This window comes from Salmo salar, chromosome 03 (genome assembly GCF_965601325.2).
Source record: "Salmo salar chromosome 03, fSalSal1, whole genome shotgun sequence".
Taxonomy (NCBI): Eukaryota; Metazoa; Chordata; class Actinopteri; order Salmoniformes; family Salmonidae; genus Salmo; species Salmo salar.
Genome location: NC_138293.1, coordinates 26162083 through 26233087, shown reverse-complemented (window position 1 = coordinate 26233087; position 71005 = coordinate 26162083). Strand labels below are relative to the sequence as shown.

The following is a 71005-nucleotide window of genomic DNA, read 5'->3' as shown; positions in this document are numbered from 1 at the left end:
TATGAGCTGCCACATTACGATCCATAGGGCTGTGTTCAGACTGTAGGGTTAGTTATGAGCTGCCACATTACGATCCATAGGGCTGTGGTCAGACTGTAGGGTTAGCTATGAGCTGCCACATTACGATCCATAGGGCTGTGTTCAGACTGTAGGGTTAGCTATGAGCTGCCACATTACGATCCATAGGGCTGTGGTCAGACTGTAGGGTTAGCTATGAGCTGCCACATTACGATCCATAGGGCTGTGTTCAGACTGTAGGGTTAGCTATGAGCTGCCACATTACGATCCATAGGGATGTGTTCAGTCAGTAGTGTTAGCTAGCAGGTTGTGATCCATGGGGCTGTGGGCAGGGGAGCTGAGTCCTGTTGACAGATTTTACTCACGGATCAAAGATCTGTTAGCCTGGCTCTGGCTCTGTCTCTGTCTTTGGGCTCATCCCTCCACACTGGGCAGGGCAGGGACTGCTCATATTTCCCTCATCTCCTCTCCACTTTGATTCTCAGTAGCAGCTATCAGCTCCTATCAATGTCCCTGCTCATTCTTAGACAAATCACAACTGCTTTCCTGCTGATTTCACTTCTTCCCTCAACTATTTATTTTAACTCTAGATCAGAGATGGGCTACTTTTGAAGGCCCTCGGATCAACATCCCCCCCCAGTGTTTTTATTGTATTCTACTATTCTACTAGTATTCAACTTTTTTTTAATAGTGGAATACACAAGGAGTAATTTCAAAGTTTGATTGTGCATCAGCAGTTTTTCTCTTGTTATGTCAGTCAATTAGACCATGTCAGCTAAATCTTTTAAGATTGCCAAATTTGTTTAGCAGCCAGCAATCTAAACTTGTTATCATGGTCGAATCACCGGCTGGGGCCCCCATTGATTTTGATAGTCAGTCTCACTCAGATATCATATTAAAAACTGCAAACATTTCTCTCCACCCTATGGCAAAATGTGTAGAATTGCAGAAAATGTGCTGTAAAACAGCTAATCTTCCTCTCCACCCCATGGCAAAAAGAGTAGAATTGCATGAAATGTGTTATAAAATTGCAAAATCTTCTCTCCACCCCATGGCAAAATGTGTAGAATTGACACTAAATGACACTAAAACTAAAACTAATTATCTCTACTGTGAAGAGGGGGGGGGCCCTAAAATATTTTGCTCGCAAACCTGCGAGCAACTGTGGCCCCTCATGAGGAGTTCAGATTTTTCGTGGCCCCTCATAATGAGTTCAGATTTTTCGTGGCCCCTACCCCAATCAAAGTTGCCCATCCCTGCTCTAGATGATGAGTTTTATACTACAGCATAGAAGTATTACATATAGACATGCCCATTAGTCAGGAAACATATAGAAACTGCAGGATCTCTCCTACCCATCCTCTATCAGTGCGGAGCTCTCTCTGTCTCTCAATTCAATTTCAATTCAAGAGCTTTATTGGCATGGGAAACATATGTTAACATTGCCAAAGCAAGTGAAGTAGATAATAAACAAAAGTGAAATAAACAATAATAATTAACAGTAAACATTACACTCACATAAATTCCAAAAGAATAATGACATTTCAAATGTCATATTATGTCTATATACAGTGTTGTAACGATGTGCAAATGGTTAAAGTACAAAAAGGAAAATAAATAAACATATATGGCTTGTATTTACAATGGTGTTTGTTCTTCACTGGGTGCCCTTTTCTTGTGGCAACAGGTCACAAATCTTGCTGCTGTGATGGAACACTGTGGTTTTTCACCCAGTAGATACGGGAGTTCATCAAAATTGGGTTTGTTTTCGAATTCTTTGTGGATCTGTGTAATCTGAGGGAAATATGTGTCTCTGATATGGTCATACATTTGGCAGGAGGTTAGGAAGTGCAGCTCAGTTTCCACCTTATTTTGTGGGCAGTGTGCACATAGCCAGCCTACGGCAGCCTTTCTCAATGGCAAGGCTATGCTCACTGGGTCTGTACATAGTCAAAGCTTTCCTTAAGTTTGGGTCAGTCACAGTGGTCAGGTATTCTGCTACTGTGTACTCTCTGTTTAGGGCCAAATAGCATTCTAGGTTGCTCAGTTGTTTTTGTTAAATCTTTCCAATGTGTCAAGTAATTATCTTTTTGTTTTCTCATGATTTGGTTGGATCTAATTGTGTTGCTGTCCTTGGGCTCTGTGGGGTCTGTTTGTGTTTGTGAACAGAGCCCCAGGACCAGCTTGCTTAGGGGACTCTTCTCCAGGTTCACTGCTCAGTAGGTGATGGCTTTGTTATGTAAGGTTTGGGATTTGCTTCCTTTTAGGTGGTTGTAGAATTGAACGTCTATTTTCTGGATTTTGATAATTAGCAAGTATCGGCCTAGTACTGCTCTGCATGCATTATTTGGTGTTTTACGTTGTACACAGAGGATATTTTTGCATAACTCTACATGCAGTCTCAATTTGGTGTTTGTCCCATTTTGTGAATTCTTAGTTGGTGAGCAGACCCCAGGCCTCACAACCATAAAGGGCAATGGGTTCTATAACTGATTCAAGTATTTTTAGCCAGATCCTAATTGGTATGTCGAATTTTATGTTCCTTTTTATGGCATAGAAGGCTCTTCTTGCCTTGTCTCTCAGCTCGTTCACAGCTTTGTGGAAGTTACCTGTGGCGCTGATGTTTAGGCCAAGGTATGTATTGTTTTTTGTTTGCTCTAGGGCAATGGTGTCTAGATGCAATTTGTATTTGTGGTCCTGGCAACTGGACCTTTTTGGAACACCATTATGTTTGTCTTACTGAGACACTGTCAGTGTCCCGGTCTGACAGAATCTGTGCAGAAGATCTAGATGCTGCTGTAGGTGCTCCTTGTTTGGGGACAGAAGCACCAGATCATCAGTAAACAGTAGACATTTGACTTCAGATTCTTGTAGGGTGAGGCTGAATGCTGCAGACTGTTCTAGTGTCCTCACCAATTTGTTGATATATATGATGAAAAGGGTGGGGCTCAAGCTGCATCCCTGTCTCACCCCATGTCCCCGTGGAAAGAAATGTGTGTTTTTTGCCAATTTTAACCGCACACTTGTGTACATGGATTTTATAATGTTGTATGTTTTTCCCCCAACACCACTTTCCATCAATTTGTATAGCAGACCCTCAAACCAAGTTGAGTCAAAAGCTTTTTGGAAATCAACAAAGCATGAAAAGATTTTGCCTTTGTTTTGGTTTGTTTGTTTGTCAATTAGGGTGTGCAGGGTGAATATGTGGTCTGTCATACTGTAATTTGGTAAAAAGCCAATTTGACATTTGCTCAGTAGATTGTTTTCACTGAGGAAATGTACAAGCCTACTGTTAATGATAATGGAGAGGATTTTCCCAAGGTTGCTGTTGACGCATATCCCATAGTAGTTATTGGGGTCAAATTTGTTTCCACTTTTGTGGATTGGAGTGATCAGTCCTTGGTTCCAAATATTGGGGATGATGCCAGAGCTGAAGATGATGTTAAAGAGTTTACGTATAGCCAATTGGAATTTGTGGTCTGTATATTTCATCATTTAATTTAGGATACCATCAACACAACAGGCCTTTTTGGGTTGGAGGGTGTGTATTTTGTCCTGTAGTTCATTCAATGTAATTGGAGAATCCACTGGGTTCTGGTAGTCTTTAGTAATTGATTCTAAGATTTGTATTTGAGTATGTATATGTTTTTGCTGTTTGTTCTTTGTTATAGAGCCAAAAAGATTAGAGAAGTGGTTTATCCATCTCCATTTTGGATAGATAACTCTTCCTGTTTTTGTTTGTCTAGTGTGTTCCAATTTTCCCAAAAGTGGTAGATTCTATGGATTCTTCAATTACATTGAACTGATTTCTGACGTGCTGTTCTTTTTTTTCTCCGTAGTGTATTTCTGTATTGTTTTAGTGATTAACCATCGGAAGGCTCAGGTTTTATGGGTCTCTATGTTTTTGGTTGGATAGGCTTCTAAATGTCTTTCTTAGGTTTTTGCATTCTTCATCAAACCATTTGTCATTGTTATACATTTTCTTAGGTTTCTTAAGGTGTCTGTTTGAAAATGTGTGATTTAACAGGGAAGCTGAGAGGTCAAAAATACTGTTTAGGTTTTCTAGTGCAAAGTTTACAACTTCACTATTACAGTGAAATGTTTGTACAGGAAGTTGTCTAAAAGGGATTGAATTTGTTGTTGCCTAATTGTTTTTTGGTAGGTTTACACACGACTTTCCCTCCATCTATAGCATTTCTTAATATTACTCAGTTCCTATGGCTTTGATGCCTCATGATTGAGTATTGCTCTGTTCAAGTAGACTGGGATTTTGCTGTGGTCTGATAAGGTTGTCAGTGGGCTGACTGTGAACGCTCTGAGAGACTCTGGGTTAAGGTCAGGGATAAAGTAGTCTACAGTACTATTGCCAAGAGATGAGCTATACTGTAGGCGTATCTACCATAGGAGTCCCCTCGAAGCCTACCATTGACTATGTACATACCCAGCATGAAAGAGCTGCAGGAGTTGTGACCCGCTTTTGTTGGTTATGCTGTTGTAGCTGTGTCTAGGGGGGCATATTGAGGAGGGAATGCGGTCCCCTCCAGGTAGGTGTTTGTCCCCCTGTGTGCTGAGGGTGTCATTTCTCTCTGTTGATCATTTCCTTTTGAATTTCTAGCCAAATGTAAAATGTTCCTGTTTTTATTCATTTAATAGAGGTAGTTAGGTCTGTATACCCCCTGAGTCCCTTGCCTGTAGTTTGGTGGATGGGACTACCAGCTCTCTGTAACCTGGAGGGAAACCAGTGGGTGCATCTCGTCTATACCATTCTTGTAGGATGACAATGTCTGTATTTCTGATTTCTTTGGTGAAGTCCAGGTTCCTGCTCTTTAGGCCAAAGGCAGATGACCTCAGGCCTTGGATATTCAATGATGAGATAGTGAAGGCTTTGTGTTTCATAAAGTGACCAATGTTGTTAGTCATGTGATTTTGCCTCAGAACAGTGAGTGTGAGCAGAGCCTGCTGAGCATCTGATACATGTGTCCCAATCTCTCTCTCTCTCTCTCTTTCTCTCTCAGCTCTGGGGCCTTTCATCCAGCTCCATTCTGCTCTTCATCTCTGATCGCATCAGGCTGCTGTCCTTTGAGTCTCTCTGAGCCAGAGCCATCACCTGACATCATCTCCTCCAGCCCAGCCTTCAGCCCTCAGCCATGAGCACACTGCTCCCCTCGCCTGCAGCTTCGACGCATGACTACCCTGGTTCTCTCTTCCAGAGATCAACCCCTCTCCCTCTGTCTTTCTCTCCCTCTCTCTCTGGTCTATCTCTCTAGTCTCCCTCTCTCGATATCTTGTTCTCTCATTCATTAATTCTTTGTCCCTCTGATCTCTCTCTCTCTGTTCTCATTCAGCCAACATCTATCGCTCTTATTCTCTCTCTCTTTCTCTCCCTCCATCCTCTCACCTTCTGTAGACTACTGCAGCCATGATCACGTGCCTCCTTTCATGTTCCCTTCTCTTGTCTCCTGTTATATAAACCCTCAACCTCCTTTCCCTCTCTCTTCTTCTTCTTCTCTCTCCAACATTTCAATGCATCCCTTCCTCCCCACCACATAACTCTCATCCTCTCTCCAATCCCTGCCTCTCTCTTCCACTGCCTGGCTTCGATCCCCCTCTCCTTAGCCCTTTACCACACATGCTCTCCTGCTGTTGCTCCAGATATTAAAACAAATCAGCCGTGAAATAAGCTCCTTCCTCCATCCTTAGTCTAGCTGTCGGAGCTCGTTCCCGTCCACATCAGAAACATGTACCCACCCACCTTTCTGGATCAGCCTCCTCCCATCTCCCACTCCCTCCCTGGGCTAACTTTCCCTCACAGTCTCTTCTCCAACAGAGCACAGACTTGTGTGTGCTGCAGCGCCGGGTCAAAGCCTCACCTTTTTATCGGGATTCATTATCGGGATTCATCGTTATACGTCAAGTACTGTATGTTATTTGTACACCTGCCTATACTGCACATACAGTATAGCTAGACGTTCACTTCACAATCACACAGCTCTGAACTAAACATATTTGAACAGAACATCTTGTCCCACCTGGGCTTATATCCAATTAAGAACACGTCAATCATTTTAATTAAGAACCTGTCCATCATTGGACTTGGTATTTAGTAGAAATGAGAGTGTTATGGTCGAGTGTGGAGGGATAAGAGAAGGAAAGAGAAGAGAGGGGGACATATTTTACGATGATGGTTGGCTGGACCCGTGTGCAATGGTTGGTATATCCTGGAGTGAATGATTTGTGATGCCAGCAGCGGGTAAATGTCATACTTTGGAGCACGTCCTTGTGATTTGTTACAGCTCAGTGTACCTCAGGGGATGTACTCTTACACAACATTTCCATTAAACAAATCCTCCGTGGGGACATCATGGCCTAGCCTGAAGTGTCTGCTCCAATTCATTTGGATGGGGGAACAACAGCGGCCAGGGGGCTCTGCCTCAGATTTACATTTTCCTCTAAGGGAATGGAAAAATACATTGTGAACCATCAGGGTGTATATACGTCTTTATTTACTGTGGATTTATTCTGGACAGTAAGATGTCACAAGCTATGGTAGGTATTATTGTATTTACACTACCGTTCAAACATTTGGGGTCACTTAGAAACTTTTCTTGTTTTTGAAAGATAATCACATTTCTTTGTCCATTAAAATAACATCAAATTGATCCGAAATACAGTGTAGACATTGTTAATGTTGTAAATGACTATTGTAGCTGGAAACAGCTGATTCTTATGGAATATCTACATAGGCGTACAGAGGCCCATTATCAGCAACCATCACTCCTGTGTTCCAATGGCACGTTGTGCTAGCTAATCCAAGTTGATCATTTTAAAAGTCTAATTGATCATTAGAAAGCCCTTTTGCAATTATGTTAGCACAGCTGAAAACTGTTGTGCTGATTAAAGAAGCTGCCAGTTGAGGACTTGTGGGGTGTCTGTTTCTCAAACTAGACACTCTAATGTACTTGTCCTCTTGCTCAGTTGTGCACCGGGGCCTCCCACTCCTCTTTCTATTCTGGTTAGAGCCACCTTGCGCTGTTCAGTGAAGGGAGTAGTACACAGTGTTGTACGAGATCTTCAGTTTCTTGGCAATTTCTCGCATGGAATAGCCTTCATTTCTCAGAACAAGAATAGACTGATGAGTTTCAGAAGAAAGGTCTTTGTTTCTAGCCATTTTAAGCCTGTAATCGAACCCACAAATGCTGATCCTCCAGATACTCAACTAGTCTAAAGAAGGCCAGTTTTATTGCTTCTTTAATCAGCACAACTGTTTTCAGCTGTGCTAACATAATTGCAAAAGGCTTTTCTAATGATCAATTAGCCTTTTAAAATTATAAACTTGGATTAGCTAACACAAAGTGCCATTGGAACACAGGAGTGATGGTTGCTGATAATTGGCCTCTGTGAGCCTATGTAGATATTCCATAAAAAATCAACTGTTTCCAGCTACAATAGTCATTTACAACATTAACAATGTTTACACTGTATTTTTGATCAGTTTGATGTTATTTTAATGGAGAAAAAATGTGCTTTCCTTTCAAAAACAAGGACTTTTCTAAGTGACCCCAAACTTTTGAACGCTAGTGTGTTTTTTTTAAATTGCTGTCTATTTTTCATGATAAGACTATATACAATACTATTTCAGCTCAAAGCCCCCAAAAAATGTCTCTACCATTTACCTTTATTTCTTTCTTTCTTTCTTTTAAACATAAGTCTTGAAAGGATGATTCTTTCCATCCATGGCTTTTTCCGCTCTCCAATCTAGATGCATTGACCCTTTATGTAGTAGTCTAATCCTGGGTGCCAAACTGCATGTCTTTCAAATGGCTCCTTAGATGCGTAACAACCACCTCAAGCACCTCTGTCCAAAGCCATTGTCTGAGACTGCCCTATTTAACGAGGGCTTGAGCCACATCCCTGCCCTGCTCTCAATAGGTATGCCTTGGGGGCGGGATTTGGAAACCATGGTGTAGGAGAATGGAGCTGTGTCCCTCCCCATGAACTTTGCCTTCCAGGGGACCCATGGCTGCTCTGGGAATGTGAGGCCTGACAGGGGAACAAAGGCCTCCACTGTCTCCCAGGAGGAGGCTGGCCACTAGGTCCGAGCTACCAGCCAGCCCCTGGCCCTAGACAACAGTCCCGCTGGGCATACTTATGAGAGTGGACTACAACAAGAGAGCTATGCTACTAGGAGTGGGGAGCTGTGAAGGAGCGAGCGCATGGCCCTGGATGGGAAATGCCCGGCTGTCAGAGGAGAAGGAGGAGTCAAAGAACTCCAGGCAAGACGTCAGCTTGATAATAATGGGGAGAGCCTGGGCCTGGTCGTACTGACGAAGCTTGGCTAGCTGTGGTGGGATGGCCATGGGAGGGGATTTAATGATGAAAAATAACAACATTGTAAGAGGACAAAAATGAAAGGGATCATGCTAGAGACAAGAATGCTCTCTCTTCTCTTTTCTGAGGGGAAAGTCCAGCCAGGACCGACTCAGTGGCACCGCCAGTCTAGCCTTGAAGAGACAGGGAGCACAGACAGAATGAGAACACTGTGCACAGCAGTAGGGCGAGAAGAAAGCGTGGTGGTAATTGTTGTCTGGTTGGGGTGGAAAGAGTATAGTACAGTAAGAAAGAGATAGAAGTGAACATGACCCTTCCTGCAGCAGCCTATGGGCAATTAAGCAATAAGGCCTGAGGGGGTGTGGTATATGGCCAATATACCACGGCTAAGGGCTGTTCTTATGCACGACGCAAGACGGAGTGCTAGGACACAGCCCTTAGTCGTGGTATATTGGCCATATATCACAAACCTCCAACGTGCCTTATTGCTATTATAAACTGGTTACCAATGTAATTAGAGCAGTAAAAATCTATGTTTTGTCATACTCGTGGTATACGGTCTAATATACAACGGCTTTCAGCTAATCAGCATTCAGGACTCGAACCAGAACACACAGCAGTTTATAATACCTGACATATGTTGGTTCCAAGAAAACATTTCTAAAATGTATGGCACCTTGCTGACTAGTCATTTCACCATCTACCTCCAGCTACTGTCATTCCTGTGGCTCCCAATCCGAACAGCATGCTTCGCGTTCCCCCCTCGTCTCAGGGCTGCAAGGCAGGCAGGGAATGTGCATTTGCATAATATCTTTATTAATCAGAAAATTCCTCCTGCCTCCCCGCATTAAACGTTGTGGCACTGAGACGGAGCAGGGGGAAGGAACATGCCTGGGAGATGAGTGCTCAGACCCGATCGATATGACATCTCATGGCACAACTGTGTCACTCAACCTGGCAAATGTAAGAGGCAGAGGAAACTGGTATGGCCGGTAGTTTCAAAGAAAGAGAAAAGCTATATTAGCTGGATGAGTAATAGTACTTAAATTGAACTACCTCATAATCCTTACAACTGCCAGTATACCAGTCAATCACACAGATAGCTAGGTTGCAAGAATACCTTTTTCTAGGCCTACCACTACTACTATTACTACTACTAGTACTAGTGGTAGTAGTAGTAGTAGTAGTAGTAGCACTACCACCTCTACTACTTCTCCTTGAAATAGTACAAAATATCCCAGATGAAACTAAGAGATTAAAACACTCCCAGCGTGGCATTAAAATGTATGTTTTTAGGGAAGCCATTTTGGAAAATAAAGTGTTCTGCCTTGTGGGAGAAAGCCTTTCATGTTGGCAGATTGAATGAATGCTGGTACTATGCATGATTTCCATAGCCCATTCAAGTCTTATCTGTGGATTAAGTTGGGATCTGATTCCTTTTAAAAAGGCAAAAAACATTTCATAATCGTCAATACTAATTGCCTTCTTTATGGCCAGGAGAATGAGCCTGTAGAGACAGCACCACTGCAGTCCTTTGTGACACAAATAAATGGCCACAATGCATACAATTAATGTAAGTTAAACTGAGCAAGGACTAATTTCTGGCTCCTTTTTACCCCCCCCCAAACGCTATTTCTGCGAAAAGAGAACTTTCTGGCAATTACCACTCGGTTACCATGGTTATTACAGATAATTCCAGGTTATTTATGCTCAAAGTGCCAATCACGTCGAAGCTTCACCCGTTCATTATCTTAGCCAGGTTATTTTCTCCAACAGCAGAGTGATTTAGCCTTGCATGACTGTAATCACAATTTAGAGCCTGTAGTTCATGGTAACATGGACCTGTCTCTTTTGGGAGGGTAGATAGAAACACTGGCTCATCAGAGAGAGAGAGACTGGGGCACAACACCCTCTGTCTGTCTGATATTGTCATCATGGCAATCTAGCCTTATGTGAGCCTATAGCAAAATGACCTGTCTGTCTGTCTGTCATCACCAGTGGATCTGTACTGGCTGAGGCAGACGATACAGCGCAGACATGGAACCCCATTTTGGACAGACAAACACATTTTGGACAGACAAGAGTGGGTGTAGGCTATTTGGACGTCAATCTTCCTCTACTAATATCAAGCTGGCAAGATGGAGGAGCAGAGAACCAATCATGACAGCATAATGAAGCAGTCAATCAGGTTTGCTTGTCTGCAAAGACAATGGGAGATTGCAGGCATATTGCAGCGCTCACTGTACAGCTACAGTCTGCCTGCCCAAATGGCACCGCTGCTTGATATTTCAGTCTAATTTCCCAAGCATACAAGTATTTGATTGCATTGATGTAACTTTTGGCAAGTGAATCTTCCCATTAACTTCAGAACAATATCTACCTTGGAGAGGGCTGCAGTGAGAAGCCAACCTGGATTTGACTGCAGCCATCAGTCTCCGGGAGCATTTTGATCAGTCGTAAGAGCTTTTTTCAAGGCCTTCCCCAATGCAGCTTTAGTCTGGCAAATTGATTTTTTACAATGTTTACCTTTCCCCATCTTATTAATTAACCCATACATTAGGGATTGCTTGCTTTTAAGTTCCTCTGAGGTGCTGTGGAAATTAGCTGGTTAATTAACTTATTGTGCCTTTGGCTGGGAGCCATGGATTAGGAAAATATTGCTGCAGAGGCTGAGAGAAGCCAAACAACTGGTCTGTCTGATTTGTAGGGAGCCCCTGGTGACATCTCCAGTGGTCTCAGGTATTTATTCCCACAGCGATGAGAGGGATTGATTTCTGATCACCCAGGGTATTGGTGAGCCAGTGATTCACGGAGGTGCTTGGAAGGTTATGATGCAGTGGGAGGACCATAGTGCTGGGTAGACATAAACGTGATGGAAAGGAAGAGAAAGAGAGAGTGGCAAGGCAGGGAAGGTGAGACTGAATTCTATACTGCATCTCTCTCTCTTTCTCTTTGTTGGCCAACAGCATAACAAATTCAAAAGGTTTTAATGGAGTATTCCTCGAGGGGTGCATGGCTGACAGAATGACCATGATTCATTGAGCAGAGCTGCAGAATATGATGATAATTACAGCCCAACAGAGAGACAGAGGGTTGGTATGGTCACACTGACTAGCTCCTGTGTTCGCCTTCCTTCCCTTAGTTCAGCTCACCCTGAGGGGGAACCGGCACCCCCATCCTACCCCCATTCTGCATGCTTGGAAATCTCAGAAATGTTTGAGTCTCCCCCTCTCTCCGAGGCTACATTCTTCAGAGGCCTCCAGATTACAGATCCACCGTAGCTCCCAGCATTGCTGTTGCACCATGTAGAAGTTGTGACACTGTAGCAACATGATAACATCACTGTGCCGTTCCCGAAACCATTCCTGACATTTCTTCCAAGCCCACAGTAATGCATGACACAGAGACAGACGTGTATAGGTAGCTTTGAGAAAAACAGCAATTTGAGAAGCATGGAGTGCGTCCTAAATGGCACCACATACAGTACCAGTCAAAAGTTTGGACACACCTACTCATTACAGGGTTTTTCTTTATTTTTTACTATTTTCTACATTGTAGAATATCAAAACTATGAAATAACACATATGGAATCATGTAGTATTTGAGATTATTCAAAGTAGCCACCCTTTGCCTTGATGACAACTTGGCATTCTCTCAACCAGCTTCATGAGGTAGTCACCTGGAATGCATTTCAATTAACAGGTGTGTCTTGATAAAAGTGAATTTGTGGAATTTATTTCCTTCTTAATGCGTTTGAGACAATTGTTGTGTTGTGACAAGGTAGGGGTGGTATACAGAAGATAGCCTTATTTGGTAAAAGACCAAGCCTTAGAAATTGCAGCCCAAATAAACGCTTCACAGAGTTCAAGTAACAGACACATCTCAACATCAAATGCTCAGAGGAGACTGTGTGAATCAGGCCTTCAGGGTCTAATTGCTGCAAAGTACCCACTACTAAAGGACACCAATAATAAGAAGGGACTTGCTTGGGCCAAGAAACACGAGCAATGGACATTAGACCGGAGGAAATTTGTCCTTTGGTCTGATGAGTCCAAATTTTGGTTCAAACCACCGTGTCTTTGTGAGACACAGAGTAGGTGAATGGATGATCTCCGCATGTGTAGTTCCCACCGTGAAGCATGGGAGAGGAGGTGTGGTGCTTGCTGGTGACACAGTCTGTGATTTATTTAGAATTCATGGCACACTTAACCAGCATGGCTACCACAGCATTCAGCAGCGATACGACATCCCATCTGGTTTGCACTTAGTGGGACTATCATTTGTTTTTCGCCAGGACAATGACCCAACACACCTCCAGGCTGTTTAAGGGCTATTTGACCAAGAAGGAGAGGGATGGAGTGCTGCATCAGATGACCTGGCCTCCACAATCACCCAACCTCAACCCAATTGAGATGGTTTGGGATGAGTTGGATCGCAGAGTGAAGGATAAGCAGCCAACAAGTGCTCAGCATATGTGGGAACTCCTGCAAGACTGTTGGAAAAGCATTCCAGGTAAAGCTGGTTGAGAGAATGCCAAGAGTGTGCCAAGCTGTCATCAAGGCAAAGGGAGGCTATTTTGAATAATCTAAAATCTAAAATATATTTAGATTTGTTTAACACTTTTTTGATAACTACATGATTCCATATGTGTTATTTCATAGTTTTGATGTATTTACTATTATTCTACAATGTAGAAAATAGTAAAAATAAAGAAAAACCCTTGAATAAGTAGGTATGTCCAAACTTTTAACTGGTACTGTATGGACCATGGTCAAAAGTAGTACACCATATAGGGAACAGGGTGCCATTTGGGACATCGACATGGTTGTATGGGCAGCAATGAGACACAGAGGGAGGCTTGTGCTGCGGCAATGCATTACAGTCTTTTTCCTTTGACTGGAGACTGTTATTAATGGCTCAGGCCAGATCGTTTTCCATCGCTCCTCCTCCCCATGAAGAAACCCTGTGCTTCCTGTATCCTGGGTCTCTCTGCTGGTGTCTAGTGGGGAAAGGTCAGGCTGTGATGCAGTATTTACGTCCCAAATGGCACCTTATTCCCTTTATAGTGCACTGCTTTTGACCAATGCCCATAGGGCTACGGTCAAAAGTAGTGCACTATATAGGGAATAGGGAGCCATTTGGGAAGTAGACAGTAATGGTCAGCTGATAGTGTGTCTGTGATGGTCATGCAGCAGAGCAGTACGTACCCCACAGTGTATGTGAGGACAAATGAGGAGACTGGTCTTGGTTGACCAAAACACACAGCAGGTTCTGTCTTCCTTCTCCTGTCTTGTCTTGTGTGAGTGGAGGGGATGGAGGTTGGAGCCTTCATCCAATCAGCCTGCTACCCGGCCCGCTTCCCTTTCCCCTTTAAGCCGCTCCCTGTCCTAAGAAGAACATTTTCTTGTGAAAAAGTAGCTGGAGATGGAAGAAAGATTCTCAAGACAGATTTGATTTTCTTGCGAGCGCATCATAAAAAAGGGATTTGCTGGAAAAATTAAAGAAAGCCCTTGATATGCAGATCAGCGCCTATTAATCAAGGAAACGAGATTAGGATTCCAAATTGAGATGAAAAAAGGCTCATTATCTTGGTTGAGTGTCATGTTTAATAACGTGGAACGGCTGTGTAATTCACTGGCATGGCAGGCTGAGGAGCGGGCTGAGGAGAACACATTGCGCATAACGGGTCCTTGGCGGAGTTATTTTAAGTGCTAGGTGACCCGGGGAGCAGTGGAACAGGGGGCTAGAGCAAGCAGGGGGCTGGGGGGAACCACTCAGCAGAGAGTAGAGGGAGAGGGGGGAAGAGAATCAAAAGAACGCGCTCCTACGGGAGCCAGGCGACCATGTGTGCTGGCTTTGATGATAAAGTGTCTTGCCGTGTTGTGGGGAGTGGGGTCCCCACACCGCATGAATAATGGTTTGTATAAATGTTGCCACTGCAGTACACTCTGACTGCACTCACGCACCAGCAGACTCTGCCGCCATCTTTCTGTTCTGTTTTGGCCTGGGGATGGAACTGGTAATACAACATAAACACACACATAAACAAAGAAACTTAAACAAAAACACAACAGACTGTAGCATCATATTTAATAATCCCCCCACATATGAGCAAAAGTGCATTTGTGAAATGTAATTCCAAAAATTCTGCTGTTGCTGCGCCGTCTCAGAATTGATTTTGACAATCTCCTTGCCTTTGGGAAAAATACTGAAGTCACTGATGACTACACGGTTGTACTCTCGTGCTCCTTGGGACTCGAGAGCCTGCGAAATTATGCTGGCATTAATATTTAATATTACGAGGGGCTGGGGAGAAACATGTGCCAGATCCTTTGTCTTTGTGTCAATGAAATGTGCTTGGATGCAGGCCGAAAATCATTTGAAATGGAAGACATGGGAAATGAGCTGCACCTTGGTGTTGTGTCTCTGAATAATGCAGAGAGAAGGCCAGCCGGAGCTGGGCGATGGGGTGAGGAGGTAGACAAAGAGGGCCAGTTTAACAATCTGCCCTACAACCACAGAGGCCAACTGAACACTCACTGTTTATGTATGATGAAATATGCAATAACCTTTGGCATGGATTGACGTGACTACATCAAGGGGTGAATTTGCAAAAGCAAAGTAGGCTATGTTCATGTGTAAGTACAAATAGGAAGTTACAGTCAGTTTCTCTGTCCATGAATGAAATCCTTATATCTATTCTTAGTATCACTTGAAACATATTAGCAGGTAATCAACAGATCATTTGATGGTTAAATGGTTACTGGATAGTGGAAATATAAGTGCCTATTTCAGACGTCCAATCACAGCGAATGTCAAGCGGTCAGTGTCAGTTAAGTCTTCTCAGATCTATCACACATAAGAGGGTCCGGGACCTCCACTAGCTGACTGTGTGATCCCACTGAAAATGAAGGTCACAGGGACCAGGCACAGAACTTAGTCCTTTGGATATGTCATGTTAGGCTATCAAGCCTTCAGACTGACCTTAGAATTACCTTGTGATGAAGGACACGGAGATAGTATTCCCCTCAGAGTATGTTGTAAAATAATGATTTGATGTACAATCACAATGTTATGGGTGAGTTTAAAGGACTAGTTTATAAGTAGGTATAGACCACTAGTGCCGTTCAAATGAGCTTGGTATGGGCTGATCTCACTAGAGGGCAGTGACGAGATGCAGTTGTCGAACATATCTGAACCACGTAAAGTGTTTATATCAAATAGGGCCCACTGTGTCTGTGGCGTGAGGCTCTGCATCACGGTGGGTGTGACAATAACACCACAAAGGAGCTGTGTCTGTTTGATGGTGATTTGGTGAAGGCTACAGGGTACATAAAGGACCACTTTAACAACTACGTGTGTGTGTGTATGTATGTGGCGTGTGTTATACAGTACATGTGCGCCTGTGTATGTGTGTTCCTGTTTGCTATGTTTGTGTGTGGGTGTGTATGTGAGTGTGTGTGTTTGGGGGAGTGTATGTGGCAGGCAAGCTGTCTGCACATTGGAATTGAACCTGACAGCACAGCTGCTGATGAAAATTTGAACACAGAGGGATGCCAGGCTGTGGACAGCGTTAGAGCACAACTGATAAAGGTCAACTCATCTCTAATTGTCCATCACCCCCCCCCCCCCCCCCCCACCATAAAAGGTACAACCTGACACCTACATAGTGTATTGACACAAATGTTGATAAGGAAAAAACAAAACCCATAAATCAAGCTTGTTGGTACTTCCTCGGTTTATAATGGGGCGGGGCGGGGCGAGGGGTGCTTGAAACAGATGATGCTTCTCTTTTTACAAACAAAGGGTCAACCCCAAACACAATTCAAGTGCATGTCCAGTGAGATATAATGCAAGCAATGAATGAGTGATAAGCTTCCAAATGTCCCACCATATCAGCTTGAGCCTGACGTAGCAGAACATTCAATTCCCAACCCTTTAATAGCAGGGGGGAAGTTTGTGAGTAAAATGTTCTATCACGGTCACATCGACCCAAGCCAGAGTAGTGAGAATGATCCGCACCTGTTTTAAATTCAGTGTTGTGATTACAAACAGGAAAGAGTTAAGATGTAGCGAATATGCCTCTCAGGTCTGCCAAGTCTGTCTGAGTGTGTGGGATGTTGTATTCAGACTGGTGCTCTCCTCTCCCAGACACATGAAACATGCCTTAAACGATGACTGCAGCATCCCCAGTGTGTGCCTTTCAGCTTTCACATACAGAGAGACTGACTCATCCGCACACACATTAATGAGATGTTAACCAGGTCTAGTGTGTGTGCGTGCACACGCGCGTATTTGTGTGTGTAGGGATATTCATCTTAAGCCACTTCCATTGGGAACCAAAAAATCTTGTTTCAACAAAACAATTTACATCCTTTCCTTCCATGTCTATATGGAACTCTTCAGCACGCTCATACATACCTTATACCCTGTACTGACCCCTTTTACGAGTGCTAGCTGGTTGGCTAGCTGAAACAGGAAGTTGAAATGAATGCACTAGCTAAGATTTCTCACCCTCTTGTTAACCCTCTTTGTCTGAAACCAGTCGCTCACCTCAAGCACCATCATCAGCCGCTCGTTCTCCAGCCCCTCTCACTGACTTTGTGATTACTGGCTGGCCCGGCTAAGGAGGGCTCACCCCCACTTTAAGTGATTACTAATTACAGTGTACAGACAAGATGCTACTTGGTGTTACTGGGGAGACTACCAAACTAACTTACAAGTGCCTCTACATCATCACTTTTCCTTGCTGTCAGTGGTTGTTTTTCCCCCCTCTCATCGCCGTAAGTGGTGTACGTTTGTTGATCTGTGAGTAATTTTATTCAAAAGATAATGTCGCCATGTCTAGATGCGAGAGAGACTTGTGAATACGAGTTCTTATCTTGTTTGAGATTTAGGCTTTTAGCTTGTACAACAAATATGACTTTTTCGGTGCATAGCGGATGCATTTTTAGTAAACAAACATATTTGAGCAAATATAATGAATGTTGTTTTTGAAATGTGAAGCGTAGTTATGTGTGTTTTACAGTATACCTACAGTGCCTTCAGAAAGTATTCATACCCCTTGACTTATTTCACATTTCATTGTGTTACAGTCTGAATTCAAAATGTATTAAATACATATTTTGGAGTGTCATAGCAAAAGGGGTGTGAATACTTATGTAAATGAGATATTTCTGTATTTCATTTCATTTTCAATAAATATGCAAAATAACTTCTAGAAACGTGTTCACTTTGTCATTATGGGGTATTGTGTGTAGATGGGTGAGACATTTAAAAATTGTATTTAATGCATTTTGAACTCAGACTGTAACACAACAAAATGTGGAATATGTCAAGGGGTATGAATACTTTCCGAAGGCACTGTAAATGTAGACCAGCATAGAGCAGCTGAGGACAGCACACACATTTTTCAAATGACCCCCTTCTCAATCACAAGTCATTTGGCACCAGCCACTGAAGGTAAGATGTCTCCCTTAATATGTCACAACCGTCACATGCTAAACTAAAGAAAGGGCCAAACAAAGAGAGGGAGAAACAGAGGAGGGAGTTAGGGGAGAGATTCTCATTCCGTCCAAGCTCTCTCCATCACAAAGTAATGTGCTTTCATCCGCTTTCAATTCCCCTTATCAATCGGCAGCAGGAGAGGAAGCCGTCGATACTTAAAGTGACAGTGGCATTAAAGGATGGCCTTCATCTCCCGTCTCACGGGGAAAGTGACATTTAACTGCACACCCAGGAACCTGTCACTTGTTTATTGCACAAGACAGCCAGTGGATGAACGTTAAGGAGGGGTGGCCTCTGCTGTAAATCACTGCGGCTGTAGACCACTGCCTTCTCCCAGACAAGTCACATTAAAAGACAAGTTCCAAGAGGACATCTTGTCAGATAATATGTAACAGGCTTAGGGAGCCAAGGAGGAGTGTCAGCTGTGTCAAACTGATTAAAAGGAGAGTGGTGGAAAGTACTAGCTATCATGTATCTACCATTTGCGTCAACACAATGCACAGACAGACAATGTGTAAGGAGACTCAAGGGTTTGTTTCAGACTGTAAACTCAGTGGCACCAGCACAGCCATGGGCATGTGGTGTTGGATGGCTGGTATTGAAGACCGACAGCAATATATTGCTCCTCTCAAATATCTCTGGGAGAGGACACATGCCCCCAGAGCAATACTACAGAGCTGATTCCAGTGACAAAACATGTCCAAATGTGCTTCTGGCAATCAGCTGTGGGGTATGAGATGTGACACTCATACTTGCGGGGAAAACAACGGTCATCTCACCAGCAGCATATGGTCTGTAAATCTACACAGCTGTATCTATGAGAGACATTTACAACTGGTTACTTTACATGGGGCCACAAAGCCCCTCTGTCCTTGGTCGTGACACGTGTCCCAAAGACGTCACAGTGCCTGTGCGATTGTCCTCGCAGTGAATTCTGTTGAGCTGCTTTTTAAGACATCTGGCATGCAATTCAACACAACAGACTGAGCACTGAGCTACGTCGTTTTCCAGCATCCATGAATGGTGATAGAATGAGAGTTACACTCCCAAGTTCAGGGACGGCCCCGGGAGGTTTTGGGTGGGTGGGGGTTCAGTCTGGGTCTCAGCTTACTGTTGAGAGTTAGAATAGTAGAATACATACACAAGGTGCAGTTTCAATATGTGGTTGTGCATTAGCAGTTTTCCTCTTGTTGTGTCAGTCACTGACAGTCAATTAGCCCATTTCAGCTAACATTTTTTAGATTATAGTCTAGTGTTTCCCAACTCCGGTCCTCCAGTACCCCCAACAGCACAAATTTTTGTTGTAGCCCTGGACAAAAACACCTGATATCACTTGTCTAGGGCTTGATTTTAATTATATTATTTTATTTAACTAGGCAAGTCAGTTAAGAACAGATTCTTATTTACAATGATGGCATACCGGGGAACAGTGGGTTAACTGCCTTGTTCAAGGGCAGAACGACTGATTTTTACCTTGTCAGCTCGGGGATTCGATCCACCAACCTTTCGGTTGCTTGCCCAACGCTCTAACGACTAGGCTACCTGCCGCCCCTCGCAGTGGTGTTTATTTGATTAGTTGACAAGTAGAATCAGGTGTGCTTGTCCAGGGACACAACAAAAATATGTACTGTTGGAGGTACTGGAGGACCAGAGCTGGGAAACACTGGTCTAGCCAACTATCTAAACTTGTAGTAATCATGGCCAAATTACTGACCGGGCACAAAGGAGACGTGCCCAGGGGCCCTGACCTCCAGGGGGCCCCCATTGATTTTGTTACTCACTCTCACTCACATATAATATCAACATGGCATGCCATGGCAAAATGTGTAGAATTTCAGGAAATTGGACTTAAAACAGCAGAAAATGATCTCCACCCCATAGGAAAATGTGTAGAATTGCAGTAAATTAGCAATGAATTTGCTAGTTTTTCTTTTACGTGTAGAATTGCAGAAAACTTGCCTTAAAGGTAGACTCAGAAAAATGTCGTTGCCACGAGCAGCACCACAGATATTGAGATGAGCGAGATGCAAGACATCGCTCTCACAAAGTGACACACTGTTCTGCGCATGTACATGGGTTCGTTTCATGCTGTTCACAGCATGGTAGCCAGAGCACCAAAACAGAGAAGAAGTTCAGCCTTGTGCTTTTACCCACTATCCTGTTTACCTTCTGAATCTTTAAAATGGCAACATTTTCTCTACGCCCCATGGCAAAGTGTGTAGAATTGCAGAAAATGTACTTTAAAATGTTAATGTTTTCTCTCCGCCATCAAAAGGGGTGCAACTAAAATGTTTTGCCCCCCAACCAAATCTCGCTTAAGGACCCCAAAAGGCTAGGACTGGCCCTAACCAGGATGGAAGACTAGAACAGTCAGTCATTGATGATCCTACACTGACAGACACTATCAGTTTCCAACCCTGGGCAACTGTTCACAAGTAGTTTAAAAGATGGAAACCTCCCTCAGAGCCATCCACATTAGAATGGTTAAAATAGACATTGGAAACAGGAACAGCTGAGAAGCAACGACAACATGCCTTCTAGACGAAGAGTAGGCCAATCATCTGACTGTGAGTCCCCTTAAATTGGTGGGCTGATTTTGTTTTGTACATTTATTTAACTAGGCATGTCAGTTAAGAACAAATTCTAACAAAAGGCAAAAGGCCACCTGCGGGGACAGGGATGGGATTAAAAATAAAAATATAGGACAAAACACACATCACGACAAGAGAGACACCACAACACTACATAAAGAGAGAACTAAGACAACAAGACGGTGAAGCCAATTGATGAGCATGTCACACCCTGATCTGTTTCACCTGTCCTTGTGATTGTCTCCACCCCCTCCAAGTGTCGCTTATTTTCCCCAGTGTATTTATCCCTGTGTTTCCTGTCTCTCTGTGCCAGTTCGTCTTGTATGTTTGTCAAGTCAACCAGTGTGTTTTTCTCATTCTCCTTTGCTATTCTCATTCTCCTTTGCTATTCTCTTTTTGATAGTCTTCCTGGTTTTGACCCCTGCCTGACTATGGACTACTTTTCCGCCTGCCTGATCATCCTGCCTGCCCTTGATTCTGCTTGCCCTTCAGTACCTTTTGAACTCTGAACTGGTTTTGACCCTTTTGCCTGTCCAAGACCATTCTCTTGCCTTACTCTATTGGATTATTAAATATTGTTAGACTCCAACTATCTGCCTCCTGTGTCTGCATCTGGGTCTCGCCATGTGTCATGATAGAGCATCTAATATTGGGCCCCTGGTGTACTGTCGTGAATGTTGGGGGAACGGGGGGGCGGATGGGACAGGGGGTGACGGGTGAGGAAGGGGGGTTACTTGGAATCCTAACAGAACAGAGACCAGGAGGGAGTGGCTCAGGGTGGCAGTTTCAGGCTGCCTGCTGACTGGCGATTGGCTAACCTCCCAGCCAACGACTCCTAAAACAAATTAAGTGCCACAGGAGGCCTGCTCGGGTTTATTTCAATTTGGCAAAGTCACCAGTGAGATTTCATCCCTGATGACCAAAAGGGGGCTGGGAGGGAACGGGACAGGGCTTGCTCTGGGTGTCTGTGTTTGTTTGTTATCCCACAGGTGGGAGGGAAGGTTGGAACAGAAACATAGGCTTTTATCCAACAGATAGAGATCTGCTTTACTTGAACATGATTGGTCAATAAATAGATCAATATTTTTACAAAATACAATATTAATGACATAAAATGTGTAACATTTGCCTCTGCATTCTTTTCATGTCTGTTTGCTGTTCTTAGTGAGCTAGCTCTGGTAGAGGTTTCACAGTCAGTGAACAAACAGGTTGGCGCTGGTGTAGATGGTCACTATGAGGAAGTGGAGCTGGGGTCATAGAGTGTCAACATAACCAGTGTCAATAAGAAGAAAGCTTAGCTGTGGGCTTCTAGTGTGACTACATTGAAACTATACAGTTGTAGAGCCCATAGAAAGAGTACAATAAACCACATCAGGATCAAATCAGGAAACTAACAAGCAAAGTATGAGTTGGCACTAACGCTCAATACATATTATCCTATTGTCTTAGCACATCAATAATACACTGGCCTCTAGATTTCAGCCTGTTTTGGTGGGAGTGAGTTTTGGCCTTCCATGGTGACATCAACATGCTGTAAAATTAGTTAATAGACCAATAAGAAAGAGTTCAAAACCTCATGTTCAGTGTTCCCCACCCAACTCAAACCACTGACAGTCCTAGCAAAACTCTTGCTTGAGAAATTGCTCTTTGCTAAGAAGCAATTATTTATTATTTTTTTTACCATTTTAATTGAAAACAATCACAGGTAGGTACTTAATTGTTGCCCAGAAATTATTTGATATTGAGATAAAAATGGCTGCATTGGACCTTTAACAAGGCTTCTTCCAATGACCAGATCATCCACAGGCTAATTAGCCTAGCATCCTGACAACACTGAAGGTTAATGCACTTTAAGGCACGAGGAGAGGGTTGGGTAACCCTGCTTTTACAAATAGTACACTATTCCCCTAGGGCACAATTTGTGCTCTAAAATAGGTTACAGGGTGCCATTTGGGAGGCAGACATACTGTAGCAGAGGCTCTGCATCAAGGCCACTCTACTCACCAGCTGCAGGAAGGTGAGTTGGCGCTTCCACCAAAGATATCTCTGCATGTGAGGCCCTAGAGCTGCTAGCCCGTAGTACAGATACTTTTGGCCATGTAGTGTATGTGGACACCTCTTCAAATTAGTGGATTTGGCTATTTCAGCCACACCCGTTGCTAACAGGTCTATAAAATTGAGCACACCGCCATGCAATCTCCATAGACAAACACTGGCAGTAGAATGGCATGTACTGAAGAGCTCAGTGACTTTCAATGTGGCACCTTAATAGGATGCCACCTTTCCAACAAGCCAGTTCATCAAATTATTGCCCTGCTAGAGCTGCCACTGTTATTGTGAAGTGGAAACGTCTACGAGCAACAACGGCTCAGCTGCGAAGTGGTAGGCCACACAAGCTCACAAAACAGGACCGCCAAGTGCTGAAGTGCGTAGCGAGTAAAAATCGCCTCTCCTCGGTTGCAACACTCACTACCGAGTTGCAAACTGCCTCTGGAAGCAACGTCAGCACAAGAACTGTTCGTCTGGAGCTTCATGAAATGGGTTTTGATGGCCGAGCAGCCGCACACAAGCCTAAGATCACCATGCGCAATGGCAAACGTTGGCTGGAGTGGTGTAAAGCTCACTGTCATTGGACTCTGGAGCAGTGGAAACACGTTCTCTGGAGTGATGAATCATGCTTCACTATCTGGCAGTCCGACAGATAAATCTGGGTTTGGCGGATTCCAGGAGAACTCTACCTGCCAACAGTAAAGTTTGGTGGAGGAGGAATAATAGTCTGGGGCTGATTTTCATGGTTTGGGCGAGGCCCCTTAGTTCCAGTGAAGGGAAATCTTAACGCTACAGCATACAATGACATTCTAGACGATTCTGTGCTTTCAACTTTGTGGCAACAGTTTGGGGAAGGGCCTTTCCCCAAACAGCATGACAAAGTGAGGTCCATACAGAAATGGTTTGTCGAGATCAGTGTGGAAGAACCTGACTGGCCTGAATAGAGCCTGACCTCAACCCAATCGAACCCCTTTGGGATGAATTGGAACGGCGACTGTGAGCCAGGCCCAACATCAGTGCCCAATCTCACTAATGCTCTTGTGGCTGAATGGAAGCAAGTCCCCACAGCAGCCTTCCCAGAAGAGTGGAGGCTGTTATTGCAGCAAAGGGCGGACCAACTCCATATTAATGCCCATGATTTTAGAATGAGAAGTTCGACGAGCAGGTGTCCACATACTTTTGGCCATGTAGTCCCTCCTCCTGGAGGGAGGAAGACACAAAATACCCAGAGAATTTGCTATTCATTCCGTGGTATGTTTATAGTTATTCACTGTTTTAATACAAGGTCAGTTGTTTAACTTGTTTCTAAAGCTGGGTTCTTTAATTGAATAGCAACGTCTTGATTTAATCTCAAAGTGTGACTAACCGCCCATCTGTCTGTCAGGACACGCGATGTAAAATAAAATAGCCAGGCTGTGTTTACTATCTTTAAATCAAGAGGGCAAATGCTGCACTAAGATGCACTGCCAGCTGTTTTCTGCAAACTCACCGCCATTTTAAACAAATTATAGAGCATCTCAGTGCCAAAAGCTTGTCTTAATCTTTGCCATTCTGTTCCAATCCTTGCTAGTTTAGTTTGATCACCGCTGCTTTCACCGTGGCAAATGTCTTTTTCAAATAGCAGGGGTGTGAAACAGTTCCAAGGACACTGTGGGTATCGTTGCATGTGTTCCAGACTCATTGAAATGTCAGGTGCATTTCAGTGCGTGGGTGTGTGCACTGTATATCTCCAGAAGAACAAGTATGAAAAGCATAATCATTCTTTCAAACCAAGACCGAGCAGGAAGCAGATACAAGAAATAGATGGTGCAGTGTCATACTGTTACAGAAAGGAGATTATTGTCTGTGTCTAACACCGGGTAAATGAAACTCTGCCTCTGCTGTAGTGATGTGAATGGGACGTACTCCTGCCACGCACTTGACCCCAGCCCACCAGTTCAAGATCATGGTGCCGTGGCGGTAGACATGTAGGAAGGTCAAGTGACTGTTCTTCTTCCTCAGGATGAAGAACACCAGGAAGAGACATGTCATATTTGTTTAATTATCATGACAGTTATACAAGAATATGACAAGAAATACCGAAAACAAATCCTCAGGAGTTAGCTACATTTACAGACATTAGTCACATAGACAGCACATAAAATGAAGAGATGTAAATATAGTCCAAGTGGTGCGGCTTACACCGTTTTTTTGCTTATTGTAAGTGTACTTACAATATCACTGAGCTCGATGACTTTGGAGGAGTAAAACCACCAGCAAATGTTTTATTTCACCTTTATTTAACCAGGTAGTTGAGAACCAGCTGCTGGTGCTGTAGTCCACAGGCTGACATAATAACCTAGTTTGCCAACCAGGATGACGCTGTGAACTGAGGAAGAAAGAAAAAGTGTTTTTATTTTTCTTTTGAGTTAAAGTTAAAGTACATGTTTATAAACGTATCGTTTTAATTGGATAATGTACCTGTAACCCCCCCAACCCCAAAAATTACTGAACAAATACATATTTGCTCAACAACAACAAAAATAAAGAATACTTTTATGTCCTGAGCATCCAGTTTAGACTGTTCCCTGGGAAGAGGGTGAGAAATGTACGATCCATAGCACAGGTATGATTTCAATTACGCGATTCATTGGCGAAGGGCACAGTACAAATCTAATTATAGGCTACTTTTCTGCGCAGTTTCCGTGGAAAACATTGCCAAAACCTTTAAACACCATGCTGTAGGCAGCAATATTAAGTAACCTTGTTGCAACTGTTGAACAAGAAGCTATAATATGACTGTTAAACAGCCATCACTAACAGACAGGCTGCTGCCTACATAGACTTGAAATCATTGGCCACTTTAATAAATGGATCACTAGTCACTTTAATAATGTTTACATATCTTGCATTACTTATCTCATATGTATATACTGTATTTTATACCATCTATTGCATCTTGCCTATGCCGCTCTGTCATTGCTCATCCATATATTTATATGTATATATTCTTATTCCATCCCTTTACTTAGATTTGTGTGTATTAGGTAGTTGTTGTGGAATTGTTAGATTACTTGTTAGATATTAATGCACTTCTAGTCGGAACTAGAAGCCCAAGCATTTCGCTACACTCGCAAAAACATCTGCTAACCACGTGTATGTGACCATTAAAATTATATTTGATTTATAATATTATTTGTGAACCTGTGAATAAATAAACAATCCAATTATAAAATAAAAAAAGGAAGAAAAATATGTTACAATACCATACGTTTACAGGTAGAAAAATAGCTAATCATCATCATCACATATTTACACATAGAGTATATAACAAGTATATAGATAGGTACTGTGTACAATAGATCTAAAGCATCCAAGATGGGTAAAATAGCTACAAGTTGTCCATGCGTTCCCTTGTTTCCATACCTCATAGAACATGCAGGCAGACAGGCAGACCATGGCAAAGTTGGAAACGATGAGCACAGGCTGAGGTTGACTGGCTGTCTGTGCCATCAGCTTGGGGCCCACTAGTAGTTTTTTATTTTACCTTTATTTAACTAGGCAAGTCAGTTAAGAACAAATTCTTATGTTCAATGACGGCCTGGGAACCGTGGGTTCACTGCCTGTTCAGGGGCAGAACGACAGATTGTACCTTGTCAGCTCGGGGATTTGAGGAGCAAGTAGCACATGAGGATGCAGGTGATTGGCACAGGTGAAGGACATAGAGACAGCAATACTATAGTCTAAGAAATTGGTATTGTACTGAGAACTTCAGTGAGCACCGTGTCTGGTCTTAGAAGCACAGAAGAAGACTTAGTTACCTCCATTCTCTAGCACTCATTGGTAGAACAGTTGGATTTTCTGCCATGTTGTGGCCATACCTAAACGCTGCAAAAATGCATTATGTGATTAGTTATATTCAGTTACCAATTTACATTATATAAACTCAATCCTGACTAATGAAACTTCAATGACTCCTCATTTCACCACTCATATACCGTTCCTCATATGGAAATGTCTATGCACAAGACAGTACTGCCATCTAACGTCAGATTGGTAAATTATGGAATGGGACACAATTGTAAAACCTGCACAGAAATATCTGACAGCTACTTATAAAAGATCCACTGAAGCATGGCAGCCGTTTTGTTGATAGTCTACTCAAGTCAGTTGGCCGGCTGGATAAACTAAAGTAGGTTTAGCTTCTTGCTTCAGGAGGATTTAGAAAATCCCTTACACAACCACTTATTCAACCTCTAACCTTTCGTTTTAATTCCCTGTCGCCTACAAAAGATTTAACATACACTTTCTATGAAGATTTCTTTCACAGAAGAGTAACACAGCCCTATATCAAATAACAAGGTGTTGTTGGCATAAATAGTGGTGATGATGAAGGCATTTCCCTTGGCTATACCTCTGGAGTCTAGACTAGAGGGGCATTCATTTTAAAATTAACACAGCTTTAGAAATGACAAATTATTTTGTCATACGACAGTCATTTCTTATAGGCTCTAATACTCTATATTCCGGTGCAAACTGAATAGAACTTACTTCGTAGCCTGCACTCATCGACCGGTTTGCACAAATTGCTGATCTGAAGGTCGCAGACCACCGAACCATGGCATGGACATTGTTGAATTTGTCTGCCGTCCAGCGCGCCATTCTCCCAGTGATGACGATGATATCTGACCTGAGTTATCGCGTACCATCACCCCGCGGGGCAATAAAGTCATCCATCTGCCGCGCATGGTGTTTTAGCCTATCTATTTAATGCCTTGCACACTTGTGAGCGGTTATTTAACTTGAAAAAAATTAAGGGTTTTAAAGAATGGTGAATAGATTAGATATTGGCCAAAGCCCAAACATGAACAGTAATATTGTCCTATTATTTGGGAAATTCATTAGTTGACATAAAGGTGAAACTACTGACACTGAGATGTAGCCCTGCTGCTAATTTATAATCTATGGCTCACAGATCATTAGGAGCAAGGTAAGACTCATTCAACTGGGAATGCAGGTCACCAACCTCTCTTCTCTGGGACATCAGTAATAGAGCAGCTGAGTTGTTCCTCAGTTTGAGGTCAGACTAGACCCATTTTCTCAAACAGCATTTGGAATTCCCTACTTCTGGCTGCCCCCTCCCCACTGTCTGTCCTTGGTGCCTGTTTTATGTCACTTTATGCTGGTGATGTATTCATATTAGGTTTCCTCACTGTATCCACTGACAGTAACTGAAGACAAGCAAAATAAGTCCACCCTTTATGAACATAGGAACAGAACATATTCAACTTATTTTGATAACATTCATACATCATCATAATCATACTTTTAATTGTGCATTTAGATGAGTTATATAGAACATAGTAGGCTTAGGCTACATGCTTGTGAATAACCCGTATCTGACCATGGAACAACCTGGAACCTACATTTTGGATGCCTAAGTATACCCTGAAGTCCAGCACACTGCCCTGCATGGGTTCAGTGACTGTCAGTCCCGTTTTCCTCAGCACAGCATCAGTCTACAGACACCTCAGTAAGGTTTGCCCTGCAGACTTCATAGCAGAGAGTAGAACATGTCACCCGACCACATGTAGGGACTGTATTCCAAGGGCCAAATGACTCCAGTTTACTGTACAGGTTTGCTTTATCAGATACAATTGACAGGCACAGACAAAATCGAACTGAATTCACACAAAACTATTTATCAGACAGTCAAGTCACTGACACAAGCCCCCACCACCATGCTAACTACTTACTCGTCTCAGCAACTACACAGATGATGTCAATAGGAGTCCTGTTTATCGGTGTCTGACCCATGGTGGTGGTGGTGCTGACGATGCTGCTGGTGATGTATGTTTGGCATGTTACCACCCCCCTCAGACAACATCTGGAACTGGGTTGCTGACAGTAGCGACTTCAATCTGCCTCACTGTAGTGTTTGTCTCGTTAACAGCCATTCCTACGCTGCTCAGAGACTCGTTCCGCTGTCTGCTGTTCCACCCAGCTGAGTAACTCCATTTGGATTCCTGCGTAACAGTAGAACACACTAAAGTTAACAAAATAGGTACGAGCTAAAAAGACATCACCTGGGAGAGCAGCAGAGCGATCTCATTATTATTCAGAATCAGTTCCCATTATAGGTAGGGGTGTTCCTGTTCTAGACATTCTATTCCAATGGGGCCACTACAGCAGACAGACAGTGTTTTCTAATGACGAGCCAGACAGAAATGAAAATGTCTGTAATTCCCTTTAGAAGTGTGCTTTCACTCATGGTGCAGTTGCCATAGATGTCCTTGTGGTAAGTGGCTCTGACAGCTGCATCTATATTGGGGTAGTGGAGGAAGCTGTAGGGCAGGACTATGTGGCACGTCAGTCTCCCACATCTATCAGCGAGAGGAGAGAGATCCACGGCCACATGAATGAGGTGTCACACCAATTACAAAGATCTCTGTAGATAGAAAATATCTCATTTAAACCTGACAGACACTTCATACCATTAAAGTCAAAGAGCAGTGGTAAGCTTTAGATTAGTGCTGACATGTTGCCTTCAATCAATACAAGCCCATTCCTTATTCATGGAACATTTATAATTCTGAGAAATGACATGACAGTATTTGGACTTGGGCTGTCCCACAGAAGGACCCCTCTGTGATGGCTCTTACCTGTCGTATTGAAGTGAAGAGGTTATTCAGCAACTCTTGGAGGACAGTGGAAGTTTATAAAAGTGCTTCTTTATTGTTTGAAGTAAAACCAAGGCATTTCGGCCCTAAGCCTTCATCAGGGTTTTTGCTCCTCAATCCCTGCACCTTGGTTGGAGAGCGATGTAGTGGCAGTGTTTCATTCCCTTACCTGTCATATACCAGGAAGTCGTCCTTGTTTCCATATAGCTGGGCCTGTTGGTAGACAGGGATGCCCGGGGGGGGGGGGGGGGGGGGCTCCTCTTCAGTTCACAATACATGGCTCAGGACTGGACCTCCTGCTCATTCACAATGAGGAAAGACACGTCTGTCAGGTTGTCATGCAGGCCTTCTAGTCTATTCAGCAGGACAAAGATTGGGCAAACGTGATACAGATGCCGATATTTACTCCTCCCCATTCTATCATCATTTGGATATTGTATATTTGGGTAGGCTGCTCTTAACAACTTTCTGAAATGGATCACGGGCAGCATTTCATCAACATCAATTTGTTTGAAAATACATTACCACATCATTATGATTTTTCCACAGTGGTATAATAACAGTATGTTACAGTAGGTCCACGGTAATTATGCCAGGCAGATTCTGAAGACTTCTCTCTTACTTGGAGGCCTGTGTGAGGCAGAAGTGTCAGCTGGCTTTCAGTAGAGCCAGAACGACTACATTTCCCAGCAGCCCCTTCATGGGGGCCCCATGGCCCTTGATCTCCCAGCGCGGTGCCGGCTTGCAGATCTTGGAGGCATCAGTGTCCCCTTCTACTAACAGAGGCGATGCCCATAGGAGCCCTGGCAGAGCAGCACACAGCCTCAGAGTAAAGAGACCCTGCATCATCTTCTCCCAACCTCACCTAAAAAGAGTTCCAGGAGAGAGAGGGCAATGTCAGAAGTTCATTTTCAGATTTGATTCTCATTGCAAATCTTCGAATGCATCTCTAGCAAGGAAAATAGCTATAGTCTCTGCTAAATACAGTATGCAATTAAAATAAACGACTGGATGACATAACTGGACTGACCTCGTTGAGGCTCTCTTCTGCCTGACACAACTAACCAATAGTGTTACACTGCTGTTTTTAAGCTTTCGAGTCTCATAGCAAAGGGTCTGAATAGTTGTAAATAAGGTATTTTGTTTAATTTTTTTATAGATTTGCAAACATTTCTAAAAACCTGTTTTCGCTTTGTCATTATGGGGTATTGATGAGGAAAATGTTTTATTTTATCCATTTTAAAACAAGGCTGTAACGTAACATAATGTGGTAAAAGTGAAGGAGTATGAATACTTTCCAAATGCACTATAGTTCCTGTAACATGAATCAGTTTCATAGAATCTAGTCATTACAGTACTATGAGTAAGGTATTGCCTCCTGTGCAAAATAATGTTTCACCCTTTATTGGAGTGATAAATGTGAATACTTCAACACCCCAAAAAATAAAGCCACAAGCAGCCTAATTAAAATATGTATTTATTGTTCTTCTACAGTAGCGTTGTTTTGATCAATCAGGGTATGCTCGCCTGCCCCTTTAGTATGTTGTCTACAAACCCCCTCTCACCAAGAGGTTCTGCTTTCTAGCAAATATCCCATTAGTGATTGTAACAAAATAAGCCTTAGGTTATTTAGCCTGAGTTCAGGGGACGCAGCCAGTATACAATGCAGGTACCACTGTTCTCCAAAGGCTGTATACTGCACTGCAGTTTCCAAATGCAGCTAAACTGATTCCCATGACAAAATACAACCTACTCCTCTATTTTGTCCACTTAACATAAGTGACAATTGGGGGGGGGGGCAAATAAAAACTCTGCAAACAGTGGTTAGAATTCTGCTCTTCCTTAGTATTTGTCAAACATTCTCAGCAATAAAAATAAAAGGCCATCTGCAATACAGCAAATGATTAGCTTCTGAATTATGGCCCCATATTGAGCACAAAAAGGTGGCTTGATATTGCAGCTTAAAAGCATTAGGCAGATGACTGCTGCTCTTTATTGTTTTGATGGAGCTAATGTTTCCTTCCCAAAATAAACACCTAATTCTTTAGCATAAGTAAACCATTCTGAAAACCACTTATGTGAAACCAAGTCCAAAACCAAGAATGCCAAATTCTAAAGTATCCCTTTAAAGCAATGATGCCCTTTATCTACTTCCCCATAGTCTGATGAACTTGTGGATACCATTTGTATGTCTCTGTGTCCCGAAGTATTCCTTCAAGACGTGTTCTTGGTTTTGGACTTGGTTTCTCATATTGTCCTGGGAGCCACAGCCGGTCTTCATCATGGCCTGGTGGGCCGCACTGAAAATTTGATATAGCGTCAAAATTTGCTAACATAGTCCTCAATCCATCATTTTTGGAATTTTCAATGCTCCCTAACTACCGAGCTTTCATTTGTTTTTTTTTATTAGCGAGTTAGACAGTCATAAAACTGTATGAATGTAAAGGTCCTTTATAATAATTTAAAATTGGTTGTAGTCATTTTAAAGTATAGTCAGTTTGTTCCCCCCAACAATTTTTTTTAAATATACTTTTTTCCCCCTCAAACCCCCCGGGCTGTATGTTTGACACCCCTGCATTAACACACACATCTCCCATTGTGCATATGCTTCCACATTTTCTTCACCACATATGCCTACTAGCTGTCATACAGTCAGTCTTTGCTACATTGTCCTGCAATTTTGCATTGCATTCTTCCAAAATGAAACACATTGAAATAAATTAATTTAAAATCTCTCTTTCATGAGATCACTCCAATGAAAGCCTCATCGTCCCCATCTCCCTCTGGACTATCACATGTGGATATGATTCCTAGACCTAGATCTGCCAGCTCATCACACCCCATGGCTGTCGTCACCATGATTTTGTTATCCAGGCGGTTGCATAAAGTTCTATAAGAGGGCAGGGGGTAGCCTAACTCCCGGAGGAATTCATAACCCTTGCCACCGACCGCACATCGGATCTTACGGGCCTTCAGCACTGTCTCGTGGGACCACACAGCTCTCCGGGAACGCTTGGTCAGTGTCAGGGCGCGGATCTGGTCTTCATACAGAAATGTCTGAAGGCCCCTCTCTATTCTGTCCAGTCTGAACATCCGCTTTTTCATTTCCTCTACCTACACAAAAGAGAACATACACGTTGAAGTGTTGTCTTTTACAAGATTTTCACAAAATGTTGTTGTTCTTACCTGTAAAATCCTTCTAATGACAAAGATTGAAGGGTCCATTGCATAATTGCGCATAACAATAACTTCCACTGAAAAAGTTTGAATGGAGAAAGTTGTTTTATCTAATATGAGGCAATAGTTTGAAATTGTTGAGAAAAAAAAAATAGCTAGCACCACACCTCTTTCTGTAATCTGGCTGTGTGTTGCATTTGTTGTTCCAGCAGTGTTCTGTAATGTTGACAATGGATGCAGGGACGTTCCTCTGCCTTGTGTAGTTCATCAGCATCATCTTCCTCCGTGCCCAGAGTTGTTTGCCGTCGTGCGTAGCCATGATCCCCCACATTGAGATCCCTCTCCACTAGATAGACAGAGCATTAACAACACATTTGACTCAGTCATTTGATCCACTGTTACGATCAGGAATGAACAGTTCCGTGTTAGATCAACAGGACCAACATTTGCATTAGGCTTCTATCTGACAATTGTGTGCTATCTGGTAATCTATCAATATTTAATTTGACATATGTTAATGTGATTGAGAAATAAATAAAAAGTTAAGTTACCTGGCTCTGGCTTGAGTGGTAGCACTATCTGTGGGGTTACGGGATAAGGTGGATCTCGCACATTGAAAAGAGTGGGGATGGCATTTGGTTTCAGCTTCTTTCCCCCTGCTGGCGACCTGGCGATTTCTTCAAACTGACTCAGCTCAAAATGGTCCTGCAAGAAGACATAGCTGTATGATAGCTGGCTACATATCGATGTATTTTCTCTTGGTGCATTAAATTGCACTAAAAATCAACTAATAACGTTATGATATTAAATGTGTAGGCAAACTTGTCAACATGTTTTGTCCTAATTTGGAGTTAGGAAACTGTTCACTGATGGACCTAGCTAGCTAGCCAGTAATGTTAGCCACCCATTAAAAACTTGCCTGACACAGTCTGGAATGTGGAGTTGGTAGAAAATTACGCCTGCAGTTTACAAGCCATTTCTTCTTACGTATAGGCTCTTTTGGAAAACGAAACAGTTGCTTCCCAATGCTTGTTGAGTTTGAGCAATTTGGAGCGGAGCACCCACCCATATCTAGCAAGCTAACAAGTCAAAACAGCTCAATGTAGTTAGCAAGCTAACCATCAGCAAGTGTTGTTGGCAATGCATTCGAACGACACAGCTAACTAGCATGTAGCTTGGTGAGGCTAATGCTACCAGAACGTTACACTTGTTCTCATAGGAAACAAAACACCAAATACAGAATGTGGTGAACCATGAAAACACCAAATACAGAATGTGGTGAACCATGATCTCATCCCAACCATTAACAAAAAGATTAAGCGATGTTCGCAGCATGCCAAAAAATATTAAATTGCAAAGAAAGTAAATTCCGACTGTTTGAGCCAAAATGGCGCACCTGCCCCAACGGTTGTTTGCTGACGTCACCGGTATGCGCTATCCAAGTAACTGCCTGCTTCAAATATTTATTCAAGAGAAGTAAATACAACATCTCACGCATTAAAATTCGAATTATGGTGACTAAGAAAAGACACCATATATATTTAGTCGAAATTGTCCCCATATTGAAAATTAAGTGATTACAGAAAGATAAAACAAATATTTTCAACAACAAAAACGGTCCACGGCTACTGTGGTCCTTTGTGTGTTGACGGAATCTGAGAGGGCCTATTCAGACCACGTTAGAATATTTGCAGTTTAAGCTACGCTTCATTTTCTCCGTGAATTTGGATCTTCCCAACTGGGACATCGTGAAGAATATCGTATACTAGTAAACAGAACGCTTTCATTGGACAACCGAAAACACCATGCAATGAGCTCCCCGGCCATTCAATAAGTCTAGTCACTCGATCCCACTGTCTTCAGCTAGCTAGTTAACATTAGCTTAGCTATCTAGCTAACGGTAGGCTACAGACGTTGAACATTTTGGTTGTGCTCAAATATTAACCAGGTAGCTATGACATCCTCCATGGTAGTCCCTGTTATTGATGTGCAGAATGATAATTTCAAAGAACTGTGGCCTACTATGGTCCTTGCAATCAAGACGGCCTCCTTCATTGCACTGGATACGGTAAGTGTCGCATCAAATTAGAGCGAGTTTAGTAGACCGAAGTAACTAGCTACGCACATGGTCTTCTATAAGTAATTATATGGGCCCAACAACCTTTATGTAGGTCCATTGACACTAATAATGTAATTATGTCTGTCTGCATGTTTTGTTTCAGGAATTGAGTGGCCTTGGAAATAGAAAAGCTTTGCTGGCAGAGTGAGTATGGCTGTTTATTAATTGAAGTTTAATCTGGATTTCTCATTATGTAATGTACTTTCACGATTGTATCTCAATCTCAAGTGCTACATTGGATCTGTCTCTGTTTTAATTTAAAGATGCATAGAGGACCGTTACAAAGCCATATGCAATGCAGCTCGCACACGCTCCGTTCTCTCCCTTGGGTTTGCTTGTTATAAGAAACTTGAAAACAAGGTAAAGGTCTCCTTTGCACATTGACATTCAGAAAGCTAAATATACAGTTTGACATTAATTGATGTCTTATCTCTTTCCAGGATGATGATACGTACCTTGTGCAGGTGTACAACCTGACATTGCTCTGCAGTGAGGAGTACGTAATTGAGCCACAGTCCGTGCAGTTCCTGGTGCAACATGGATTTGACTTCAACAAACAATATGCTGAAGGTGTCCCTTATCTCAGGGGCAATGACAGGGTGAGATCAAGATTTTGTTGTTAATCCCTGAGATCCACAGAGACAAATGCACACATTTAAACGCTACTAGGCCGCAGCTTTTATTTTGTGGACTATTCCTAATTGTTACCTTTAAGTGGTGAAGTGATCCAGTGTTCTATTCCTTTCTTGTATCCAGGGAGTGGATGCCCATGGAATGAACATAAGGATGCTGTTTGTGGAACTCCTACGGGCTCGCAAGCCTTTGGTGCTGCACAATGGCTTGATTGACATGGTGTTCCTTTATCAGTGCTTCTATGCCCAACTGCCTGATAAACTAGGCACTTTCACTGCTGATTTGTCCCAGATGTTCCCTGCTGGGATCTATGACACCAAGTATGCTACAGAGTATGAGCTGCGCTTTGCTGCCTCTTACCTGGAGTATGCCTACAAGAAGTGGTTAGTATAGTAAATACTAATATATTCAGGGCTCTTATTCAATCACATCCGCATAGCGATTGTTTTGACATGTCGGAAGTGAAAATGCGTTAGAGCGCACAAATCCACAAGTGGCTCCCGGCATTATACCTAAAGCGGACATTGCCATTGGCTGCACGTAGTCGCATTAACAAAAATCCCCATGCAGCCTTGTTTACAAGTTTGAATGCTGGGACTTGATATGTAATGTACACCTAGATTAGGCTGATAGAAATCTGCATTATTTACTGATTTTTCAATTTGATTGTAATTATTTCTATATAGCCTATACTTTCTCGTTCTGAACTTCTAACGGGAGTGGCTTTGAGACAATGACTGCAAGAGCAGCTGCTCACGGATTTTGACTGAGCCAAAACATCCACTATGCAGGTGTCTGCTATTGCCAGTTAACGCTTGATCTGATAGACTAAGGCCTAAATTCAATCTGACCATAAAGCTGTGGTAGTATATCAGTGCTGTTTGCCACTACATTTTGATTCGTACAGTGCATTCTGAAAGTATTCCTGACCCCTTGACTTCTTCCACATTTTGTTACGTTACAGCCTTATTCTAGAATGGATTAAATTAAATGTTTTCCTGATCAATCTCACACTATGCCATAATGACAAAGTGAAAACAAGTTTTTAGAAATGTTTGCAAATGTATTAAAAACAGGTATCTTATTTCCATAAACATTCAGATCCTTTGCTATGAGACTCGAAATTGAGCTCAGGTGTGTTTCCATTGATCATCCTTGAGACGTTTCTACAACTTGGAGTACACCTTTTGGTAAATTCAATTGATTGGACATGATATGGAAAGGCACACACCTGACTATAAGGTCCCACGGTAAGGTCTACACTGGTTGTATTCGGTGCATGTGACAAAATAGAATTTGATTTGACAGTGCATGTCAGAGCAAAAACCAAGCCATGATGTCAAAGGAATTGTCCATAGAGCTCCGAGACAGGATTGTGTCGAGGCACAGATCTGGGGAAGGGTACCAAAACATTTCTGCAGCATTGAAGGTCCCCAAGAACACTGGCCTCCATCATTCTTAAATGGAAGAAGTTTGGAAACGCCAAGACTCTTCCTAGAGCTGGCTGCCCGACCAAACTGAGCAATCGGGGAGAAGGGCCTTGTTCCGAGAGGTGACCAAGAACCCGATTACCACTCAGACAGAGTTCCTCTGTGGAGATGGGAGAACCTTCCAGAAGGACAACCATTTCTACAGCACTCCACCAATCAGGCCTTTATGGTTGACTGGCCAGACGGAAGCCACTCCTCAGTAAAAGGCACATGACAGCCCGCTTAGTTTGCAAAAAGGCACCTAAAGGACTCTGACCATGAGAAAAAAGATTCTCTGGTCTGATGAAACCAAGATTGAACTCTGGCCTGAATGCCAAGTGTCACATCTGGAGGAAACCAGGCACCATCCCTATGGTGAAGCATGGTGGTGGCAGCATCATGCTGTGGGAATGTTTTTCAGCAGCAGGGACTGGGAGACTAGTCAGGATCAAGGGTAAAATGAACAGAATAACCTAACAAAATGTGGAAAAAGTCAAGGGGTCTGAATACTTTCCCACTGCACTATATATGCACCACATTCCAAGAGCTAGTTTAAGTTATTTGTGGTCATTTTTTTCACAGCAAACTGGACAACAGCAAGTCGATTGAGGCTGGTGGTGGTGGACGCCATCTGTTCCTGGAGTTCTGCAACTACTCAGGCCCCCTGAGTAACTATGTGGACTATAGGCCCTGTCTTGCTGGGTTTAGCCCGGATGGACTGCTCAATGTCTGCCAGCGCTTTTCTGTAAGTAGTAGTACATCACTTCTCATAAACTAGGTTCTGTTTCAAAGGATCCCTAAAATGTCTGCCGGGATAATCAGCACTGGGGTATTTCATGGACTATTTTTCTAATGGTAATGCAGTAATCAGTACCATGTTTACCACTTAGCTTGTGTTTTCTGTATTTGCCAGGCTTATGGTTGGTGCCCCAATGGGTCACAGTGTCCCTTGTCACATGACACTGACCTTATAATCCAGCACGATGAAAAGAAAAAGAAACGGAAGAGGAAAAGAAAGACCTCTTCTCAGGGCAAAGTTGAAGGTGCCCCCGAGAGCAAGCAGCCCCATATGGAGTTAAAGCAGGACCAGATGATCCCTGACAAAGACACCAAACCTCCCCCTGTCACAGAGCTGGTAGATGGGGCTCAGGCACAGGGGCCAGAGAGCGATGAGAAAATGAAGACTAAGGTGGAGGAAGGCAACGGAGTCAGAGAGCCACAGGCTGTGTCTATAGATGAGGAAATGAAGACTGACAAAGAAGAGGTGGAAAGAAATGGAGTGTCAGAGCCACAGCCTCTGGCCACACCGGATGCAAAGAAAGAAGAGTCCCAGAGGAAGAAGCTGGAGGGAGGTACCCACCGGGCAGGGTTTGACGCATTCATGACGGGCTACATTTTCTCCTATGCTACCACTTTGACAGAGAGAGTAGGTAAGCCACCGAGCTCAGAGCCCTGGCTCCCTGAGTGCCTGAACAAGGTTTACCTCAGTGGCAAGTCTGTCCCCATGCATATCGTCAAGAGCACATTCTCCAAGTCCTTCAAGGCTCACTTGCACAAGATGGATGTCGTGTGGGGGAAGGGTGTGGTTAGCAAAGTAGAGGGAACAGTGTAAACATTAAATGGAACCAAACCTATTCCTTGTTTATAAAAGCCTTTTTAGTTAATGTACTTTGTTGTACATTTTAGTTTAATTTCATTCAGTATTTGTTGATTGCAGTATTGTTTCAATAAAGGCTTTTCCTTGGTTATGACAAACATGGTGATTTGTGTCCTGAAAACCACTTGATCTGAGGTTAGGCAGGCAAGCCCTTATTTCTAACGATGAGTAAAGTGTATGACTACGTTTATAGGGTCACCGAAAGAAGCAAAAGTTAAACATTTATTTAAGCGATTGGGAACATGTTCCTTCAACAAAGTTCAACTCAAACCAGATTTGGATTAAAACAAGCTTTTTGCTAATACATGTTCATAAATCAGCCAAGACTGGGGGGGGAGATAACAAAATACAAAGAAATTGAACAATCAATATCGCATCCAGAAAAACTGCATACAAAGCAGTAAGACGTCATATTGATCTTTATAAATATCAAAATATATCCTCTGCAAAACAATCCTGACACAGTTTACATTTATTGCATAGAAATGTAGTGATAAACAAGAGAAGGTTAATGCATTAACATTGTTCTTTTCAAGTGCAATTTCTTATTAAAGTAATTACTGACTGGAGTATATCAAAACAGGTGCCAAGGGAGTCATGAACCAAAGCACGAGTGAGTGAGCCATCCACACCAACTAGTGCTGTTTGTACAGCTTATACCCAACAGAGCTGCTGACCAAAATAAGACCCACTAACAAAAGTGTGGTGGATCACATATTCAAGCCACACTCGAAATATTCAACACATTCCTCTATACATAGAGGTATACATTTTTCATTATGGAGGAAAGACATACCAGTGAAAACAAATGTGATACTTTGGTAGATTCTGAAGCAGTTTCTAAGCAGGGTCATCTGAAAAACAACCCTTAAAATGTGCACACCAAAATATAGGCCTGCCAAACATTTAAAATTGTTAAAGGTACGTACAAACGATCACATTTCCAGTGCTCGTGGGGGTGTACATTTAAACAAACTATTGTTTTACTGGTAAGTTTACTGTTTAAGTGCTCTGTAATGCACATTTTTATTAGTCTCCATAAGAGACCTCAGTAGTCTTGTAAACCACTCATTAACTAGCCCTTTAAAAAAAAGGTAAGGATCGATTCCCTACACCTTGGTTTGGACTTGTTCTTCTGAAACGCACAATCATCCAGTACAAAAATACTACCAGTCACAATGAATGTTAAGGCAGGGATCTCAATGTTGGGAAGGCAGTGAGTATGCCGTTTTTCCATTCAGACCACAACCCTTTCTCCATGTTAAGAGTGTTAGATTTGTTACTTTCATATCATGTACAATTGAAGTCGGAAGTTTTCATACACTTAGGTTGTAGTAATTAAAAAACGAATTTTTTAACCACTTAACAAATTTCTTGTTAACAAACTATAGTTTTGGCAAGTCAGTTAGGATATCTACTTTGTGCATGACAAGTACTTTTCCCAACAATTGTTTACAGACAGATTATTTCACTTAATCACAATTTCAATGGGTCAGAAGTTTACATACACTAAATTGACTGTGCCTTTAAACAACTTGGAAAATTCCAGAAAATGATGGCATGGCTTTTGATAGGCTAATTGACATCATTTGAGTCAATTGGAGGTGTACCTGTGGATGTATTTCAAGGCCTACCTTCAAACTCAGTGCCTCTTTGCTTGACATCATGGGAAAATCAAAAGAAATCAACCAAGACCTCAGAATTTTTTTGTAGACCTCCACAAGTCTGGTTCATCCTTGGAGCAATTTCCAAAACGCCCGAAGGGACCACATTCATTTGTACAAACAATAGTACGCAAGTATAAACACCATGGGACCACGCAGCCGTCATACCGCTCAGGAAGGAGATGCGTTCTGTCTCCTAGAGATGAACGTACTTTGATGCGAAAAGTGCAAATCAATCCCGGAACAACAGCAAAGGACCTTGTGAAGATGCTGGAGGAAACAGGTACAAAAGTATCACTATCCATAGTAAAACAGCATCATGTTGTGGGGGTGCTTTGCTGCAGGACGGACTGGTGCACTCACAAAATAGATGGCATCATGAGGACGGAAAATTATGTGGATATATTGAAGCAATATCTCAAGACATCAGTCAGGAAGTTAAAGCTTGGTCGCAAATGGGTCTTCCAAATGGACAATGACCCCAAGCATGCTTTCAAAGTTGTGGCAAAATGGCTTAAGGACAACAATGTCAAGGCATTGAAGTGGCCATCACAAAGCCCTGACCTCAATCCTATAGAAAATTTGTGGGCAGAACTGAAAAAGCATGTGTGAGCAAGGAGGCATACAACCTGACTCAGTTACACCAGCTCTGTCAGGACGAATGGGCCAAAATTCACCCAACTTATTGTGGGAAGCTTGTGGAAGGCTACCTGAAATGTTTGACCCAAGTTAAACAATTTAAAGGCAATGCTGCCAAATACTAATTGAGTGTATGTAAACTTCTGACCCACTGGGAATGTGATGAAAGAAATAAAAGCTGAAATAAATAATTCTCTGCTTTTATTCTGACATTTCATATTCTTAAAATAAAGTGGTGATCCTAACTGACCTAAGACAGGGAATTTTACAAGGATTAAACGTCAGGAATTGTGAAAGACTGAGTTTAAATGTATTTGGCTAAGGTGTATGTAAACTTCCGACTTCAACTACATGTACTCCCATGCATTTCCCTATGGGGCAGAGTATAGTCACAATAAAACATCAAGGAGTAGGCAGTGATTTAAAACCAGCATACACAAATAACCTCAAGGAATTGGAAGACCCCTGGTTTAGGGACACCTTTAAAAAACAAAAAAAAACAATTTCAGTATATTAAATAAAAACAATCTTGAAAAAATAATCTGTATCTGCAAAGCATCGATTAAGATGATCTGAGGGTCTCTCAAAGCGCCTTTTCTCCATTACCCGTTTTAGTCCTAGATGTCACACTTAAGATGGCAGTTCTGTGGAGGCGTGTATGGCCGTACACGGCACCAGTACGATGGGACTCAGATGGCCTCTGTTTGTGGCTGGGCTGAGGGTGACAGTGGGACAGGAGGTCTGTTGCTGCTGCATGCCCTCCTGGTCCTCAGCCTCCATCTCCTCACACATAGACACCACGCCCCTACTGTCCTCCACTGGGCCTCCATTCGGGGCCTGCATGGGGTAGAATAAGTGTTTTTCCTTGTCCTCCACTGGGCTCCCTTGGCTGCTGGAGCAGTCCATAGCCTCTGCACTGTCACTGGGCATAGGAGAGGGAAGCCAGCTCTCATCTACTCTGTTCTCCTCCTCTTTCTTTACCATTTCTTGACCTCCATGGTACGGAGGGATCTCTATCACAGCATATTTCCTGGCCCAGGCGCTGAGCACCTTCTGCCTGACCTCTTGGCCCAGCTGGGCCGGGTCACACTTAGAGACAGTGGCAGAGAGGGGACAGGAGGCCGGGGGGCAGGAGCCATCTGAGAGGGCCAGCTGGGGGGAGGTGGGCAGAGAGTGGCACTGCCTGCCGGTGAACCAGGTCTCCTGCCACATGCCCGGGTGGACAGGGGCTCCAGAGTGGGTGTGAGTCCCAGAGGAGAACACGCTGTCCTGGAGAGAGTGCAAGTCGAACATCAGGGAGAACACTGACTTGCTTGGCACGTCAAAGAACTTGATCTTGCCTCCGCACAGGTCCTCACGGGCATTGAAGGGGTTGATCTTGCGGGCCCCTGGCACGGCTCTGGGGCCCGGGTTGTAGTAAGGGTCATGGACATTGACCTTCCTGCCTGGCTTGCGGGAGAAGATGTCTGACTGGCTGCGGGAGAGCCAGATGTTGCGACGAGGACGCGGCGATTTGGGAGGGATCTTGTCGTCCTGCAGACCCAATGAGTTTAACCTCTTAATCCCCTGGACCTTTTCACCTGGACCTGGAGAGAGAAGTAACAGTCAAACATCTCTTCCTCACAACACATGGGATTGTTATGAAGTGTAAGTTCCCAATGTAACCACCAGGGGGCAGTATAAGCCAAGAACGACAGTACAGGCAAGAGATAAACAAACAAAGCACAGTCAAATTTTTACATTGAAGTAAATTGCATAGGTGGAAACATTATAGGAAACATATGCAAATCGTTTATAAGATATAATGTAGAAATACTAAAATGGACTGGGAAGCCAAAGGTAAACAAACAGTGAAGAGGGAGTGACTGGCCGAGGAAGGAAAACTAGCTAAACAAAAGCAAAGTCCAGACCCAATACTCCCTTGAACCAAATTAGAAATGAAATAGAATCTGAGAAAAGACAAATGACTTCCAACATACTCTGTGTATTCATGGTGGTTCCCACTTAGCAACATTACTGAAGCTTATTCTTTGTGTCACAGAATCGGGTGTTTGAGAAATGCTTAGAAGTTTACGTCATGTTAAATTGTAGTAAGGCTATTTGAACCTGCAAGCAAACACTATCATAACCGTAGAGGAAAGGACTGGGGAAAGTAAATTACTCTTTGGGACAGAGCTGGGAGGGAAAGGACAGCCCTGGCTTGCCACTGGACCTATTTAGAGTAGACCTGAGGTACATCCAAAATGGCAGCCTATTCCCTATATAGTGTGAGCCCTGGTCAAAAGTAGTACACTATAAAGGGAATAGGGTGTAATTTGGGAGGCAACCCTAGAGGATATGCAATAGGCAGATTACAATGTGGAGCAGCTACTGGCAGCCTCACTGCTGCTTGGTTTACAGCCTCTTCCTGGTTCCAAGAAACCATTTGTCTGCACTGTGCAGTCTTGACACTGTGCAAGAAACTGGGTGTCAAGTGGTGCAGGACTGCAGGCGAACACATGGCAGTCAGGGGGAATTGCTGCCATGAAAACCAATAATGTCAGGTGAGGTTTTAATGCCTGTACAAGTGCATCTGCAACACTAGATCACAGACTTGGAGATTCAAAACCATGTGTAGTGGACATTGAAGGGAAAGTGGTAACTGAGGGGCATCTTTACACTGTTGTAACTGTTTTAGGGAGTTCATCTGGTGGTGATGTTTATGGTTTTGATAATGCTAATGTTATGCTATCCTCATAAAATTCAACTCGAGAATTAATAAAACAGTCCCACTGCCTTGGCAAGTCAGGCTTCTGAAGGGGCTTCAGATATGAGGTGATTGGAAACATCACCTTTGGGGATGGTCTTCTTGTCATTTTCCCCACTGAGGGGGATCCTCTCTCGTCCAGACTCTTCTGCCTTCAGCCGACACAGGATCTCCTCCAGCCTCTTGACGAGCTCAGGGAACGAGGGCCGCAGCTTGGGGTCCATCTGGAGAGAGGGGATAGAGTAGCCAGGTCAAACAAGATAAGGGGGTATGACTAAATCAGATTCATTCTAAATCAGATTATGTTACTAGTTTCTATTCCACACAACCAAATACACATTTTGGAAGCAGTTGTGTGTTTTGGAATAATTAAGAGATTGAGGGCCGACTCACGTTGCAGCAGTTGAAGGCCAGCTGTAGGAAGTCATGAGGACAGTCTCCTACCATGTGCTGGAAGGCATGATAATCCAGGCCAAAGTTCTATCAGGGAGGGAGAGGAGATGTCAGACAGGAAATCCATACTTTGGGATGTTATCCATGTTCATCTATTTTTGGCATCTAACCCAACATATTGAAAGAGCTGTGCTCTTCTAAACCAACATAATGTCGACTAGACCAGACATGAGTGTAATGAGTGTTAGTCTTATTAATGTCAAGGCGATAGAGGACAGAGGAAACGAAGCAATCCTCACTTCAGTGCGAGGAAGATAATCGGGGTCGGCCTGTATTCGGGCGATGATCTCACAGAGGACAATACCGTAGGAGAACACATCCGCCTGGAAATGGAAGAAAACAGCGAGACAGACATTTAAGGTGAGTTCTTAGCTGGGGGGTGGGGGGGTTGATGTGTAGGAGACAAGTGGTCCGGTTTAGTTCAGGGAGAGGTCAAGGTTTAGAGTTCAGAAGTCAGGGACCTACCTTCTCATTGTAGGGTTCATCTCTCAGCACCTCGGGAGCCATCCAGAAGGGAGAGCCCACCACCGCCAGCTTCTCCCCCTCACCACTGCAGGCACAACACAAGTACAGGAAGAAAGATGTTAGACTGGAGGCTATGTCTTTGGGTGAGAGAATAATGCAATTAATTACTTCACTCAATTTGACAATTTTTAATCACACCAATTATCAGACAAACCAAACATTTGATGTTCCTTCTCCACGACTGTTTTGAGGAACAAGTTGATTCATGATCAGGTAAAGTGCCTTGCAAAAAATGATCTCGACCCCATTGGATTTCTTCACATTTTATTGTGTTACAAAGCAGGATTAAAATGGATTTAATTGTCATTTTTGACAACAATCCAGACAAAATTTGGTAATGTCAAAGTGTTTTTTAAAGACTAATAAAAATTTAATAACTAAAATAGTCATTGCATAAGTATTCAGCTCCCTTAGTCCATACATGTTAGAATCACCTTTGGCAGCAATTCCAGCTAAGAGTCTTTTTGGGTAAGTCTCCAAGAGATTTGCACACCTTGATTGTGCAATATTTGCCTATTATTCTTTTCAGAATTCTTCAAGCTCTGTCATGATGTTGGGGATCATGCTTAGCCAGCAATTTTCAAGTCTTAGCTTGCCATAGTATTTCAAGCTGATTTAAGTCAATACTGTTACTTGGCCACTTAGGAACCGTCACTGTCTTCTTGGTAAGCAACTCCAGTGTAGATTTGGCCTTGTTTTTTAGGTTATTGTCCTGCTGAAAGATGAATTCCTCTCCCAGTCTCTGGTGTAAAGCAAACTGAAGCAGGTTTTCCTCTAGGATGCTGTCAGTGCTTAGCCCTATCCAGTTTATTTTTATCCTGAAAAACTCCCCAGTATTTTCCGATGTCAAGCATACCCATACCATGATGCAGCCACCACCATGCTTGAAAATAAGGAGGCAGTTACTCAGTAATGTGTTGGATTTTCCCCAAACATAGGGCTTTGCATTTAAGACAAAAAATATATTAATTTGCCATGTGTTTTTGCATTATTACTTTAGTGCCTAGTTGCATACAAGATGCAGGTTTTGGAATCTATTCTTTTCACTCTTATTATTGTGGAGTCACTACAATGTTGTTGATCCATCCTCAGTTCTCTCTCATCACAGCCAATGAACTCTAGCCATTTCAAAATCATCAAATGGCCTCACATGCGGAGTAGACCGGGCATGCGCGTGCATATTGATTTTGTCCAGCCACACCAGACGCGATCAGGACGCGCAGGTTGAAATATCAAAATGAGCTCTGAACCACCTATATTCATTTGGGGACAGGTCGAAACCCATGAAACATTCATGGCCATTTAGCTAGCTAGCTTGCTGTTGCTAGCCAATTTGTCCTAGGATATAAACATTGGGTTGTTATTTTACCTGAAATGCACAAGGTCCTCTACTCGGACATTTAATCCACAGATAAAAGGGTAAACCAAGTTAGTTTCTAGTAATCTCTCCTCCTTCAGTCTTCTTCTTTGGAATTTATATGGCGTTTGGCAACCAACTTTAAAGTGCATTGCCACCTTAATGCAGACGAGCAGTTTGGATGAAATGATTGAATAACATGTATGTGTAAATATATTTTGCAACGCTCGTGCAAGTAACGCGAGCGGTGTCAGCATATCATGGTAACATCCCTAAGCAGTTTCATTCCTGTACTGCAGCTCAGAATGATGACTATATTTGAGCTGTCTAGGTGGTTTAATACATAATGCACAGCATAATTAGTAACTAGAACATGCTTAAAGAGAGTCAATGTCTGATTTGTTATTGTTACCCATCTACCAATCACTGCCCTACTTTATAAGGATTTTGAAATAATCTGTGTTTGAAATTCAATACTTGACTGAGGGACCTTACAGATGTATGCATGGGGGACAGAGGAAGGGGTAGTCATAATTTTTTTTTATGTCAACCCCTATTATTTCACACAGAGTGTGTCCAGGATTTTTTGGGGGGGTGATTTGTTAAGCCAAATTTTACTCCTAAACTAATTTAGGCTTGCCTAAACAAAAGGACTGAATACTTATAGAAAGGCTATATTGTAGTTGTTTAATTTTGTATTAATAAAATCTTCCACTTTGACAGAGAATTGTGTATATTGGTGAAAAACAATTGACAGAAATCATCCTACTTTATAACACAATAAAATGTGAAAAAATCCAAGGGGTCTGAATACTTTTGCAAGGCATATGTAATAAGTCCTAGCCAGGAGAGAGCGGGGCCTTCTTAACCTGCTCTGGTATTATTAGCCTAGCACTCCAGTTTATTCCTGACCTGAACAGTACTTCATGTTCCTTCCTAATCAAATGGCCCCCTCCTACTGGCACTTGTCCATCCCTTTACCTCCCAGTCCCACATTAATTTAGTACAGAAAGATTTAACTGGACTGACTCAAAGGAGCAAATCTGAAATAAAAAAATATACATACACACATATATATATAGTCAGAAGTTGACATACACTTAGGTTGGAGTCATTAAAACTCGTTTTCAACCACTCCACAAATTTCTTGTTAACAAACTATAGTTTTGGCAAGTCGGTTAGGACATCTACTTTGTGCATGACACAAGTACTTTTTCCAACAATTGTTACCTGACAAATTATTTCCGTATAATTCACTGTATCACAATTCCAATGAGTCAGAAGTTTACATACACTAAGTTGACTGTGCCTTTAAACAACTTGGAAAATTCCAGAAAATTATGTCATGGCTTTAGAAGCTTCTGATAGGCTGATTGACATCATTTGAGTCAATTGGAGGTGTGCCTGTGGATGTATTTCAAGGCCTACCCCCAAACTCAGTGCCTCTTTGCTTGACATCATGGGAAAAATCAAAAGAAATCAACCAAGACCCCAGGAAAAAAAATTGTAGACCTCCACAAGTCTGGTTCATCCTTGGGACCAATTTCCAAACACCTAAAGGCACCACATTCATCTGTACAAACAATACTACACAAGTATAAACAGCATGGAACCACGCAGCAGTCATACCGCTCAGGAAGGAGACGCGTTCCGTCTCCTAGAGATCAACGTACTTTGGTGCAAAAAGTGCAAATCAATCCCAGAACAACAGCAAAGGACCTTGTGAAGATGCTGGAGGAAACAGGTACAAAAGTATCTATATCCACAGTAAAACGAGTCCTATATCGACATAACCTGAAAGGCCGCTCAGCAAGGAAGAAGCCACTGCTCCAAAACCGCCATAAAAAAAGCCAGACTACGGTTTGCAACTGCACATGGGGACAAAGATCATACCTTTTGGAGAAATGTCCTCTGGTTTGATGAAACAAAAATAGAACTGTTTGGCCATAATGACCATCGTTATGTTTGGAGGAAAAAGGGGGAGGCTTGCAAGCCAAAGAACACCATCCCAACCGTGAAGCACGGTGGTGGTAGCATCATGTTGTGGGGGTGCTTTGCTGCAGGAGGGACTGGTGCACTCACAAAATAGATGGCATCATGAGGGAGGACAATTATGTGGATATATTGAAGCAACATCTCAAGATATCAGTCAGGAAGTTAAAGCTTGGTCGCAAATGGGTCTTCCAAATGGACAATGACCCCAAGCATGCTCCCAAAGTTGTGGCAAAATGTCTTCAGGACAACAAAGGCAAGGTATTGGAGTGGCCATCACAAAGCCCTGACCTCAATCCTATAGAACATTTGTGGGCAGAACTGAAAAAGCATGTGCGAGCAAGGAGGCCTACAAAGCTGACTCAGTTGCACCAGCTCTGTCAGGAGAAATGGGCCAAAATTCACCCAGTTTATTGTGGGAAGCTTGTGGAAGGCTACCTGAAATGTTTGACCCAAGTTAAACAATTTAAAGGCAATGCGACCAAATACTAATTGAGTGTATGTAAACTTCTGACCCACTGGGAATGTGATGAAAGAAATAAAAGCTGAAATAAAATCGGTCTACTATTACTCTGACATTTCCCATTCTTAAAATAAAGTGGTGATCCTAACTGACCTAAGACAGGGAATTTTTACTAGAATTAAAATGTCAGGAATTGTACAAAACTGAGTTGAAATGTATTTGGCTAAGGTGTATGTAAGATATATATATATATATATTTATTTTTAACTTTGGGATTCAATTTGAGTCTTAAATAAGTGTTTCCGTGGAAATGACTTACTCTTGGTTGGGAATCTTCTCAGCAAGACCAAAGTCCCCTACCACTGCCGTGTAGCCATTCTCGTCAGACTTGATCAGGCAGTTCTGAGGATAAACAGTGAGCATAAATTCCATCATTAGCTTCCATCAAAGCCCCCATTCACAAGAAGCCGATTTAGCCAGATAATCACATCTCACAATAACATTATGTATTCTGCAGAAAACCAGTTTCCAACTCCCAAGGTTTGAAGAACAGAAACTGAAGCGCGTGTTGCTGTATATAAAGGCTGACTAGATCGATGATTCTTATCTCGGTTGTAGAAAGGAGACAGGTGCATCTGAAATTGCAACCTATTCCCTATATAGTGCACCAGAAAAGTAGTGCACTATGTAGGGAATAGGTTGCCATTTTGGACACATCCATCCACAGTTAACAGCCACCCACTTTGGAGGTGAGGTCCCGGTGGAAAATGCCTTTGGAGTGCAGGTAGCCCAGGCCATTGGCAATCTCACAGGCCAGCTTAAGCCTGGTAGCCCAGCTCAGAGGCTTGTTGCTGTCCAACAGCTGCTCCAGGTTCCCACCGTTGATGTACTGCAGAAAGGTCGAGAGAGAAAACACAATGCTCCCATTATTACAATTAGGCTTCAGTTCAAAAGTACACATTACGAGTAGGCCTAAATGCACATTATCTTGAATTCAATTCCCATATACAGTGAGGGAAAAAAGTATTTGATCCCCTGCTGATTTTGTACGTTTGCCCACTGACAAAGAAATGATCAGTCTATAATTTTAATGGTAGGTTTATTTGAACAGTGAGAGACAGAATAACAAAAAAATCCAGAAAAATATGTTATAAAATGATTTGCATTTTAATGAGGGAAATAAGTATTTGACCCTTCTGCAAAACATGACTTAGTACTTGGTGGCAAAACCCTTGTTGGCAATCACAGAGGTCAGACGTTTCTTGTATTTGGCCACCAGGTTTGCACACATCTCAGGAGGGATTTTGTCCCACTCCTCTTTGCAGATCTTCTCCAAGTCATTAAGGTTTCAAGGCTGACGTTTGGCAACTCGAACCTTCAGCTCCCTCCACAGATTTTCTATGGGATTAAGGTCTGGAGACTGGCTAGGCCACTCCAGGACCTTAATGTGCTTATTCTTGAGCCACTCCTTTGTTGTCTTGGCCGTGTGTTTTGGGTCATTGTCATGCTGGAATACCCATCCACAACCAATTTTCAATGCCCTGGCTGAGGGAAGGAGGTTCTCACCCAAGCTTTGACGCTACATGGCCCGTCCATCGTCCCTTTGATGCGGGGAAGTTGTCCTGTCCCCTTAGCAGAAAAACACCCCCAAAGCATAATGTTTCCACCTCCATGTTTGACGGTGGGGATGGTGTTCTTGGGGTCATAGGCAGCATTCCTCCCCCTCCAAACACGGCGAGTTGAGTTGATGCCAAAGAGCTCCATTTTGGTCTCATCTGACCACAACACTTTCACCCAGTTGTCCTCTGAATCATTCAGATGTTCATTGGCAAACTTCAGACGGGCATGTATATGTGCTTTCTTGAGCAGGGGGACCTTACGGGCGCTGCAGGATTTCAGTTCTTCACGGCGTAGTGTGTTACCAATTGTTTTCCTGGTGACTATGGTCCCAGCTGCCTTGAGATCATTGACAAGATCCTCCCGTGTAGTTCTGGGCTGATTCCTCACCGTTCTCATGATCATTGCAACTCCACGAGGTGAGATCTTGCATGGAGCCCCAGGCCGAGGGAGATTGACAGTTCTTTTGTGTTTCTTCCAATCGCACCAACTGTTGTTACCTTCTCACCAAGCAGCTTGGCGATGGTCTTGTAGCCCATTCCAGCCTTGTGTAGGTCTACAATCTTGTCCCTGACATCCTTGGAGAGCTCTTTGGTCTTGGCCATGGTGGAGAGTTTGGAATCTGATTGATTGATTGCTTCTGTGGACAGGTGTCTTTTATACAGGTAACAAACTGTGATTAGGAGCACTCCCTTTAAGAGTGTGCTCCTAATCTCAGCTCGTTACCTGTATAAAAGACACCTGGGAGCCAGAAATCTTTCTGATTGAGGGGGTCAAATACTTATTTCCCTCATTAAAATGCTAATCAATTTATAACATTTTTGACATGCGTTTTTCTAGATTTTTTGTTATTATTCTGTTTCTCACTGTTCAAATAAACCTACCATTAAAATTATAGACTGATCATTTCTTTGTCAGTGGGCAAACGTACAAAATCAGCAGGGGATCAAATACTTTCTTCCCTTCACTGTATAGGCCTACTGTGTGTACCCTATCTAAGGTAGAGATAAGGTACTGCACTATAAGTCAAGTCATTGTTACATCATCCTGTCGGTCATTTGGGGCTACTCTACACACCACTCCATTCCATTCCGAAAGACAGGTCAACGAACTCAATTGAGTTACTCTGAGCGCTCTAAACATAGCATCAATCTAATGCCTGGCACATTTGGGGACAATGACAGTGACAGACACAGACGGGACTGTGTGCAGGGAAAGCCAAGTGAAGTGGGAATCTGCTAGAAAGTAGCTCTCTCTTTTACTTTGTGCATGTCAGCTTTAATCGTGACAGGCTTGGCTGTCCCATACACAGAACTACTATGGGACAATTAATTACAGAGAGAAATGAAAGTTGACAAGAGTAACGAAGAGAGTAAGACAGGTCCCTTGACTGACCTAATTTCTCTGGGCCTCCCCAGTGGTTCTAGACTGTTGTGTTTTCGTTTTCTTGGCAAACTGTCACAATGACTTCATTGATGGCTTAGGAAAGTTAACATTACTCAAAAGTGTCTGTCTTCGCACAGCTGGAACTGTAAATATCACAATATATGAACACAGCCTATACCTTTTAAATGGGATTAGTGAGCAGAATTGGGTCTGCCCAAAGTGAAGAGGTTACAACATCACTCACTTTTGACTTGTGCTTCAGTCTACCTTTGTTCAGGTAGAATGTTTGAAGTAGGCCTGATAATAAGTCAACCTAGACAATATACTGTCCAGGTAGGCCTATAGTTTACCACAGGATATGCATGCGATACCAGTGAAACAAATTAACTTCAAGTGTGTTGAATATGCATGTCCATGGGTCTAAGCTTAAGCACTAAAAGCCCCCCACGCTGTAAGGCTCTCTACACTACCTCCTCTATCTTCCCTCCCCCTGCCCTGCAGACCATTCCCAAACCAATCCCAGACGCAGGAGAGGATTACGTCGGCTTTACCTTACAAATTCCTCTGTAGCCCCCCTGCATCTGTCGTCTGCATGCCTAATGCTCCACTAGGAGCCTCCCCTAAATGGGTGAAGCCCAGACAAATCCTGCTGCCAGTCGGTCAGTGTGAATATGATCCACTCCATGCATCCAGTAGGTTTATAGACAAGACTCTCCAGATCAGAGGAGTGAGCGAAGCAGCGTAGGCCAAAGCTAGGCACACAGGGAGGCCCGTTTTAGGTTATAAGGCCACATCACCTCACCTCCACCCCAAACCCTGACACTGTCACCCAGAGAAGGGAGTGTGAGGCCATTGACACGTGATCACAGATCAGATACAGCAGGAGTAGTGGACAATAGGAGAAGAGGGGCAAAACCCAGGAAGTTGAAATGTCTTAACATGATGGAGTAAGAAATCTACACGGATGCTATTCTTAGAATTTGTCAACTGATATTATTGACCAGCTGAGGAAACTTTCCTCAAACTAAAGAAAAGCCGGGGTACTATGGGGGAAAAAAGCTAAGAAAGATGGAAAGAAAATGGGAATTAATTGTCTCGTGACCACTGAAAGCATCTTCAAATAATGTTGTAATCCCCAAGTGGGTGAAGGATTACCTAGATTATAATGCTCCTAATCGGTATTTGCCTAATGTGTAGCCTAGATCTATCAAGCAGTGGGAAAGCAGTGCAGAGGTTACTGTGCCAACCCAATGGGCCCAAGGAGCTTTATACGGAGGAGTGATTGTATATAAGCCTGTGGCTGCACAGTAACTTGACTCTTCATTTCCTACCATGGAGGTCCGTCAGGCCCATTGCTAAATTCAGGATCCAGTCAGAGTAAACAGCACTGGTAGCTAGCAGCTAGTTCTGATAACACAGCAGTAGCTGCACAACATAACCACATGATGCAGTGTTTTCAGTATTCACAGCCTGTGGCTTTATGCTGCCGACATCAAAGCCCAAGAGACTGGGGGTGGGGTGAGCAGAACCGATAAACTGCGAGAGCGGCATCAGAGACGTTTCCCTCTCTCCCTCCATGGATCCACATATTGGATAACTTCCTGCTATCGCTCACTTGACACGAGTGCTTGGGTGAATGTGATGTGGCAGAGAGTCGTAAAGCTTTTTCCCCAAATAATCAACGCTAATCATTAGCAACAAGAGAGCATGGACACGGACACACGGACACACGGACACACGGCACACACACACACACACACACACACACACACACACACACACACACACACACACACACGGGGGTTAAAAATAAGCTTGAAAACAAACCTTAGCCCTAATGGAACCCATCCCCTGGCTGCTCATTGAGATCAACACACACAGCTTTATTTGTGCACATGTAAACTGTGCCTTCAGGCGAACACAAGGTCCTTTCAATTACAGGTCCCTGTACTAGGTGATGTGTCAATGTTCACCTGAGAAAAACCCCTGGGCACACAGTCAAACACCTTTTCATTATATTCACACTGCTAGGAGGCCACCTTTTAGAGGTGTTCTACTTATCTGAGACTTACTCATGCAAGGTAACATCAAACTGACTGTACTGCAACATGACTCAGAGAGGATTATGACAGTATTAGCTACATTAAAAGTAAAACACGTCTCGGTCTATACTGATGCTAGAGGACCCATCACGTTTCTAGAATCACATTCCATTATCGAGTGGACAGAAAACTGAATAAGACAACAGAGTGTCTCAACGTTCCAACCTGAAACGTGACAGCCAGCGACACAGTCAGCCTACACCTGAGATACCCATCTATAGGAGGCTCTAAGACACAAAGGAGAACGGTGCTTCCTCTTACCTCAGTCAGAGCATGGAGCTGGCCTTCCTGAACACACACACCCATGAACCTAGAGGAAGACAAAACAAAGAAAAAAAGATAGTTACATGGAAACATGACCAACCACAGTGGTACATGTGGTGGAGACATATTTCCTGTTGCGCTTCTCTCACATTGCCAATTTCTTTTAGAATCTTGATCTATATTGACATGACTAAGCTATGGGGGTCCAGAATAAAACATTTGAGTGGGCATATATCTATATATATATCTGTGTTTGCACAGGCAGCCCATTCCAATCTTTTTTTTTATAAACTAATTGGTCTTTGGACCAATCAGATCAGGTCTGAAAAAGATCTGATTGGTCAAAAGACCAATTAGTGGAAAAAATATCTGACTTGGGCTGCCTGTCTAAATGCAGCCTCGGTAGTACAAAATGTCAATCTGGCCGAAGGACAACATAGTCCCTTTGAGAGAAAAATTATAACGCTCTTGGTGTGGAAATGGTTAAATATTTCTGCACTGGTGGGCTGCAAGACAAGACCCAACAAGAGGTGCGAACAAGAATGTTATTTTCAGGGGAAAACACAGTTCACTCTTGACCTGCATTCAATCTCTTTTTCCTCTCTTTTCTTGAGGTACTGCTTACAAATCTTAACCATCCGGAGTCACAGTCAAGTCTATTTTTTCTAAATGACACAAATTGCCTGTATCAATATCCTAACACGCGGGCCAGGCCGTATGCACAGCGAGTGTTGGAGCCGCTAGAGTTATGACCCAATAAACGTGAGACTTTGTGGGTCCTCGAAGGGTTCCTCAGACAAAGACCCCCTCATGCTCGTCTGCCCACCCCCACAGAACTAGCTGCAACAAAGCTGTGATTGTAGCACAGCACATACAGACTCTCTCTCTTTCCCACCCAGAACCTACCGCACAATGTGAGCTCTGTAGAACATCATCCAGCACAGAGACACATTGGGTGTTGAGAATGGCAGAAATCACAGAGAAACATGAACAACCTCAAGGATCATGCAAAGCCTCGGTCAGCCTAATCCATGAGGTTATCAAATTCACAGATTAGAAATAGTTCAATATTATTGTCCATGAAAACATAAAACATGGTCATACAATTATGTATCCAAAACAATATGTCCCATCATGATGGGTTTGGTCAAATATTTATGCCCATTTTGCAGGCTCACAACGCTATACAAAAATAAAACAGCCTTGGTGAGAAGAAAGTGAAAAAGGAAAGGGCGTGCATGTCAATGAAATCCAAACTCAGGATGTCGTTCCAGAAAATCCATTGTTAATAGGTTTCTGACCTGCTTTCTGCGGAATCAGGGAGATCAAGGTCACCCAACTGATTCCATTACAAAGGCGAACGTCATTTTGACAAAAAGCTACAGATCCAAGTCTCTTTAAAAGGAAGAAGGGTTAAAAAAATAACTGATATTTAGTCACATTCTGAAAGAAAAGAAAAAAAGAGAGATTAGGCTATAAGTCCATAAGAAAATAAGCCTATTTATGAATATGGCACCATAACTCAATTTTACTAGCCCTGTATTTTACCCAATTTTTTATATCCCCTTGAGATATAATTAATTCAACACCATTGCATAATATTGCAGAAGGAATTTTATGTTTCTTCAAATGGACAGATCGATATACAAACTATACAAAATATTGATGGTGGTGTGCCGAAGAAAAATTATGCCGAATATAGTTAGTGGTAGACATCATTTTGTTTCCTGGAACTCACCGGAGGATATTGGGATGGGACAGTCTGTTCATCAGTTGGACTTCTCTCAGCATGTTGGCTCGATTACTGCTCAGTTTGTTCATCTTCAGAGCCATCACCTGGCCCGACACTCTGTGGCGCACCTGCAACAAACAACAATCCGGTCATTTAGGCGATATCTAGGAGGTTACACTGAAAATGAACACTTCTCTCTATAACCATACAGCTCCCTTATCAATATTCCCTTCTAATGAGGACACTATTCTCAAAACATGATCAATATTCCAAGATCATGGAGCATGGCTTGCTCTAACCTTTTATTCCAAATCCAGAAACCATAGCAATATGGAGTCTGCAGGCCTATTTCTATTGTGAACTAGGTCAGTTACTGGCCTTCCTTGCAGCATTATCTCTGATGTGATCAAAGATAAGTGGCTGACTGTCATCAACAGTTGTGCACTAGAACAGTGAGCCGAGGCTAAGAAAATGTAGGCTATGCTTTGGTAGAGAATACATAGCCGAACACCTACAACAATACAGAACTCTCGCTGTATATCCCTAAGCTTAAGTCGGATTGATATGCTTTCTCAGAGGGCCATAACCACAGGAAGTTATACATTAGGGTGAGAAAATGGTGAGCTTGATCTGCTACGGCTCACTTCCTCCAGCTGAAATATTAAGACATTGAAACCAACAGTCACTAAGAAAATACTAAATCGCTCCACTCAGGTCAAAGTCTGCAGGTACAATAATAGATACAATGCATATAAATGGTTATGTACTGTGCATGTTACATTTTTCATAAATCACTATGATCCCTTTCCTACAGATATGAGTGGTATATCAACACTGTTGGAGAGAGGAGATAAAAGGAAGTTTGAGGTACAGAAAAAGGAAGCAGACCAATCTAGGCCTTATATATATATAGCATTTGGATGAGTCTCTCCAGTGACTAATGCTTCTTTAGCCACTGTTGAAGTTCAAGTTCAAAGGAGGAGCTAGTCTTCCTCTTCCCTGGAGGAGAGGAGCAGGCAGCAGATGGCCTCCTCTAGACCCCCCCCCCACTCACACTCGTTCCCCACCAGGAGAGAAAAGAGAAGAGTCTGGCTCAAACAAAGACCCATAGGCTGCTCCAGCAAGACCCTGCACCTCCAATCTGTCTCTCCAGCTAGTCAATACCTAGCCATGTTAACACGACACAGTCTAAGAAACAAAATCATTCTATTGATTTCATGCATTTTCAAAGCAATGTAGATCTATTGTCCACTTGCTTAGACAAATGGAAACCTCAATACACAGTAGATATTTGGGGCCATTATGCACTTACAGATGCAAGTATTCAATGTTGTCAATGAGACGACAAATCAAACTGACAAGCAACGAAGGTAAATATCGTTGCACTCATAAAGCCGAAGTCATCACATGAGCCAGAACCATAGTTCCTGTCTGCATTGTATCTCGAGTGGAAAAGACTGGAAACAGCTAGGGATGCACGATAGATCAGTATTGTCCGGATGTCTAGTTTAACGCCGATGTGCAAAACCGATGTCAAAGCTGACGTGCATACCTATATAATGTAGGTACATGACGTAATGACGCCACGTAAAATTTTGCGCTACACAGCATTCCTAACCTAGCCCACAATGTCTGCTGTGTGGATCGAGCAGTCAACAAGTCAAGCAGTCATTTGAAAGAGTAAGAACATTTCAGCGAGACAATTCAAAGGCAAAATCCGTTAACGCCAAGATAATGGAATTCATTGCCCTTGACAGTCAACAATTCTCTGTCGTGGGTGATGTTGGCTTTCACGACTGGTCGAGCACCGGTACACACTACCAAGTGCGCTATTTTTCAGATGTTGCCCTACCGGAGTTACACAGTAATCGCGTCACTGCTATTAGCTTCACGACTGACATTTGGACCAGCGATATCAGCCCCATGAGCATGCTGAGTCTGACAGCACAGTGGGTCATCGAGGATTTTGTACTGAGGAAAGTCATATTGTATGCTCATGAATGCACTGGTTGTCATACTGCTGCTGCCATTTCAATGGCATTTGAGAACATGTTTGAAACTTGAACACACTAGCTAGCTCCATTCGAACAACTGACTGGAGAAATAAGCTTATCAACTGCTCCTGCAGCAGACGTGATTCCCCTCTGTCATGGCATTGAAACGCCTGCTCAACAAAACTGCCGACACAGGCTGTGAACAAGCGATTCGGTGGCATTCTCTCTTTACTGGGTCACCGCCATGCTCGATGCTATGTACAAGGACCGCTACTTCGATGCAGACAAGAAACAGGGTTTACATGAAATGTTACATACACAGCTGGACAAGATGGAAACAGACACAGTGACAGTGCGCACCGAGGAAGAGAGGCCACGGACAGACAGAGCTGAAACTTCACTGCTTGACATGTTTGATGAAATCCTGTTGAGAATGTGAGAATGAAACGACTGAACAACGAAACAGCACAGCAAGTCAGTGAAAGAAATATGTTTTGATTATGTTTTACTGGTAATGGGGACATACGTAAATGACAACAAAATAACTTTTGGTCAGTGTGGTGTGTGTAACCTTTATTTAACTAGGCAAGTCAGTTAAGAACAAATTCTTATTTCCAATGATGGCCTACCCCGAACGACGCTGGGCCAATTGTGCGCCGCCCTATGGGAGTCCCAATCACGGCCGGATGTGATACAGCCTGGATTCGAACCAGGGACTGTAGTGACACCTCTTGCACTGAGATGCAGTGCCTTAGACCGCTGCGTCCATGTGTGTGTGTTAACTATTGAACTGTACTAGAATGCTTAAAAGGCCGCTAAAATGTTAAATATCGGTATCAGTTTTTTTTTGGCAAGGAAAATATCAGATATCGGTCAAAAACGTCATATCCGTGCATCACTAGAAACAGCTGATGCTATAACATTATAATGGCCCCAAGGATCAAACAGCGTTTATAACATGGGTGAGCTTTCAGGTGAATGGAGGAAGAAATGTATTTAGCATATGTTCAACAAGAGGAATACTTGTTGGGCAGCAGGCCCCAATCATGTTGAAGTTGGATGGGCATTCCCTCCCTAAAATACATGGTGTAATTACTTCCGCTCAGACAGCCTGGGGCAGGAGCCTACACGGTGCCCTTCCCCCCACCAAGTCAGTGATCGGTACTGTGTGAGTGGTGTGCATTAACCCTTTGAATTCAATGATCAGTGAATGAGCGGTCCCAAGGCAGACTGCTGTAGCCATGCTCGGAGGCAGGCATTAGCCTACACTGTGCCGCATGGCTCCAGACCTAGCAACACCTTCCCTTCTTTCAATTAAACTGAGGTTATCATTTACTATTAGATATGTAAACTGCTCAGCATTCTATTTCTGTTCCATCTGTATGTATGACTAAGATGCAAGACATGGGACGTGGGTGCTGACATTATTGTGGTACTTGTGCAATCAAAAATAGAATACTCAGACTGACTTCAGTAGGTAGGGCTGAATTCTATAGTCTACACCTAATTGTATTGAAAATAAAATGCAAATAGGCTTAACTTTCAAGAGCGCTGAGGGTGGAGAAAATGAAAACGGGAGTTACAACAAAAGTGAATGTAGGCAATTTACTGATGTTTTGAGGTCAGGTTAAGGACTTGACCTATCAGACGTCAACAGCCATCTCTGTGCGAGTACCAACTCTGTCAGGTTGAGTTAGTGTAATTTACGATACAGCACTTACCCAAGAGCCATTGCAGCCAAACTACCAGTCCCATCACTAAGGGAGCTCTCCGAGTCGTAACCACACCGACATGGAAATATAGAAGGGCTTTTTGCATGTCCCAAATCAGTCTACTGTGAGAGAACCAATCAATGTAATAGGGAGAGGCCACATGAGTATCTGCATGCTCTAAGGGCCTGTCTGACCTCAATGGGGGCTGGTCCATAACCTAACATCTCTGGGTGGTTTGGAGGGAGGTGCAGGGTTTTCCTACTCTGCACAGAAATCAATGTATTAGCTAACTGTATTGCGGACCACTAACATGTTTAATTATAGAATGAGGGCTGAACTCAGTGTATGAGTTCTAATAGGTTTCTAAGTAATCCGGTGTGTGTCCTTATTGTCACACACCGGATAGGTGGAGTGAAATGACACACCATTGCTTTACAGTAGGGATGGGCAACTTTGCGGGGGGTGGGGCCACAAAAATATCTGAACTTATCATGAGGAGCAACAATGGCTCACGGGACTGTGTAGCCACATCCATACCCACACATGCAGTCAGAGCCAGCCCTAGCCTTTTGGGGGCCCGAAGGGAAATGTTATTGCACGGTTTTAGAGTTGATTTCCTGCAATTCTACAAAATTTTCCAATGGATAAGAGAGAAATGTTTGCAGTTTTTAATATGATATCTGAGAGAGAGTGACTAACAAAATCAATTTGCCCCCCCAGGCAATAATTTGACCGTGATTATGACCATGACTACAAGTTTAGATGGCTGGCTAGACTAATTTACCAATCGATTTTTTGTTGTTGTTGCTGACATGGGCTAAGTGACTGAGAAAAACTGCTGATGCACAACCAAATTTCAAAATGTCAGCCCAATTATTTTTCCACTAATTCATCTTTTGACCAATCATGTTCAAAAGGCCAATAAGTTAAAAAAATATATAAAAATGTGTCTGCCTGTAGAAACGCAGCCTATGTACTGTTTGACATCATTTTTTAGGTACAGGATGCAAATTAGGACATGTTGCATTTTTGCAACTGTAGGTCTCACAGGGTTAAGCTTAGACTCATTTAAAGTAGGGATGCCAATAATCTGAGATTTGTTTTGGTACAAAATCTCTTTCTCTGAGCAATTGTATTCATATAAAATAATTTCCCATTTTTTAGCATACAAGATAGCTTGGTATTTGTGTTCTTTATTTATTTGTCTGTTTTTATCATCTTTATCAAGGGTACCAATAATTTGAGGTGACTGTGTTGATATTAATTAGCTGTCCTCAGACAACACCTACAAGGCAGAAACCTCTTGCATTTCAGGTCAAGCATAACAAACTCACCCTGTAGACCTCTGAGAAGAAGCCAGAGCCAATCCACTCGCAAATGAAGTCATCAAGGCGCGTCAGGCAGGAGAAGGCACTGATGAGGGCACGGTAGGATGAGGGGCACACTCTTCCCACCTGAGACGGGGCCCATTCCCCTCCTCCTCCACCATCCAGGTCATCGAGCCGGTCAGACCTCATGGAGGGGAAGCCGGCGATGGAGTTGCGCTTGTTCCGATCCATCATTGCCTCTTCACTGTGAACTCTGTGGGGGACTCCTCGATGAAAGTTTCACATTTTCGACAACTCCTTTGCAACACTTTACAGCCCTAAGGGGAAAGAAACACAAAAATCCTATCTCAGCAGGCAGACTGAGGAAATGGTGTGTTTGGGTGGTTTAGTTTCTGTAGTTTATAATACACAATACAAAGCATATGGTTTACAGGCTGCAGAAGACCAGCCAGAAAACACAAAAAGATGACAATTTTCAGTTGTTATCCATAGCATCTGTATGGGAAAAAAATGGTGATGTATGTACCCCTGAAGTATTGTAACTCATAAGCGTGTGTGGTGTGATCTTATACGCATGTCGTTACTTTAAAACAGAACACGTCATGTTGCCATGAGGGGGATAATGAGCCTAATCTATTTATCACATTCCTCTGACATTTCCTACATTTTTTCCCTCAACAAGACAAAAAAACAAGACAAAAAAAAATGAAGACAAAAGCATGACTTTAGATAAGGTCAATCTTCTTAGACACACAAGGCAGACACACAACCCCACCTCTCTCAACAAGTTCACAAATAATGGCTCTAATAGGGATTGATTGTCCAATTATATGAGATTAAGACAAGATAAAGCTAAAGTCCAAGACCGGGATCAAAAACAAACCTCAGAGCCACGAACAGGAACAAAAAGAGACATAAGAACCCCATAGTAATGATCATAGGAAGCAGCCCTTTGATTTAAATTATTCAGGACCCCTGATTTTCCCAGCATGCACAGGTCTACTGAGTTTACTCAAAGGGCTGGTTGTCCTCCCTTTTCTTGAGTTAGAGACTTCACTAGAGAGGATCTATTAAACTCTGGGAAAATAATTATATTTATTTTTAATTCAGCCTCTTGCGAGATTCCCATCCCCCATCCAATCCCAAACTAAAACAACTGAAATCAAATCGTCCAAAGTTACTGGACTAGTTCAGGGATCTTTTTGCTGCTTGAGCCGTATCCTTAAAAGGATGTTATCCTCTACTACTAAAAGAATCTTTGCCATTTAGCATTTGTATGACAATGATCAAACACCCACTGCCAAGAATGAGTAAAATAGCCACTTGAAACAATCAGCTTTTCAGAAGCAGAATGAATGTAGAACATATGAGGTCGTTTTTCAATTGCTGCTAGGCCTTGTATGGGTAAAAAAAAAAAAAAAGATACATTTCCCTTCATTCAAAGCAGAAACAATATAAATAACGGATGTCATTTCAACCCTCCCACAGCCACATTGTGGCTACTGTATACAGGCAAAGAGGGATTTCTCCAGTCTAAACCCTAACTTCCCTCACTCCTTCCCTAGCATCTCAGCAGTAGCCTACACGCTATAAACGTTATAACTGGTGAAAAACAATAAGGCCAGTGTGGACATAATGCATGCATCCAAAGTGATACATCTCAGACTCAACTATAAGGGACTCCGCAAGGAAAAGTGGAGGAATTTTAACAGAGGAATCTGTACAGAGGGCTGGGCCAATATTAAAAAAACAAAAACAGACGGGACATCCCTGTGGTCCCCTGAGGCAATGTTTTTTTTTTAACCCTATAATCTGTGTAAATGCGCTACAATAAAAGGTGTATATTGTAAATCATCCTAACAGGAGGGTCAGCTGGTTATGAGGAAGTGCAAGATTGATAATTCCCATGAAAAAAAAGGGATGAGTGGATGAGGATAGAAAACAGAAAGCATTATGCATTGGCCTATAAATGAAAATCTTGTTAGGTTTCTGTTGTGAAATAACTAGTCAACGAATTGCATTCACCACACGAGTTATTCTTAGTTTCACTATCTGAGCCCTATCTGTTGTAAATGGTGCGTATTGGGGACGGCAACAGCATACCTGACATTCCTGAGATTTTAAATAATGACCCTGTCTTGTTCATAGGGGAGGGCCCAATTTCTCCTGATCTGGAATCAGCAACCTATAACCTAGCAACTAAGACATCTTGAGCTTGGATACAATATGCTAACCAAATGATTGTCTAGTTAGTTACTAAATGGTCACATTACTGTTAGTTAATTTGAATGGCTGGCTTCGTTAACTAACGAACTTGCTAAACTAGCTAGCAAACTCGCATGCTGGCAGCAGTGGCAGAGTTATCAAGAGTTCTTACCTTGCCGTGTGTCATTAAAATGATGAGATGATGGACTCTTCAACAACAACTTGATGAAACAGGCCAAACTTAGTTCCATCTCATTGCAATAATAGCTTGCAGGCTATTTGATACACTCACCATGCACGAGCTAGTAGAGTGACGTTATCTAGCTGGCTAACTTTATTGTGGTTAGTTGGCTAGCTCGCTGGTCTAGCTAGATAACGTTAGCTGGTTTAGTTTGTCAACAGTCCAAGACGGGATGCTAGCAAACGTTAGCCACTCCCGTTTGCTAACAAACTAGAAGTTATGCAGCCAACGCCGAAGTAACTCTGGCTATCTACACGAAGTATAGCTGACCTCAAAACGTAAACTCACAGTCCCCCTTATGTGGCATTTTGTTTTGTCATTAGCAAGACACAATTGCCGTCTGCCGTGGTCAGATATTTCAATCGTTTGACAGCTCTGCTGCGCAGTGTTGGCTGGCTCCTTCAACACTCCCACTAAACAGCCCTCCTCCGCCTTTTACGTCCAGATTGACAGCTGAAGCTTCCATTCACGGACGAGCATGCGACACTGTTTTTCTTTATGATGGGGTGGTGTGTAATGTACAGTATTTTATTATCTACTGTGTTAGCTCGAATATTGATACAAGTTTGAAAGTATATAATCATTTTACCAGTTGTGAATACTAATTTACCTCTACTATGCATTGACTCTAGTCTACAGTTATTTCACATGTCACTCTACTACAACACTAATCACATAATTTGGTACATCGATTTTGTTCCAATTAAATAAAGTAATAACATAATCAATTGTTATTCCACAGACTGCGTAATGATGTCAAATAATTCCCATGTTATTCTGAGTGAAATATTAGATTTGTTTTTCTACAGAAGCTTGACAACTCTAATATGGACATTGTACGCCATCTCATGGAGGAACATGGAACTGAATGTCTCGTGAAGGAAACGAGAACGAATGAACGAACTACAACCCATCAGTGATGCCAATTTATCAATTTTGTTGCTAGATTTATCAATTTTTCAGATTACCCTGGCAACTTTTATTTTCAAACAGCACCTAGCAACATTTAAAAATGTATTTTGAACTTTTAGCAACTTTTGAAAAGTGACTCAAACGCTAAAATGCGCGCATTTTCCCTCTAAATGAAACAAAAACAATTTTCTCTGTCACACACAGTCACAACACACGTGCCTGGCTGCAAAAGTGCATTGTGAGTGACGTCACCAGCAGCAATTTCAGCAAATAACAAATCATTGTTGGCTGACTGCTGCATCAGTAGTACGGGTTCGATGAGCCAAACCCAGTGAATACATGTTTGATCTTGAACAGAACTTACAACATCAATCAACATGTCTCAATCAAAATTGTACAGAAAAGAGTGGGAGTTTGTACATGAACAAATGTCAAATCATATTTTTTGTCGAGATGGCCAGTCAATTTGAGTAACGTTATTGCGTATTCTACATAATGACGCAGTTTTACGTTATCACGCAATGACATCACAACGTCATTTAGCAACTTTTAGCAACAAATCAACCTGACTGTAGCAATTTACGCTGAAAATTTGTTGGCAACACTGTAACCCATTGACTTACGTAGCGAGTTGTGAATGGCGGGGAGTAAACCTGAATCGTATAGCAAAGCTGAAAGAGAGATTATAACCGGCTACAAAATGGCAAATGATGGCGTGGACTACAACATTGTGTTTCCAGATGCATTGGTCTCGGGTGAGCAATTTGTTATCGATTGCCTTGCTATGCTAGCTAGCTAACGACACGCATCTAGCTAAGTTATCTGTCACCTGAGATTCACCCAGAGCCATGTCATGAGCTATTTAGTCAACGTTGGCTCTGGCACGTTTGTCCATAATTCAGTGACAGTTGAATTGGACAAACTCAAAGGCTGCTTGCTAACGTTAGCTAGCTAAGTTAGTTGGCCTGGTTAGGTAGGTAGCTAATTTACTAATCAGATAACAGTTTTTCTTTCTCTCCTTTCAGATAGACACTGGCATGGAACAAAAGAACCAGTTGTCATACTGCTGGGATGGGCTGGATGCAGAGACAAACATCTTGCCAAGTACAGGTCAATTTATAACGAACAGGTTGGAGTTAAACTATTGTGGTGGTTAATGATTCCTGTCATTTCAATAAATTATTAATCTACTTCATTAATGTGTGACTTACCTTTCCCCACTTTTTGTTCCAGGGTTGTGTCACTATTTGCTACACAGCACCCTTAAAGACAGTATTCGTCTCTGAATCTTTTGGCTACAAGGAGCTGAGTAACACTGCCCACAAACTGCTTGAGATACTCTATGATTACGAGGTGGAAAACAGTCCCATATTTTTCCATGTGTTCAGCAACGGGGGATTCATGCTTTACCGCTACATTGTTGAGCTCTTGCACAGTCATAAACAGTTCAGCACCCTCTGTATAGTTGGGGCTGTGGTGGACAGTGCCCCAGGCAGTGGAAATGTGAGAGGGGCATTACGGGCTCTTACAGCCACTCTGGGACCTGAAATCAATGTGATGTTGAGGTATGTTCTCTTGGCACTGTTTGCTGTAACAGTTTTCCTGCTTAGGGTGGTTCTATACCCTGTGACCAAGTATATCCACAAGAACCACTACGATGCCGTCCGGGAGCGCCCTCCTACCTGGCCACAGCTGTACCTGTACTCCAGAGCTGATCGAGTGATTCGGTACAGTGATGTTGAGCTCATGGTCAAGGCTCTAAAGGAGAAAGGTGTGTCTGTTGAAAGTTTTGACTTCAAAACCCCTGCCCATGTGAGCCATTTCCGTGACTTTCCAGAGGAGTACTCCAAGCGATGCCTTGCTTTCCTGACCAACTGCATGAAGGATTCAGAAGGGACCCACACAAAAAAGCGATACTTGATCCAGCATTGAAAGCACACTACCGTAACATTTCTCAAAAGTCTATGGCACTTATGTTTTTGTGATTATACTGTGTTGCACATGTACACTACTGTTCAAAAGTTTGGGGTCACATAGAAATGTCCTCGTTTTTGAAAGAAAAGCAATTTTTTTCAGGCCATTAAAATAACATAAAATTGATCTGAAACACAGTGTAGACATTGTTAATGTTGTAAATTACCATTGTAGCTGGAAATGGCAAATATTTTATGGAATTACTATATACAGTTAAAGTCGGAAGTTTACATACACTTAAGGTTGGAGTCATTAAAACTTGTTTTTCAACCACTCCACAAATTTCTTGTTAACAAACTATAGTTTTGGCAAGTCAGTTAGGACATCTACTCTGTGCATGACACAAGTAATTTTTCCAACAATTGTTTACATACAGATTATTTAACTTATAATTCGCTGTCTGTGTGGGTGCACCATTTCAGTTTGTCTGTGATGTGTATGCAGAGGAATTTAAAACCTTCCACCTTCTCCACTACTGTCTCGTCGACGTGGATAGGGGGGTGCTCCCTCTGCTGTTTCCTGAAGTCCACGATCATCTCCTTTGTTTTGTTGACGTTGAGTGTGAGGTTATTTTCCTGACACCACACTCCGAGGGCCCTCACTTCCTCCCTGTAGGCCGTCTCGTCGTTGGTAATCAAGCCTACCACTGTAGTGTCGTCTGCAAACCTGATGATTGAGTTGGAGGCGTGCATGGCCACGCAGTCATGGGTGAACAGGGAGTACAGGAGAGGGCTGAGAACGCACCCTTGTGGGGCCCCAGTGTTGAGGATCAGCGGGTTGGAGATCACCACCTGGGGACGGCCCGTCAAAGTCCAGAACCCAGTTGCACAGGGCGGGGTCGAGACCCAGGGTCTCAAGCTTAATGACGAGTTTGGAGGGTACTATGGTGTTAAATGCTGAGCTGTAGTCGATGAACAGCATTCTTACATAGGTATTCCTCTTGTCCAGATGGGTTAGGGCAGTGTGATTGCAATTGCGTCGTCTGTGGACCTATTGGGGCGGTAAGCAAATTGGAGTGGGTCTAGGGTGTCAGGTAGGGTGGAGGTGATATGATCCTTGACTAGTCTCTCAAAGCACTTCATGATGGTGGAAGTGAGTGCTACGGGGCGATAGTTGTTTAGCTCAGTTACCTTAGCTTTCTTGGGAACAGGAACAATAGGGATTGATTGAATATGTCTGTAAACACACCAGCCAGCTGGTCTGCGCATGCTCTGAGGACGTAGCTAGGGATGCCGTCTGGGCTGGCAGCCTTGCGAGGGTTAACACGTTTAAATGTTTTACTCACGTTGGCTGCGGTGAAGGAGAGTCCGCAGGTTTTGGTAGCGGGCCATGACGGTGGCACTGTATTGTCCTCAAAGCGAGCAAAGAAGTTGTTTAGTTTGTCTGGGAGCAAGACATCGGGTTCTGCGACGGGGCTGGTTTTCTTTTTGTAGTCCGTGATTGACTGTAGACCCTGCCACATACCTCTCGTGTCTGAGCCGTTGAATTGCGACTACTTTGTCTCTATACTGACGCTTAGCTTGTTTGATTGCCTTGTGGAGGGAATAGCTACACTGTTTGTGTTTTTAAAAATAAGCCGTTTCAAGCAACAATAGTCATTTAGAACATTAACAATGTCTACACTATATTTCTGATCTATTTTATATTTTATTGGACAAAAAAATGTGCTTTTCTTTCAGAAACAATGACATTTCTAAGTTCCCCCAAACTTTTGAACGGTAGTGTATAAATCTGTACTAGGAAATCTGCAGCTCCACTTGACACCTTATTTCAAATGCTTAAGTTTTAGGAGTTGAAGACAACAAATCAAAATTATACAGGTGATAACCAAATTGCGAGCATGGGAAAGTTTGATTGGTACTATTGTGAATCTTAAATCTTTAATCCACTTGTTGATGTTTTCAAGAGAATGTGATTGACTACGAATGAATGTGCGTATTAAACATGGTTAAAAATGTGGAACCGTAGATTACTTTGGAAAATTGACTATTAAAGTTTGCCCTGGCCCTTACATGATTTTTTTGTTTTGTTATTTAATGATAGGTTTAAAGGGGAAATCAGTAGTTGCTACATCTGTTTTTCAAATTATAAATGAATGATATGCACCTATTGATTCTTGAAGAATATAACTTATAAATGCCTCATGAGCTTGTGAACTCAAGAACTGTCATACCCCATCAGAACCCAAAATGTAAGCTTGTTTTACTCCAATGTTTGTAAACAAAGTAAATGCAAAAAAACTGTATAGCCTCAAAACATGGTTGAAACTATGTTCATCATGGATTGTCAGTCCTTGCATCCTTAGCTCTGTCTATGAGTTTGATAGTGGTTACATTTTTCCAGCCTCATCCTTCTGCTTTTTATCAAAATGGGTGGAGAGGCGCTTTGTTATTGTTTCAACTGCTGATTGCCGCTTTAAACACTTGATTACAATTAAATAACATGTCTCAGTTGTGCTAATGCAGTGTAGCATTCATATTTACTTTATGCTGAAATAGTACATTTTGCATCACACAAAAGGTCATTTGTAGGTATTATTTCTGACTTTAATTTTTATATTTATATCCTCTTCCACTCAACCTAGCACTGCAGATTGTGCGTGGCTACCTTTGGCCTTGTCTAAAGAGAGATATGTTACCTCAAGGCAGATATACTCAGCTTTTGCCTCACCAGACATCAGCAATAGTTTGAAGAGCAGGGCTCTGAGTTGGTCAGGCAGATATGATTATTGAATGTCTCTGACTGTCATGTTTGACATTTTGGAGCGAGTCATTGGCATTTGTCTCTCCAGAAGGCTCACCCTCGCACTTCATACATCATTTAGAGCCACTCGAAGGAAAATGAGAAGGGAAAAGTTTATATATCTGCAGAGACAGATGAACATCGCTTATTGGAGTGCATCCTATCCTTTTTGTTCCCTTGGCTTGGGTTGGGTGGCTGCATGGCTGTTGCCAAATGGTTGTTTTGGAAATGTTTGACAGTGATGCAGACACTTCCTGCTGACCTGATTTAAACCTAACTGACTCTAAGGTTTGAACTTTTCATTCAACAGATAGAAAAATGTAAATGTACTGTTAGAATGCTGGACAACATGTCTGGATGAAAATAATGAGATGAAGAGCAAGCATGAATAACCATTTGGATTGTGTTCCCAATTAATGAAAGTCTGTGTGTGTGTGTGTGTGTGTGTGTGTGTGTGTGTGTGTGTGTGTGTGTGTGTGTTCATTCATTTTGTATACATTTATTATCTTTAACTTGGACGACCTTAATATTCCTGCCTTATTTTCTCAAAATGTTGATATGGGGCATAAATGGGGGGATTTGTTCTAATTACACCAAAAAATGTTGATGACATGCTTTGTTAAAATGGTTTTGCATATAGCCTCAATCAGCTGACACGAATGAGGTAAAGTTGACACTTTAAAAAAAGTTGAAATAGAGATACAGTGTAGGATTGGTTGAAATTGGAGAAAAAAAATGTCAGGTGACAATTGAAATGTCAGCTGAAGTCGTCACAAATACACTAGTCATCAGTAATTGAAACCCTCCTCATCTGGTGTTTTGTTTCTAGTTTATTCATTATTTTGTTAACTTAAAAAAGAGTAAACAATAACCAAAGACGTTGTTCTGTGATTTTAGCAGTACATGAAAGGGACTACTCAGAGATTCTCTGTTGGTCAATATTCTATTTTGGTGATTCACCAACATTTGTCTATGAGCAAAAATAAATGGGCAAATATCTTACAAAAACCTGTTACAAACCTCCCAAAAACTATCAAACAATTATTCATATACTCATCCAAGTATAAATCTATTCAATCTGTTCACTAACAGGCAAGGTCTATAGACACTATAATGGCAGCATTGTTGTGAGTCAAATTCTGGAAAACTAGGCAGGGCAAATCAATGTGTTCACATAGGCCTATAGTAGTTGTTGAGCTGTTTTGTGGCCACACTGAACCACAGTAACATGCCTGTGGAGGGCAGCATTTAACCATTATTTTCAACAACAGTATTTATTCAGCATCTCACCACAATATATACAAAGACTACACAACATATAATTTTTTATTTAAGTGTGTATAATTACTGTAATCTTTGTCATTACTATTGAAATATAGAAAAGGCAATTGTTCACATTTAGTTGTGTATTTTACAGTATATTATTTTACACAATTTTACCATCCAATGGCCTTCAAAGAACCACAGAGCGTTTATGATAGACTTTCATTGAGGTAACACTAGTCAGGCTGTTACTGACAGTCGAAGCTCTAAGGAGGTTGCTCTGATCTGAAAATGCACTGAAAATGACCCGGAAGTTAATGAAGTCTCTCGTCACAATGAGTGAAAATTGTGGTGAAGAGGGGTCAATGGGCCTCTTTAGCCTCTTATTCCATGGAAAATGGCCACTGTCAAGCTCCTTACATTAGCAGATGCTCAGCGTTCTTACAGCAAGCAAGGCAAGCACCAAGATGAATGGTGCTAAGTGGTAGAATTGGGCAATAAAGCAACATTTTCTCAGTTTAGTCTCATATACAGTACCAGTCAAAAGTTTAGACACAATTTGTGGAATTTCTGTCGTTCTTAATGCATTTGAACCAACCAGTTGTGTTGTGACAAGTTAAGGGTGGTATACAGAAGATAGCCCTACTTGGTGAAAGACCAAGTCCATATTATTGCAAGTACAGCTCAAATAAGCAAAGAAAAATGACAGTCCATCATTACTTTTAGACATGAAGGTCAGTCAATATGGAATATTTCAAGAACTTTCAAAGTTTCTTTTAAGTGCAGTCGCAAAAACCATGAAGCGCTATGATGAAACTGGTTCTCATGAGGACCGCCACAGGGAAGGAAGACCCAGACTTACCTCTGGTGCAGAGGATAAGTTAGAGTTACCAGCTTCAGATTGGAGCCCAAATAAATGCTTCACAGAGTTCAAGTAACAGACACATCTCAACATGCACTGTTCAGAGGAGACTGCGTGAGTCAGGCCTTCATGGTCAAATTATTGCAAAGAAATCACTACTAAAGGACACCAATAAGGAGAAGAGACTTGCTTGGGCCAAGAAACACGAGCAATGGACATTAGAGAGGTGGAAATCTGTCCTTTGGTCTGATGAGTCCAAATTTGAGATTTTTGGTTCCAACCGCCGTGTCTTTGTGAGATGCAGAGTAAAGTGAACGGATGATCTCCACATGTGTGGTTCCCACCGTGAAGCATGTAGGAGGAGGTGTGATGGTGTGGAGGTGCTTTGCTGATGACACTGTCTGTGATGTATTTAGAATTCAAGGCACACTTAACCTTCATGGCTACCACTGCATTCTGCAGCGATACGCCATCCCATCTGGTTTGTGATTTGAGCTTGTTTTTCAACAGGACAATGACCCAACACACCTCCAGGCTGTGTAAGGGCTATTTGACCAAGAAGGAGAGTGATGGTGCTGCATCCGATGACCTAGCCTCCACAATCACCCAACCTCAACCCAATTGA

General features: G+C 42.6%; 4 protein-coding genes and 1 long non-coding RNA gene across 6 annotated transcripts; 2 read left to right on the top strand and 3 right to left on the bottom strand.

Annotated features, from left to right (window-relative positions):
* Positions 1–24514: 24514 nt before the first annotated feature.
* Positions 24515–27317, bottom strand: LOC106599368 (uncharacterized). The gene is made up of 3 exons (XR_001327432.3): positions 27024–27317; positions 26294–26360; positions 24515–24861 (listed from the first exon to the last, which is right to left on the bottom strand). It is a non-coding gene; the product is annotated as an uncharacterized LOC106599368 (long non-coding RNA).
* Positions 27318–27718: 401 nt separating this feature from the next.
* LOC106599370 (uncharacterized) lies at positions 27719–33855 on the bottom strand. 2 transcript variants are annotated; one of them, XR_014391864.1, is made up of 7 exons: positions 33249–33855; positions 32881–33034; positions 32497–32675; positions 32119–32266; positions 29775–30017; positions 29322–29448; positions 27719–28920 (listed from the first exon to the last, which is right to left on the bottom strand). XR_014391864.1 is itself a non-coding variant. In XM_082973382.1 (4 exons), exons 1-4 carry the CDS (start codon positions 33396–33398, stop codon positions 31892–31894), a joined length of 858 nt encoding a protein of 285 aa, XP_082829508.1. In that variant the 5' UTR covers positions 33399–33855; the 3' UTR covers positions 30613–31891. The 2 variants fall into 2 exon arrangements, 1 of the variants encoding a protein (XP_082829508.1); XM_082973382.1 differs by lacking the exons at positions 27719–28920; positions 29322–29448; positions 29775–30017 and having other exon boundaries at positions 30613–32266.
* Positions 33856–33979: 124 nt separating this feature from the next.
* On the top strand, positions 33980–38305 carry LOC106599369 (target of EGR1 protein 1). Its single transcript, XM_014190568.3, has 7 exons — positions 33980–34397; positions 34552–34592; positions 34712–34808; positions 34889–35047; positions 35205–35464; positions 37133–37295; positions 37464–38305. Exons 1-7 carry the CDS (start codon positions 34284–34286, stop codon positions 38160–38162), a joined length of 1533 nt encoding a protein of 510 aa, XP_014046043.3. The 5' UTR covers positions 33980–34283; the 3' UTR covers positions 38163–38305.
* A 111-nt stretch (positions 38306–38416) lies between these two features.
* On the bottom strand, positions 38417–63057 carry LOC106599373 (dual specificity testis-specific protein kinase 2). The gene is made up of 11 exons (XM_014190572.3): positions 62559–63057; positions 60188–60498; positions 55154–55275; positions 53413–53461; positions 48789–48935; positions 48366–48448; positions 44175–44259; positions 43949–44032; positions 43650–43736; positions 43342–43480; positions 38417–42096 (listed from the first exon to the last, which is right to left on the bottom strand). Exons 2-11 carry the CDS (start codon positions 60413–60415, stop codon positions 41141–41143), a joined length of 1980 nt encoding a protein of 659 aa, XP_014046047.2. The 5' UTR covers positions 60416–60498; positions 62559–63057; the 3' UTR covers positions 38417–41140.
* Positions 63058–64038: 981 nt separating this feature from the next.
* Positions 64039–67524, top strand: LOC106599606 (transmembrane protein 53). The gene is made up of 3 exons (XM_014190900.3): positions 64039–64294; positions 64565–64668; positions 64773–67524. Exons 1-3 carry the CDS (start codon positions 64177–64179, stop codon positions 65469–65471), a joined length of 921 nt encoding a protein of 306 aa, XP_014046375.1. The 5' UTR covers positions 64039–64176; the 3' UTR covers positions 65472–67524.
* Positions 67525–71005: the final 3481 nt, after the last annotated feature.

What these genes read in the sequence shown, in the direction of transcription:
- LOC106599370 (XM_082973382.1), bottom strand. Translation starts at nt 33,398, where the DNA reads ATGGGTGGGTGCTCCGCTCCAAATTGCTCAAACTCAACAAGCATTGGG. An exon ending in CACATTCCAGACTGTGTCAG is followed by an intron (nt 33,035 to 33,248) that starts GCAAGTTTTTAA and finishes GTCTTCTTGCAG; the next exon opens with GACCATTTTGAGCTGAGTCA. An exon ending in CAGCCAGATTACAGAAAGAG is followed by an intron (nt 32,267 to 32,496) that starts GTGTGGTGCTAG and finishes TCTTTTGTGTAG; the next exon opens with GTAGAGGAAATGAAAAAGCG.
- LOC106599369 (XM_014190568.3), top strand. Translation starts at nt 34,284, where the DNA reads ATGACATCCTCCATGGTAGTCCCTGTTATTGATGTGCAGAATGATAAT. An exon ending in AGAAAAGCTTTGCTGGCAGA is followed by an intron (nt 34,593 to 34,711) that starts GTGAGTATGGCT and finishes TTTAATTTAAAG; the next exon opens with ATGCATAGAGGACCGTTACA. An exon ending in ATCTCAGGGGCAATGACAGG is followed by an intron (nt 35,048 to 35,204) that starts GTGAGATCAAGA and finishes TCTTGTATCCAG; the next exon opens with GGAGTGGATGCCCATGGAAT.
- LOC106599606 (XM_014190900.3), top strand. Translation starts at nt 64,177, where the DNA reads ATGGCGGGGAGTAAACCTGAATCGTATAGCAAAGCTGAAAGAGAGATT. An exon ending in TCCAGATGCATTGGTCTCGG is followed by an intron (nt 64,295 to 64,564) that starts GTGAGCAATTTG and finishes CTCTCCTTTCAG; the next exon opens with ATAGACACTGGCATGGAACA. An exon ending in GGTCAATTTATAACGAACAG is followed by an intron (nt 64,669 to 64,772) that starts GTTGGAGTTAAA and finishes TTTTTGTTCCAG; the next exon opens with GGTTGTGTCACTATTTGCTA.
- LOC106599373 (XM_014190572.3), bottom strand. Translation starts at nt 60,415, where the DNA reads ATGATGGATCGGAACAAGCGCAACTCCATCGCCGGCTTCCCCTCCATG. An exon ending in TCTTCTCAGAGGTCTACAGG is followed by an intron (nt 55,276 to 60,187) that starts GTGAGTTTGTTA and finishes TGTTTGTTGCAG; the next exon opens with GTGCGCCACAGAGTGTCGGG. An exon ending in CAAGAAGACCATCCCCAAAG is followed by an intron (nt 42,097 to 43,341) that starts GTGATGTTTCCA and finishes TTCTCTCTCCAG; the next exon opens with GTCCAGGTGAAAAGGTCCAG.